Source organism: Fukomys damarensis, unplaced genomic scaffold (genome assembly GCF_012274545.1).
Source record: "Fukomys damarensis isolate Sample0158 unplaced genomic scaffold, DMR_v1.0_HiC HiC_scaffold_31, whole genome shotgun sequence".
In the NCBI taxonomy this organism is placed as follows: Eukaryota; Metazoa; Chordata; class Mammalia; order Rodentia; family Bathyergidae; genus Fukomys; species Fukomys damarensis.
Window position 1 is genome coordinate 21,039,874 of NW_022900943.1, and position 72,089 is coordinate 21,111,962.

Genomic DNA, 72,089 nt, shown 5'->3' on the forward strand with positions numbered 1-72,089 from the left:
GCACTGGTGATCAATGATTGGGATTTTGCTTGGGCAGAAGAAGAGCCATATCGATGTGGTCTTTGGCAACTTCCCGTGAAAGGAGTGCAGTGCTATAGGTGAGAAATCTTTGAAACAGATTCATTAGGCCTGGCAATAACAAACAGATAAGTAAAAAGAGGAGAACAGGCGCTTGGAAGAATCCAAGATAGAACAATGGAATTCCATGAATCCCTTGAACTCTGTGAGGGGTCTGAGACATTTATTTTACTCCCTGATCCTATGTGTTTACCTCCTGCAGACCTGCCGTTACATTATCATGATTATTTGGAATAAAAGTACAACACATTGTATGAACACTCAGTAGTTCTCTTTTTTTTCTTTTCTTTTTTTTTTTTTTTGGTACCGGGGATTGAACTCCGGTCCTTGCACTTGCAACGCAGGCCACCAAACTGCTGAGCGAAATCCCTGGCCCTACACACAGTAATTTTCTGAATTATGTTGATTAACAACTTAGTGTGTTCTTACCTTCAGAAAAAAATCTTAAAAATCTGTTATGAATGTAGTACATCAAAGGAAAGGTTTTTTTCACATCAGCCCTGGGATTATGACATATGTTTTTAGTATTTAGTAATTATTCCTTGAATACAGATATGATACTAGTTTCCAGGAATACAAGGCTGGCAAGACTCATTTCCGTAATAATGGCAGAGACAGACTTGTGGACACCCCAGTGGGATGAGTCCTGTGAACGGAAGTCATTAGTTGTTGCCAGAGCCTGAAGGAATCGCGCTGACCCCGGATAGAAGGGTTTGGGGAGGCTTCTTAGAATACAGTCATATTGAAGCTGAGGCCTGAAGTAGTAATTAACCAAATGAACAGACACAGGGATGATGGGTGAAAAAGAAAGGAAGCCATGAAGGGCACGGGGAGGGGGGAGAGAGAGAGAGAGAGAGAGAGAGAGAGAGAGAGAGAGAGAGCGAGCGCACAGCATATTTGAATCACGTGAGCAAGCTGAGGAGCTCCGTTCAGGGAAAGCTCAGCTTTCAGGGCGAAGATGCAGATGTGAGGCTGAAAGTAAGCAAGGCCTAGGACATAAACCCATGCTCTGCAGCACGCTGAGGAGCTCAGAATTTATCATCCAGAGAGCACCGGGAGCTCACTGTTTCTCAGAACCATTTGTCTGCCTCTGTGGAGAAAGGTTGAGGAGAGCCAAACTGCCGGGTATTTAGTGATCTAATAATTCTAAATTCAGTGCTTGGAACATTGTAGATACTCAATAAAAATATGATAAATTATTACTGAAATAATTTTCTGTGTTACCGGTTAGTCTAGTGTGAGTATAGGAAAACAGTAGAATCTATCTAGCAAATTCCTGTATGTTTTTAGCATTCTCTTCAGGCTAAATAGCTTTCTCATTAGGAAATTCAGTCGTATCATTACTATCCTATCACCAAGTATTTACAAGGGGTGGGGAAGGGAGCTTAAAGTTTAACTATGAACTTTAGCATCAAACTATGTTAACCTCAATCTTTCATTACTATATTAGCACTAAGGGCTCACAAAGGATGGTGAAGGGAACATAATGTTTAACTATGAACTTTAACATCAATCTAAGTTAACGCCAATCTTTTCTATTCCTCACTCAGTTTATTGGTACTTTTTAAGCAGACAGCACAGTTACATTTAGCATTTAGATCTTGTACCTTTACATGTCAGATCTTGGTTCTCATTTTCCCCCCATTCCCCTGCCCTCCCTTCACCCGCCTCCACCCTTCCCTATTTACAAAGACTTGTTTCCATTTTTTCATTTTATCATATTAAACCCCAGTCTTTATATAAAGGCAGAACACTTCCAAGTTTGCTGTTCATAATGTATTTTCTGTTCATTAATGCTCCTCAGACACTGTGAAGAGACTATACCTGTCTATTTCCTTTTATATTTCTCTGTATCACATGGAGACAAGATTAAATACTCCTTGGATTTCTTTGTCTATGTAAGATGATTTTTCGTTAATTAAGGACTTTTCATTAATTAATTTCAGCTAATTTTGTGCCTACTGTTTTGATCAGAGACCATGTTTGGGAGCGGACACCAGTTCAGAAGCCAATTCCCATAGCACTTGGCCAGTTGTAATAAGAGTCAGTTCCCATTTCTGGAGACCAAACCGTTATTAGCAACCCACACCTCCTGAACTGAGTATCTTCAATTAGTGTTCACCTAGGAAGATCTTAACCACTCACTTAAAGGTGCTCTTGGTAAGGCAATATATAATCATTTCCAGCTACATCATAACATATCTGGATACTAGGAGATTTTTACTTTGAATTTAGAGTCAAACAGGACTCTAAATATAAGCATAAAACTTCATATTGGAATAATAGCTGAAAAAAAAAAAAAAAAAAATCTGGATACTAGGGGATTTTTAGTTTGAATTTAGAGTCAAACAGGATTCTAAATATAACCATAAAACTTCATTTTGGATAATAACAAACTGAGATGACTTTGTAATTTTTAACTTTTATTGGTTAAGAATGTTTGTAAAAAAGAAAAATTGCAAAATGATAGGCATAAATCAGGAAAGATAAAACACACCTACATATATGCATGTAAATAGTAATTAGGCAAATAAACTATAATGTAAGAGACTAAGAACATTTTCAGATATTGATTGTTGTTCACAAGAAAAACCTCAAAATATGCAGAAAATAAAAATAATTATGTATTCAAAATGACTGTGCTCTTTCTCTTCTTCTTCCTCCTCCTCCTCCTCCTCCTCCTCCTTCTTCTTATTCCAGTATGGGGGATCAAACTCAGGACCTTGTGCTTGTGAGGCAGGCATGCTGCCAGTGAACTAAATCCCCAGCTTTCTTTTTCTGATTGAATAAATACTTTCCATTTCACTCAGGATAGCAGGCCACATTATGTGAGAATTCTACCAAAACTCAATTGAACATGAAAGCTAAAAACATCACAAGTAGTGTAACACGCATAGTTGGTTCAAAAAGAAAGGAAGAAAAATCAAATGAACAGGAAGGAAAATAAAAGTTGAGAGGTAAATAACTGCTCTTGCCCTCATCAATATTTATCCTTGATAGACAAAAGGGTTAATAGCTGAGAAGGAAGCATCATTTAGATTATGTGAAGAGGAGGTAGGAACTGAGGCCCCGTGTTTTTGAATGACATCTTCATTAAGGTGTGTAATAAAAACATGTATTCTATGAATGACTAGATCACACCATGGTCATTGGTCTTTACCTAGACTATGTGTTGAGAAAACTATTCCTTTTCTGATATTTCACAAGCAAAGGAAGGCTAATACACATTGTTAGAGTTAAAATTCTCTTCAGTTTCAACATTTACTTTCTAGTCAAGCACAGATTCTCTCACCACAGACAAGGTCAAGTTTTTCCAAAATATTAAAACTCCAAACGGCATAAGATCTGATAAAATTATAGGCACCAAAACTTTAGAGCACTTCTGGGTTACCTAACATGAAGATTCATCCAACCCTGTTTAGGGCAACACAGAAGAGTCAAGGGGTTGGGTGTGGGATGCGGCAACAGAAAGTTAGCTTCACTGTATGGATTGAGGATTTGGAAATCAGAAAGTGTGATAAATAAGCTATAAGGAACATTCAGAATACCTTAAGAAAATACCAGGGACTGAAAAGTGTAAACAACAGAAATTAATTTCTCATAGATCTGGAGACTTTAAGGTCAGATTCCATGAAGACCCTCGTTAGGATCAAAGTTGGCTGACTCTTTGTTTCTCCACATGATAAAAATGTGCAAGAGACCTCTCCAGGGTTCACTTTAGAAGGAAACAAATCCCATTCATGAAGCTTCTGTGTTCCTCATCTAATTATCTCCTGAATGCCCCATTTCCTGAAAGTCTGGCTCTGGAGGTCAGAATATCTATATATTCATTTTGAGGTGATGCAGACATCGAGTTCACTGAAGACACTATTTTTATTTCAGCATGAAATTGAACTTCATTAACAACTTTGATTTTTTAAAAATTTCAGTGCCTGGGTTTAGCTCAGAGGTTCCGACACCTGCCTTGTAAGCACAAGTTCCCGAATTCAATCACTGGTACCAAAAAACAAAACAAAACAAACAACAAACAAACAAAAAACTCAGATTCTCACGCTAAAATGTTAATCTCCTTTGATTTTGTCAGAGACCAAGGTTTGAAGGGAGTTCTGTAAGAGCCCTTCTGTGAAAAGAGAACAGTTTCAGTGATAGCAGAAATACATTTTTTGTTTTTAATGACAACTTCCACAAGGTCTAGGAAAAAGGAATATATTAGAGATAACTATTGTATTTCTTATATCTAATATAATTTTCCCTAAGAAGGAGATGGTGATTAAATAACCCTTGTTAAGGGTTCCATGTCAAAGGCCAGCCCATCCCCCTGCTGATTAAGCGTCTCATACAATAAAAATCCACAAAACGGGGTCCCGTCTTGAGGTTTGCTTCCGTGGACTCCTTTTTCCCACCAAAACATTTCTTCCTCTGTAAGTAGAGGAAGGGTCGAAAAAGTCTTTCATTCATGTCAGCATTCCCAGGAATACAACAGTATTCTAGAAAATTAGAATCAGGCAGTATTATATCCAGAAACAGATCTCAAGCCTTGTGGTATCTAGGCAGAATATGAAATCGAGTGCCCAAGTGAAATTAAGTTTGGAGAATTACTGATGCCTAAAGGATGCTTAGTAAATATTTGTTGAAGTTAAATGAGTAGGTATGGTAACCTGTCTCCAAAGTTCTTGCTTTTACCTACATTCAGTAATGCCTGCTGTTTTTATTTGTTTATTTTATTTTATTGTATTTTGAGACAGGGTCTTGCTATGCAGTTCAGGCTGGCCTTGAATTCACCATGTATCCCAGGCTGACCTGGACTCGGGGGGACCCTGCTGCTCAGCCTCCCTCTTGCTGGAATTATAGGTGTATAGCACCATGCCCCACTCGGTAATGCCTATTCTAAAGAGACTATTCCTATGAAATTATCCAACAATATACAATCAAAAATGTGTTCAACCAAAGAAGAGATGATACGCCAAGTATGTTATGAAGCTGATAACTCATTGCCTGGACATCAACTAAGCCAGTGTTTGAATCTACAAACAACTGTGAAGCTGAGGGCAGAAAAAAGCAGCAAACACAGCTGCTTGGGCCTGGCTGCAGCACCCCCCGCATGTTGTGAAACAGCTGTGTGTAGTTGTGTGCATTTAACTGGAAATACGTGTATGAAAGAGAAAACAGACTCACCAGAAAGAAAATCCTTGAGCGAGAAAAGGAGAAATGTTGAAAGGACACAAAGCTTTATCTGGTCTTGAAGTAGTCTAGGACTTTGGAATGGAATGTAATTTGCTTAGAATCTAGAGGGCTGGCCCATGCCCCAAAACTCTGCCTTGCCTTCCACATTTTGTAAACAAAGCTTTATTGAAAACTGCCTACGCATTAATTTAGTGACTGTCTACAGTTTCAACAAAGTAGAAGAAGTCATAGCAGAAATCATCTGGCCCACAAACCTGCAGGTATTTATGAGCTGATCCATAACAGTAACATGTGCCCGTTCCTGCCTTAGATGAATACAAAGTCATGCGTATGTGCCTCACAGGGTGAAGCAAAGCAGCGGATTCCTGAACCTATCTGGGAATCTTCTTACAGGGTGAGGTGAAGTGAGGTGGGGATCAGGGTCAGACCTAGGGCTTTGGAGACAGATAGGCCTCAAATGACACGGGAATTTTGGCCCTGTACTATTGAGATCTATAATTATCAGTAAGCCATTCATTCTATGCTTACAAAATGGGGATGCAAAATGAAGACAGAAAGAAAGCTGAGAGTCCCATGTCTATTTTGGGAAAACTAATCAATAATAGCTTTCCCATCTGATTTCCATATTCAGGGAAGCTAGCAATTTCATTAGAAAGGAATTGTTTTTGTTAATTCATAACATTCAGAGCATCCAAAGAATTCTATCTTGTTCCTATTAGCACTGTTTCTCTTTTTTTGAGACAGAGTCTCACTGTGTAGTTGAGACTGACCGGGAACTCACTATGCAGCCCAGGCTGGTCTCAAACTCACAGCGATTCTCCTGCCTCATCCTCCCGAGTGCTGAGATTACAGGCATGTACCTCCACACTGGGCCCTATTAGAACTTTTGAGAGAGCTTCAATGCAAACAAACAGTGTACTTAACACAAGAGTTAGTCACTTTAAAATTGTCCTTTTTGAAATTTTCCAGCATGAACACTGAGAATTTGAATTACTCATAAGTCTTATTTAAAATTTTTTTTATGTTTGTCTATAGCAATGTCTAATACACACAAATAGCTTTCAAAATCAGAGTTTCCTTTAGTTTTAAATGTTTTCACAGATGACATTGTCACATTCTGACTGTGGTTACTCTACTATATGCCAGTACTCTGAGATCCTTAAAAGTCCTGCTGACTTTTTTGTTTCAACATTAATTTAGGGCTTCTGAAATCACAATAGTTATACCCACCCAGCACTGAAAATATACCTGAATGATAAGGTTTAAAAAAGCTGCCTTCGGGCACCTCCTAAACTGCCAGCCATTATTCCCCTCCAGCCCCTGGTCCTCTGGGAGATGACTGCTTTGCTGCTGGCCTTGTCCTGAAACTCCTGGTGTGGGTTCTTTCCTCCCATCTTCTACTGAGAACAAATGCCCTTTTGGTCTCTTCAATTCTCATATGCTCTGATTCCAAATCTGTCAGAAAATGGAAAGTTAGGGCCGGGGATTTAGCTCAGCGGTTCGGTGGCCTGCCTTGCAAGCTCAAGGACCCGAGTTCAATCCCTGGTACCCCCGCTCCCCCACCAAAAAAGAAAAAAGAAAATGGAAAGTGACACAGTAGCATAAAATGTAGGAAAAGCCAAATATAATAATGATGATGATGATAATAATAGTAATAATAATAATAATGATATTAACTGGGTTTAGTGGACAAAGCATATCCTGTGCTGCATATCCTTATCACAATTTTTGGTTTGTAAATTAATCCACATGCAAATACTACCCTGTCTCCTAATGCTATTCCAATGTTAGAATGCTGGTTCCTTGAGGATTTAGGTTCAAAGTCAAAAGTTTTCTGTCCTAGATGTTACCAATAAGCAGCCTACTTTCATTTTTTGCTCCCAGTCTGTTCATCCAATCATTTCCCAATATGCAAATAAACTTTAGCCAGTGCAGATAAAAAGGAACGAATAAAGTCAAGTGCTGTATCGGAATCAAATTGCTGAGCCTGTCCCCTGTGTTCCGTGAACGGAAGCAGAAATGTCCTCAGCAAAACCAGCCATTCCTACCCCACTGACTGATTTGAAGATTCAGTATACTAAGGTTAGTACAACTTGTATGTGCTGCTTTGTCTTGGGTTTCTAAAAGTTACGCCTATTTGAAGCATAAAAGTTCAATTTAAATAAGCTTGTGTGAAGAGTCCTTGGCAAATACAGAAATAAAACTTTGCTTAAAATTAAAGTCTGGTTTGGTGGCCTAATCACGATAAATTCTATATTTCATAAGACAATATTTCAATAATTTATTTCTTAAAATATTTCCAAGTTAGAGGAATTCCCTTCTTTGTGAAAGATCCTTGTACCAGCATTCAGTGGACGTTAGTAAGTAGTGCTCTGTATTGAAGAATGCTATTACCAGAGAGAGTCATGAGGTCCCTTTGGAGGAGAAGATTACAGCCACATTGTGATGAATAAAAACAGTAAGATCATTTTTTTGAGGTTGGTTTAGAGAATTTCAGATCCAGAAGGGCTACTGTTGTCACTATTCCAAAACAGGCTGGCAGCTCTTGCTCATTATGGCCAGTTTCCAGCTCAAATTTCCTACCAGTTATGGTGTAGGAGGCCCTCGGTCCAGGTTTAGATTTCCAGGGAGATTTTATTTTTTTTTAGAAACATGTAAGTTAAAGTATTGTCCTACAGAAAGATTTAATGTAGACATGAGTAGATGTGCTTGTTTTAGTTTTTGAGAAGCCTGCTGAGAGTTTCTTTCCCAAACTAAAATATAAGTGTTAGATTTTTGAGGGACTTGATTAACAGATAAAGGAGTTTTGCTCTCTTACCAAAACCTGGACTCTCTCACTACATGACAATTTATCAATGGACTAATTAAACGGCCTTTTACAAAAGGATCTATTTTCTAAGGCTTCTAAAGTACTAAATGAATTTAGTGGAATAATGCCCTCACTTAAAATGTTGCCTGGCACAAGGGAAGTGGATGATGAACATTAGCGATCCTAGTCCAAAATATTTTCCTGAAGCTTTTCCAGTTTTCTTTAGAAATTTCTTTAACCTACCTTTTCCTGGACCCGGTTCCCACGAGTACTCTCCCCATCCCCTGTTCTCCCGGGCCCCTCTCTCTCACGCACAGTCGTGTCTCACCTGACAAAACTTGCACTGGAGAGAAGTCCCCAGGCTTATTGAGGATTTCAGGGTTCAAGAATTTTCTCTGTCAGGGTTTGGTAACTTTGCCTTCATCTTCTTTTCACGGTGCTGTTTTTACTTTAGGGAAAAAAAGACAAAAAGGAAATTCAAGACACTCAAATCCTAAAAATCCATGTGATTATTAAATTTAACTCATTGAATAACACTCTGCTTGGGCCAGAAAATAAAGAATCCATCAACTAATGACATTTCACACACACATATACACAGAGAAATTACTTATAGCTAGGATTTGTGGGTTTACTATGCCAGAGACTGTTTAAGTTCTTTATAATGATTTCGCTGACTCCCTCACAGCAGCCCTATGGGGTGTTACTGTTTCCTTTTCAATTAGGAAGAAACTGAGGAACAGAGGAACACAGGCCATAGCAAAAGTAAACTTCATGCTGGCAGTCAGAGCCTTCATAGTGAGCAACGATTTGACTAATATCAACGCCAACTATTTTGGCTTGTGGAATTCCCTGATTTTGTTCATTTTTATTCTGACTTTCATTTTCCCATTTGGATAATCCCGTTATTGGATAAGGCATGACTGAGCATTCCCAGCTGCTGCTTGGTGACTCGCAGACCAATAGAAGGGCGTTTGTCATCTGTTTGGAAAAAACAGGAGAATAATAGGGAAGGTTGAAAGGAGCCAGGGTTTCTGCTTTCGATGGGAGGTGGTGAGAGAATGTGACTCAAAAGATGGAAAATTTCTATGTGTGCTATATTTCTTCAACTCCTGGGGATTAAATTTTGGTTTGACTAAGCCATTGCCTTCCTAGATTTCTGTTTTGCTCAACAACTCTATTTAAAATGTGTTTTTCCATAGAGAAAAGTTGCTCACCAAATTGTGTCAGCCACAATTTGTACTGTTGACTTTTTTTCCACCCACCATTCTTTTTCTTTCAATCAATTAATTTATTGGTATATTTAAGGTATACAGTGTAATGACATTCATCATTGGAAATTTGCACCTTCACATAATTCAGCTTTTTTTTTTGTCATTGAATTTATTGGTACTTTTTTGGTGCACAGTCCAAATGCATTCATCATTGGGATCTTGTACCTTTACATGACAGGTCTTGGTTCTCATTTTTCTCCCATACCCCTACCCTTTCTTCACCTTCTCCTCCCTTCCCTATTTACAAAACTTTACCCACCATTCTTTTTAAATTCTTACAATAGATAAATTCAGGCCAGGTGAATTTTCAAATACCTTCCTTTCACTTATTTCTCCCATTTCCCACTTTTCTGCTTTCCTTTATTTAGTTAAGTTGGTGAGTGAATGCTGTGTACTAGGCATTATGCCACGTGAATGCTAATTAGATTCTTGACTCCCGGAAGTTTAATTCCTAGGAGATATGTACCACAGTAAACTAGCCAGTGAGGGAATGCTTTATTCTCAAGTTATGGTAAGTGCTAAATGACAAAAAGGAAGCTGAGGAAATATGACAGGGAGGAGCTCCCGTTTGCTAGTTTTGGTAGGAAGAACTCTGTTAAGTAAAGGGCATCTGAGGTAAGCCTGAGGGATGCAGAGAGTCAGGGGACCAGGGAGAGTGAAGAAAAGCAAAGACACAGGGTAACAGACCGTACAAGGCCATGCACACAGTTCTGGGGATATAGCTCAGTGGCACTGCACCTGCCTGGCAAGCACAAGGTTTTGAGTTCCATCCCAGGAAAAAGAAAGAAGAAAAAAGACCGTGTTGCTGACAGTGGATTGCTGAGTTTGAGGAATTGTCAAAAGGCTTATAAGGCTGATGTAAAGTGAAACAGAGCAGGCATGTGTGAGAGGAGGGTGGAGTTGCATGCAGGGGTCCTGTTAGCTCATGGAGTCTATTTGAGGGAACCGCTTTGGGGAGCGTACAACAGGACAGGCCTGAAGTTCTCAACAAAACTGAGCACGCTGTGGCATTGCTTTCATCTGAGAGATCTTTTTAAACTTCTGACTGTAGCAACATTTTGTCTGGGGCCTGCAAGCAGTTGAACAAGTGACAGAATGTCTATGGGACAGTGGTTTAACGAGATAAAACTAACTTCAATTTCCAGTTCTTTTACCTGTTGAATGCCATTACCTGGGCAAGGCTTCTAATCTCCTTCAGCATCAGGTCCCCTTCTATGAAGTGGGAATAATAATGACTGATTTGGAAAGTGGTTGGGAGAATTAAGTCAAATAAATCATGAAAAGTACCTGGAACTTATTAACTGGTGGGTCCCTTCTTGAATTCTCCTTCCTAACATGACTCCTAGAATTCTAAATTATTCAGGTCCTAGGGTTAGTAGACTCAGTGCTTGTATCACTTGCTGCAGTTCACAACTGATTCCATCTACTTATCGCATGTGAGGCTCATAAGTAACTATGAGAAGGAGCTGAAAATACACGACTGGAGGTCTGTCTCATTTCGAAGCTCAAGAGGCTCCAGTATGTTGTTAAGATAGTTCCATTGTATTATCTGGCTAATCTCTTACTTTGCCTAATGTATAAACTAGATGTTATCACAGTATGGAGAGAAACAGTAGAAGGAGGGTTCAGTAGTGCCAGTGAGTTCTGGCATCCATGGGGGACTGCAACATTTCCTGGCAGATAAGTGTGGGCTACTATAATCACATCAACCTGGGTTTCACGACACTACTATATTTTAAGTTTTTCTGTGTGTTTATGAAGGTATTAAAAGTTCACTCAAACTCAGCTGCACTGTGTGGAAGGTATGTAAAATGGTGCTAATACATATATACATATATTTTTTTTTCTGGTACTGGGGTTTGAACTCAGGGCCTTGAGATTGCCAGGCAGGCACACTCCTGCCGAGCCACATCCCCAGAAAATATTTGACTTTCTTATATCTGAACTTGATTCATTATAATATTAGAGTTAAAAATCTGCACAAAGGTCACAGCTGTCATGCCTGAACGGATAACTCTGCCACCCTAAGTTCCATTGTCAGACTATTTCCCCTGAACTTCCAACATTTTTTAGAATTTGAAGAAATATGAATAAACAACTGACTGATGCTCTACATCTGGTATTTTCTCTAGAAGGAAACAGAATTACATACAAACAATAGTAGCATTGAATCAAAATGCTGCTAAGTGGGTACTGGATTTTCAAGTCTTTACAGCTTAATTCCTCAGTGCATGTCATCTCCATCATGCACAGAAGTGACTGACAAGTTCTGTTGATATCTGAGCACCCAGTGACAGAATGACTCAAAGGAAATGTGGTCTTTTTTTCCCCCTTTGGTTAAACCAAAAAGGCTGAAGGACATTTTAAATACAGAGAAGAGAGTATATACTCATATTATCGAACTCAGACTATAATAAAAAACAGAAATGAAAGGAAAATTGTGTCTCTGCTATTTTTGTTTTAGCCATTCTCTCATTTGTTTTTATTCCTCTGACTACTGTTAAATATTTTTCTTTCCTCTATTATTTCCTTTTATGTTTTTCTTCTTTAAAGAGTTTTGTTTTTCATAAATTTTATTTTATTTTATTTTATTTCATTTCACTCCCCCCTTCAGCCACCTCCCCTTGCTGTGTACAAAAGCTGTTTCCATTTTTCCTTCTATTTTCACTTTCATTCTTGTGGCTTCCTTTCTCCCTCCCTCCATTTTTATTTGTATTTATCAAAGACAATATGATGCATCTCTTTAAGTCTAACAGCTAAAATTAAAAGAGGGAAAACCAATTTTAAATTATCTTGACATTTCCATTGCTTGTTTCTCCAAATAAAATAAAACACTTGAATTCTAAGAGTATGCATAGACATCCATAATTTCTAATCAATACTGTGAAGTTATAGTTGATGTATACTATATAAATACATTGCTCCAACTATCCTGAGTCTAAGATTCATAATTAGGATGTACTTAACATATGGTTCAATAGGACCCAAGAATATTTTGCTTTCATAACATCCTTCCTCTTTCACTAAATTTACTGAAGGGAAACAGGAAACAGAAAATCAGATTGTTGCCGTTGTACATCATTTCAACAGACCTAAAACAGATTTTGTAACTATTATAATAAGCATTCATTATCCCTAGACTACTCTATATAACCTCTTAATATAATTACAGGATGATGTGTATTCAAATCCTTACCGTCATACAGGTAGCTAGGAGGCAAATGCCAAATGTAAAGCTAAGAAAATTAAAACATAAAAACAGTTATTAAGGTAGCTCCTAAATTCTCCACAGCTCAGGGACTGAAAATAATGCTGAAATACCTGGCTTTTACATCTACTTCTGTAACCAATGCTATCTATATTGTGCTGTCTTATTTCAGAAGGTTTACTTGTGTAGTATGTAATACTACTGCCTACTGCTCTAGACTCTTCTGATCTCATTCTTGGCTTAGGAGCATAGACACTGGGCTAATTTTATAGACTGTGGTTTCTCTACTTCAAAGAATGTTTGGTACTTTAAAATCAGTATTTCTAAAGCATCCATTGATCCAGAATATAGTACAAGCTTCTTACTTGGGGAATCAAAATTCACCACAAACCAGCTTTATTTTCATGGTCAAGCCTTATAAATGACTTGATTCAGCAGAAGCTCTCAGTGTGGAGCAGTTTCTTTACTCTGTTGTAAAACTCCCAAGATTGGTCCTTCTTTTTATGTGTTGTTTTTCTTTTTTTCCACCAATTTCATCTCATTCTATCCTTCAAAACGTGTTCATTCAGTGCACCATGAACTCCCGTGAGTCTCACTATACAGTGTACTGATTAAAGCACTTCTTCGGCTATCTGCACATGATCCTCTTAGATCAGTGGTGTTGAACACACAGCATGAATCACATTTATTTTTCTTTGAAGACAAAGGATGTTAGTGTATGAGTTTTTTTTTTTCTAAACTAAAACCTTAGTATTTAGATAATTTCAGTGTTGGCTCTTAAGATAAATTAGTGGGTTTGGGGTTACACTTTGGGCACTCATCCCTACAAGGCTTGCCATCACTACCTTGGATTATACAGTCTTAAAGGCAGAGCTGGGACTAATTCATCTAAAAATTTCCCCCTGTATCTTCCAAAGTATGTTTCCAATATTTGTTCATTATTTGACAAAAACTTTCCTGATAAAACAGAGCGTGACCGTTCACGATTATGGTAATGTAAGCATAAGTTCAAACACCTTCAGATTCTCAGTGTTCTCCTATATGAGAGGTTAGAAGTGTACAGTGCAGAGCCAGGAATGGAGAATTGGGAATATCTACAGGTGACTTCCTTAGTTGCATGAAGGATGCTAGGTAAACTGAGTTTTACTTTACTTTAATGTTCATTTACAAAAACTTTGACTTTAATCTGAAGAAGGAACTTTATGTACAGTTTAGATCCATGATTCTGTTAGTAAAACAAGATGGTATATACATGTTGTAATGATTTATTCACCAAGAGATTAGATGAAGGGAGTAAAACAAAACTATAATGTATTGAGCTCATATTATTCATAATTTTAGACTAAAATTTATCACAGACCTAAAGATAAAAGGACTCAAGCAGGAGCTTGAAAGCCTCACCACAGGGTAACAAAACATGATCCACTCTGTGTTTTCTTTTTCTTCTTTATTTATTTAATAAAATTAAACTGTAAAATGTTAGGATTTTGAGTACATTTCTTACTTACAAGACTTACATATTCTAATTTAGAGAGATAAAGCCTAAAGTAATATAGAATTATTGCTTTTCACGTAAGTGGAAGGCAGTTTTGGAAAGCTGATTAAAAAATCTAGGGCAGATATGATGAAGTCTTTCATTTTTATTACAAATTTCATGAGCTGATATGTGGATATTTCATTTTAGCACAAAGCAGAATAAATAAATAAATAAATATTATTAAATGGTAGCATATTGTTTTAGGGAAAAAAGTATATACAATTGAGAAACTTGTAAAATCATCACGAGGAGATGATGTATTAAGCCAGAGTTTCAAATACAAGAGTAAATACAAAACTCCCATGTGAGGAAGCTAAGGAGTGCAGTTGTGGAGTAAAGAAGGGAATACAGTTAATACGTAAAAATGAAAAACTGGAAACAAAGTCTTTGTAGATGGGGAAGGGTGGATGGGTTGAGTAGGGTAGGGGAATGGGGAAAAAAATAAGAACCAAGATAGATTATGTAAAAGTACAAGGATGAAGTCTATATTGTATACCTAAAATGTACCAATAAAATTAATTAAAATATATGTATAAAAACAAAACAAAAAAGAAGAGCATGGTGTTTGAGATAGTAGAATGTGGCCAAAACAATGGGTCACCTAAGGGAGCAGCAGGACCACAGGCTGGAAAAGGATATTGGAGTCAAAGGAAAACAACCCTATGTGCCATGCTAAGGAGCTTGAGTAGGGGAATCGCTGAGGTGTTCTGAGGAGGCAGGTGGACAAAAGTGAACTTTGTTAGGTGAGGAGGATCTCGTAATGGGGAGAAAATTAAAATTTAATAAGGCAAACTTGGGTCAGGGAGAGGTTTAAAAAGTAGTAAGGAAAAAAGTGATATGATAAATTACTAAGGATTATGTGTGTTATTAATGAGAGAGAGAGGGAGAGAGAGAGAGAGAGAGAGAGAGAGAGAGAGAGAGAGAGAGAGAGAAAGAGAGAGAAAGGCTTGAATAGAGGGCTAAATCAGCCAAAACCTAAAGAGGACGGTGAACTGAGTTCGAGGCACACTGCCTGAAGTGATTCTCACCGATTCCTTGGGAAGAGAACACTAAGTGATAGGGGCTATGTGTACACAAAAGAAAATACATTTCGTCCACCAGCCACTAGACATGTGGTCGGCACTCTGGTTTCCACAGAGAGGGTGGCTCCCCCCATTTCCACCTTGAGGGGTTCCCTGGGATCTGGATCCATGTGCCAGAAGTGAGAAACATTGCGACTAACTCAGGAAAATGGTGCAGTGGTGAGTGGCAGAGAGAGAACCTCTCTGAGGCTTGGTGTTGAAATTTGAAACCCACTGGGAGAGGGAAGACAGAGCAGGCTGTAGCAATCAGCAATGTGTGAGCTGCTGTGCCCAACAGCTCCTACCCAGCCGGGAGCTGCTGTGGGGGAAGGGCAGCTCAAGCTCGCGGTAGAACCTTGCAGAGTTCTAACCTGCAGGAGTCAGGGAGCCCAAATAGGGCCCGGCAGCCAGAAACCGGCCTGAATCTCACTGCAATGCTGCGGGCTTGCAGAAATGGAAGAACGTGGCTCTGCACGCTGCTGCTCACATTGTATACCAGCACTAGCAGAGTCAGAACTCCCGGAGGACCTTTTATATCTCTCTTTCTTTTTCATTTTCTCTTACTTCTCTTTTCTTCCTCTTCATTTCTCTCCTCCTTCTCCTGTTTTTGTCCTAGTCTCTAATTTTATTGTTGCTATTGTTAAGAGCACGAATTCTAGTTTTTTGTTTTGTTTTTGTACCAGGGATCGAACTCAGGTCCTTGTGCTTGCAAGTCAGGCAATGGCAACACAGAGCTAAATCCTTGACTCTAGTTTTCTTCTTGTTGTTAACCTTTTCTTGTGTCTGTTCCTTCCTTCTCTCTTTTACTCCTGTCTTCAACAACTTCACAAAATTTGTGTTATCCTCCTGTGTCCTCTGGCCCTAATTCTAAGCTCTCCTATTTCTCTATTGTCGCTCCCAAGTCCTTCTAAGTCTTTTTACAGAGGATAAAACTGCTATCTTGAAGGGCTTACTAACTGTAAACATATTTCTGGATGGTCCTTGATTTTTTATATATAATCCCAAGTCTAGTTTATGGAGTTAAATTGTTAGAATAATAGCTACCACATTTTGTCATTTTCTAAGCTGTGTTAAATGCTACTGTTGTTGCTGATTGTATTACTTTGGCCAAGGTGATGTGATTGCTTTAATCAGTTGTCTTTACTGGTATATCAAGACTGTGACTGCTTAAAGGTAATGCCAGACTCAAAACTGAAAAGCAAACTATACCAGGAGTGCAATCCAAGAAGTAAGAATTCCCTACTGTCTCGAAACACTAGCAATGAAGATACTTGCAATAAGCAAATTATGAATAGCAAATTCAACCAAAAAGTTCAACAATAACAAAAAATAGAAATGAGAAGACACTTAAACAAGATGCAAACTCAGACTTCCAGATCACAAAAGGGAACTCCGGGCAGAGAGATGGAGCAATCTGAAACTCAACCTCCTGGACTCCCTGAACTGGCAATGAAAGGGAATCTGCAAAAAATAAAATCAGAAACAATTTTGCAGATGACAACAGAGATAGTGACCATAGTAGAAAACATGATTGGAGTTCAAAACAGATTCAAATAGATATTGCAGAGATTAATAACTCCGCTGAAAGTTTACAAGGCAGAGTGAGCCAATGTGAGAACAGATAATCAGATATAGAAGACAGGATTGCAATTAGTGACAAGGAGAGGAAAGAATTTTTTAAAAAAGCAAGGGACAATGAGGAATCAATCCAGCAACTTCTAGGTGACACAAAGAATAACATAAGACTGGTTGGAGTGCACGTTATGAAGAAACAGGAGATAATGCAATCAACATAAAAAATTGTTTACACAAATAATGGCAGAAAACTTCCCAAGCAGGGGAAAAGAATTTGACTTACAGATAAGTGAGAAGTGAGGCTCCAACTAGGGCTCCAACTAGCTGTGAATAAAAAAAAACAAAAACAAAAACAAAAACTACATCTTGGCATACAATAGTAAAGATTCAAGAAACCCAACAGAATAAGAAAATATTAAAAGAAGTTAGAGAAAAGAAATAAAATACAGAGAAACATCCGTCAGAATCACAGCAGACTTTTCAATACAAACCCTCAAGTCAGGAAGATCCTGGAGTGAAGTATTTCAAGCCCTAAAGGAAACAACCTTTAACCCAGGTCCTGAGTTTGATAACTGGTACCAAAAACAAAACAAAACAAAACAAAACACCCCACAAAACATAAAAATAAATAAATAAATATATGTGAACCAAATATTAGTGCACTCAACTATAGAAAATAAATATTAATGGACATAAAAATCAAATAAGTGCTAATATAATAGTAATGGGGGAACCTCAATACTGCACTGTCACAAATAGACAAATGAAATAGGAAAACAAAATACTAGAACTCAAACAAATTCCTGAACAAATGGACTTAAATGTTTACAGGATATTTCACCCAACAGAATCAGAATACACACTTTGTAAACAAGTGGAAATTAAACAACACCATACTGATCAACCAATGGCTCACAGATGAAATTAAAGAGGAAATTAAACAGTCTCTATAATTAAATGACAATGCCAGTACAACATACCGGAATCTATGGGACACAATGAAAGCAGTCTTATGAAGGAAATTCACAGCAATGAGTACCCATAGTAGGAAAACAAAACAAGATCGAATAAACAACCTAATGGTGAACCTCAAGCTTATAGAAAAAGAAGACCAGGACAAACCCATCATACAAGGGAGGAAATTATAAAGAGCAGAGCAGAAATCAATGCAATGAAGACTAAGAATGATACAAAAAAACCTAATAATGCAAAGATTTTGTTCTTCAAAAGAAAAAACAGAATAGACAAACTCTTAGCCCACCTTATTAAAAAAAAAAGAAAAGAGCCAAATCCATGCAATTAGGAATGAAAAGGGTGAAATTTCAACAGACTCAGCAAAAATCCAGAGGATCATCAATACCTACTTTGAGAACCTATATGCCAATAAGATGAAAAACACAGAAGAAACAAACAGATTTGTAGATGCACATTAATTATCTAAGTTGAATGAAGAAAACCTAAAAATTCTAGACAACCCAATTTCAATCAATTAAATTGAAAATGTAATTAAAAACTTGCCAACAGAAAAAAAGCCCTGGTCCTGATGGGTTCACTGCTGAATTCTACAAGACATTTAGAGGAAAATTATTGCCACTACTATTTAGAATTTTCGGTGAAATAGAAAGGGAGGGAATACTCCAGAATTCATTCAAGGAAGCAAGCATCACCTTGATCCCCAAATCAGAAAAAGACCCAACCAAGAAATTGAAATAAAGACTAATCTCCCTAAAGAACATAAATGCAAAAAATCCTCAATAAGATGCTGGCAAACACAATGCAGGAGATCATTAAGAAAATCATACACCCTGACCAAATAGAATTCATCCCAGGGATACAGGGATGGTTCAACATATGCAAATCTATAAATGTGATATTCTACATTGATAGAGCCAAGGACAAAAAACCATATGGTCATCTCAATAGATGCAGACAAAGCATTCAACAAAATCCAACACCCATTCATCATAAAAAACCTACAGAAAATTGAAACAGATGGTCTTTATCTCAACCTGATAAAAGCCATTTATGAAAAGCCAAAAGCCAAAATGGTAAAACAATGTAACCCTTCTTGCTAAAATCAGGAACAAGACAAGGATCCACTATCACCACTCCTGTTCAATATAGTTTTGGAAATATTAGCCACACAATTAGACAAGAGAAAGAAATCAACAGAGCAAAGATAGGAAAGGAAGAAGCTAAATTGTCATTTTTTTGCAGATGGCATGATACTCTGTACAGAAAACTCTAAGAACTCCTTCAAAAATCTCCCAGACTTAATAACAACTTCAGTATAGTAGCTGGATACAAGGTCAACACAAAAATCAGTAGCCTTCTTGTACATGAACAACAGAATCACTGAGAGAGGACATGGAGAAGCAACTCATTCCACGGTAGCATCCAAAAAAATGAAATACCTACGAATGAGTCTAAGAAAAGAAATCAAAGACCTCTACTCTGCAAACTATAGCACTCTGAAAAATGAGATTTAGGGGGATATCAGACAATGGGAAGACATCCTTTGCTCCTGGTGGGAAGAAGCAACATAATGAAAGTGACCATACTTTCAAAACTGCTATAAGGATTCATGTCTTCAAGAGTTCTACCTAACCTCTCTTCCAAAAGGTTTAGTGTTTCTGTTTTAATATTGAGATCTCTGATCTACTTCAATTTTAGTTTAGTGCATGGTGAGAGATACAAGTATAGTTTTAATCCTCGGCAAGTTGAAACACAATTTTTGCAGCACTTATTAAAGAGTCTACCTTTCCTCTACCGAGGGCGTTTGGCTCCTTTGTCAAAGATGACACGGCTGAGCATGTCAGGAGTTGTTTCTCCATAATCTAATCTGGTCCGTTGATCCTGGGTCTGTTTCCTTGCCAGTACTATGCTATTATTATCATATCAGCTTTGTAGAATAGTTTCAAGTTGGGGATTGGGATACCCCTATCTTGTCTTTGTTGCCTAGAATTGCTTTTGCTATTCTAGGTCGCTTCAGGTTGCAAATGAATTTTTGGATTGTTTTCTCAAGCTCTGCGAAGTACACTGTTGGAATTTCAACTGGGATTGCACTGAACACAAACCATAACACATATGCTGGGTATCTTCCCAAAAATATTAAAAGAATCATACCACAGTGATCTACGTTCACCCATTTTATAGCAGGACAATCTGTAATAGTTAAATCTTGGAAACAGTCCTAATGCCCATTAACTGATGACTGGATAAAGAAGATGTGTTTTTTTTTAATAAAGTGGATTACTACTCAGCCATAAAACATGAGAAACTAGAAATATTTATAGCTAAATGGATATGCATTGCAACCATACTCTTAAGTGAAATAAATAGGTTACACATGTGTAAATGCCAAATAGTGTCTCTGGTGTGAGAAACTGAAAGTGTAAATGAGGACCAAAATGTGTACTAGCTAATGTGAAATAGGAAGAAAAGGTCTAAAGAGGAAGGGGGAGTGATGGTACAGGAAAAGAAAGCAGAGAAAAGCAAAATAGGAGAAAAGGAAAAAATGGAAACAAAGTCTTTGTCAATAGGGAGGGGCAGAGAGGTTGAAGGGCAAGCAGGGGAATGGGGAAAAAACAAAACCAAGATATATCACGTACAGGCAGAAATTTCCAATGGTGAGTGTCATTGTACTGTACTCACAAAATGCACCAATGAACTTAATGTATAATTAACAAAATACATTTTAAGAGTAATTATGGGATTCTACAAAGTGTTTCTGAAAGCTTGTGCACTGTTTCACTCTAATATGTGCTGCCCCAGTCAGGTCTTGAAATTTATCTTCCTTCAAGTTGAAATAAGATGAAAACATATTCTTCTCGAAGGATAATATATCAAGTTTTGTGCACTTCATCTGTACTCAGTTACACTGTCAGTGAATCAAGGGTTTGCATAATACTATTCCTTATACTCTAATAAGTCTGTCTTTCTACTTCTAATCTCTTCATCAGAACTGTTTTGGACTAAATCCAGTATTTATTTACAAGTACATACTTTCCTATCAATTCTATCTGGCACTACCATTCTTTGGAATTCTTCAACAACTATAGGATGGTGTTTTGCTGTATAAATAACTGAATTGGTGTGAACAGCCAAAGGTTTGTCCTCCAGCCGATTTTGTAGCAAATCGCAAATATAGTGTACTCATGTGCAGAATATATAATTTTGATAGACATCACTGGGAAATTTTTAATTTTCAGTGACTTGCTATTAGCATAGCAACTAAGGTAAACCTTGGAGAACAGAGTTTTGATACATTCAGGACTGAACTATGTATACCTATCTTTAAATGTCAAGTAAGGATGGATATCTGAATTAAGATATATTTAAAAACCCCATGTATAAGGCAACATTGTTTTAGAAGAATACTTATCAAATATCTGTGATTCAAAATTAAATTAACTGGTTTATGTTGTCAAAAAGCTGTATTAAATATTACCCAATAGTTACTTAGGATTGCTTCATAAAAAAATAATTAGAAAATGAATAAATTAGTAATAAAAGGATAAAAAGAAAGAAAATATTCTAGCATTTGTCAGAAATGGAATATAGCCTTATTCATCATAAAAGAGTGCTCTTTAATTTGGTTTTGTCAGTTACTTTTATTTAGTAAAAGGTAAATGAGCATCAAATTTGTTAATTAGTAAGATATAAATTCAGATATACAAAAGTTAAAGCTGAGATATTATAAATGACACACTGATGGATTTTAAACCTCCTGTTTGGATATAGTTCACATAGAATAATATTTAATTTTTCTGCATGCATGTCTTTGGTATTATTAAGAAATCTTGTACCTGGTCTCCTCTGAAGACTAATAAATTAGGAGATGCTGTTATGAAAACAGCATTTTAAAAAATTTTTGACAGTCTGTATTTTAAAGCATTGAAAAAACTGTGTACCTTCACAAAACTTAAAAAATAGCACTTTATTTTAGTGTGCAAATATGCATCTTTATATGTGTGTATGTGTTTGTATGTAAAATGTCAGCTACAACAAAAACATGTTTTAGTTGGGAAAAATTTTTAGGCATTACGTGATGCTTCAGCTTAAATCTGTAAAAATTTCCAACAGGTATTTTTAAAATGCTTTTAAATATACTTAATCTGTATCCCTGCAGATCTTCATAAACAATGAATGGCATGATTCAGTGAGTGGCAAGAAATTTCCTGTTATTAATCCTGCAACGGAAGAGATAATTTGTGAGGTAGAAGAAGGAGATAAGGTGAGTTATTGAATTCTAGCTCTGTTTTATGTCGGGTTCCTCTGCTTCTCACCCTTCTCAGCTTCCGAATCCCACTGAAAATTCAGTAAATGCCTTGAACGCGTGGCTCCTGGTCCAGGCTTAGCTCATGAAGGTCATCAGGTAATGATGATGGCTGAGATATTGTAGCTATTTATTTTCATATAGTTTCCTTGTTTTTCAGTGAAATAATGTGTAGTAGATTAGTATACAAACAGATTCTGAAACACAGGATTAATCACACGTTTGAAAGAGGAAAGAAAACTGTTATTTGTATAAAACCATTGTTTTAGGTTGTTAGATGAAATTTTAAAAGTTAATATATAACTTTTAGACAATCTATTTTATGTAGTACATTGCCAAGTTATTTTATTAAAAATCATTAAATTAGTATTTATGAATACTTTAAAATGACAAGTTGAATAACTAGTGAAAAGCATAGATGTGTTCTAGTCAAATTATTTCGAGACAATTCTTATTTCTAAGTGTTGTATTAATGTAATACTTAAGAAACCTTAAGAAGATACTATTTTAGCTGTATTTATAAATGATGACAAAATAGCAGAACAAAAAGTTGAATACTTTACTGAAGACTGTATTGCTGGGCTGTGGCTGTAACTCAGCGGCACTGCACCTGCCTGGCAAGTGCAAGGTCCTGAGTTCAATCCTTGGTACCAGGAAAAAAAGAAAAACGGATCGTATTGATAATCAGATATTTAAAAGTGCCAGGCACATAAAGCCTCTGTCACTATTGGGTTCTATACTTCTTCCAAGCCTCAAATCTTGCCAGATGGAATTGATTTTTACTCTGTGGCTATAGAACACTGTATCTGATTATAACCCCGTGTTAAAAGTATATAAGTACTGGATCTTATAATTTACCAAGTCAGAGTAAACCTAATATTCTGGAATTGTCTCTTTACATAATGAGCCCAAATCTACAGGGATTTAATGTGAGTAGAACGGAACTAACAATGGGCTCTCAGTGGTGTCAAAAAGAAAGGAGGAAGGCTGAGAGCCAAGGAAGTTTACAGAACAAGGCACGGATGTGGGTGGGAATTGTTTGCACTCCAGTGGTTCTTTTAGGCTGCAGTGACTAATCCTGAATACTGCTTCTACATGACTTACAAATAATTGGTGGGTATAAAACTAAATGTCCATTAAGGAAAGTGGTTATGACCAGTATAAAAGAAAACTTCATCTGATACCTGTTTTCTTCATCTGGGAATAAATTTAATAAGCAACTGTATGATCTGGGAGTGGCCCAGGGGTTCAGTCTGTCCTTACCAGTGCTTAGGAGGAATTTGAGAGCTTATCATCTTTCAAACTGTCAACATACTCAGGTTGTGGGTCTTTACTTAAAAAAAAAATTTAATGTCATAGGCAATCCTGTTACTGCTGGTAGTAAATCTGAGTTAATGCCCCAAATTGTTTTCTGTTTAATTAAAAAAAAAATATATATATATCTCAGAAAATGCCAGTTCTGGAATAAAAATACTGGATCTTAAATTAAAAAAAAAAAAGAAATAAGAAACAAGCAAGCAATCAACAACAAAAACAGCAAAGTATTATACCCAATAGCTGTGAATAATATAAAAGATTTGTTATATAAGGGAATCAGTTAAAATACCATTTATAGCTGGGGATTTAGCTCAGCAGTTTGGTGGCCTGCCTTGCAAGCACAAGGACCCGAGTTCAATCCCTGGTACAAAAAAAAAAAAAAATTATGATATAATGTTTGTAACAGTTGTATAAGGGTAACATAGTAGGTTCAAAAGATAGCTAACCAAATTAGAAACATTTATTAACTGCCTATTTTAGGCCTAGAAAAAAAATAAATGTAGATTATAATACAGAGAGCAGTAAAGGAGACATTGCAAAGGAGACATCATTAGAATAATTCGGCAGAGCTATAAGAACTAGATTTGAGTCAGATCTGAGATCATATTTGGGTTCCACTCTGCTGAGTTTCATGTTCATGGGGTCTACTCACCTGTGAAACAAGGTGCATGAAATTTACTGTGGTAACTTGGGGCTGTAAAGAACACATCCCAGTGCCATATCCCAGAATTTAGCAGGCTCTTAACAAATAGCTATCATCAAGCATTTCACGTTAGAAGAGAGTAGACCCTCTGAGTCCACAATTCCTCCTGGGCAGATTCCACTCGCCCTGGTGATGTTGCTGACATGAACTATGAAATTCAGTCTACCCAAGAGGTTTCTAGACTGAATCTGAACAAATATATTTTCTTATCACCATTCTTGAAACAATACAGCATAATTGCTGATTATTATTAGCAGGCTGATAAAAAATGCTATAGGCAGATTGTGTATAAAATTTTATATGAATGGATGGATGACTGGATGGATCAATAGGGATCACTGAATGCCTCAAAAATTACCTAACTACAGCTGGGGATTTAGCTCAGTGGTTCCACCACCTGCCTCGCAGGCACAAGCTCCTGAGTTTGATCCCTGGAACCCCCCGCAAAAAGAAGTTACCTAATAAGGAGGAATTTGAATATATATCTGCATTATCTTGTCCCAGACCTACAAATTAACTACCATTAGATGTAAATTCACAAGACACAAGCACAAGATTTTTTTTTTTTTTTCTACCGGATGTTGAACTCAGGTCCTTGCGCTTGCCAGTCAGGTGGCAGAACCACTGAGCTAGATCCCTGGCGAGAATTTTTATTTTATTATTTTTTAGCAGTATTCTCTTTATTTTTAGCAGCATTCTCTAAGGAACTGTTTTTCACGTGCAGAGTACTTTGTCTCGCAGCCAGTTCCTCCGTATCCCTTTGCGGGGCCAGGACCCCTCTGAGAGCCCATGTCTGGCTAAGACCAGCGGCAGAACACCAAGCAGAAGGACTGAAATGAAAGCTGCGTCACACAGGTCTGTTTAAACGCAGAGCTGCGTGTAGCTGATAAGCTGTGGTGTTCACAGATCATGCTGGCGACTCAGGTCCTTATGGTTTGCTTCTCTGTCTCTTTCCCTAAACAGTGTTTAGTGAATTTAATAGGAAAATGGTAGAATTTAATGTCCAAATATAAACAATATGATTAATTCAATGCTCAAAATATACAGTCATTTGTCAGGTATGGCAAGTAATAGAGCCATATATATTTATTATATATTCATCATTCTCCTAAGTTTTATAGTTTTTTATAGTGAGATACACTCGTGTGATGAATTACTGTGAAGAATATTTGCTTGTAGTTTACATTACTTATTTAGACCAGATTATACCTCCAAAAAATCTCTTGTTCCAAATAACCTTAGTTTGGTTATAAATACAGATGATCCACAATTTACAAAGGTCAACTTCCAATTTTTAACTTTAGTAAGATGCAAGTGCAATACACATTCAGTAGAAACCATACTTGGAATTTAAAATTTTGATTCCCCCACCAGGCCAGCACTACTAAGCAGAACAATATTCTCCTTCAGTGCTGAGCGCCAACAGCAAACCACAGCTCCCAGCCAGCTACACGGTCTATTTGTACACTGCCAATACGACACGGCATTAACAAACTAAGTGAGACATCCAATGTTTTACTATAAAATAATCTTTAAGCATTCTGAGCACATCTGAGGCAGGTGAGGCTAAACCATGACTTTCATTAGATCAAGAATATGAAATACATGTTTGACTTACAGTATTTGCAATTTATCATGTGTTTGTGGGGATGCAACCTTATCAAAAATCAAGGACCATCTGTACTGAAAACTTTTTTCATTTTTCTGCACTTTAATTTTCAGATTTGTAAGTTAAAGTCTTAGTGCAAAGCACCTTAAGGCGGGGACAAATTACTTTGCGGTGCAGGATTCTTCAAGAAGGAAGCTTTATTGTTAAATTAGATTCATCTTACTTGTGTGGAACATAAAAAGAGAGAGTCATTTCCTCCTGCTCATCCTAATTTTCAAAGAGAATTACATCTTCTGAAAAAAGTTGGAGCCTACTAGCCCGTGGTGTGGAGTTCCAGTAGTCAGTAGACTGACAGAAGTCAGTCCTATGCCTAAAATATGAAAAGTGGGAAGTTGGAATTTAATTTATTTGCAGTTGATTCGCAGGGAAACAAACACATGAAGCAGTCATATAAAAGTGGTTATATTTATTATAGGTATATTTTGTGGGACTTGAGAAAAGGTCTGCCCAAGAATCCATTAGGGAATGGAATAACCAAGGATGATTAGGAAAGAACTGGAGCATAAATGGTTTAGAAAAACACAACAGAGAACATCATGAAAGAAGGCAACTTGAGTGCAGGCCAAGAGGCAAATTACAAGAGTAGAAAGTATGGTGAAGAGCAAGGGATCCATTCAAACTCAGTTCATCTACTTTTAATTCCTGACCTTGAGCAAATTTTCTCTCTTCTTCTGTGTTTCTTCTGGTAAATGGAGAACATATTGGTCCCATGAGATTGTTAAGAATCAACTGAGTTAACACACGTAAAGTTGTTAGAATATTACCCAAAATCTCAGATATTAGTAAACTACTGAAATGTTGTTAACATTTGTAATCTAGGAAATCAAGCCCGTGTCAGGTGTGAGGAGCTCACCGATCTAAAGAATATCAGCAAGTGTCAGTCCTACCTACTGGGGTTGAATATGTAGAATGTGCTAAACTTAGAGCTAATGGAGACACAGCATCTGTTCATGAGTAGCCACAGTCTGTTTTAAGGGGTTATTCCCATTGGATTTGCTCTGCCCACGTGTTGAGCATATTGATTTGCATTCCCTCCGACTTACAGGCAGATGTTGACAAAGCAGTGAAGGCCGCAAGACAGGCCTTTCAGATCGGCTCTCCATGGCGTACTATGGATGCTTCAGAGAGGGGACGCCTCCTGTACAAGCTGGCTGACTTAATTGAAAGAGATCGACTGCTGCTGGCAGTGAGTATAAGGAACCCGGATGCATAGATCCAAGGCATTAGCTGTTTGAATTGGCAACTTGGTTGGTTTTAGTGAGAGCTACATGCACTCTATGAACAAAGGAAAAGACTATTTCCTGCTAACAGTATAGGTTTTGACAAGTCCTCAGTTGAGCCAAATTGAAGAAATTTCACACTTTAGAATGTTAACAAGCTTTAAACATAGTAGCACACAAGCCCTCCACAAGGTAACATGCTCTGAATCTTCTAGAATATTGTACTAAGTTTCTCAAGTTACTTGACCTTGAACTCTTACTGGAATTCTCACCTGACTTTGTTGAAGGTACCCAAAATATCACTAAAGTAAATCTTATTTCTTCTCAGTTCCATAATTGAAAATTCTGCAGAAGAAAATTCATAAATGAAAGACCCAGATGTTTTGCTTACGAAAATAGATTGGTTATATTCATATGGAATCCAAAATTAAAAGTGATTTTTTTTGTGACAGGGTGTTGTTGCTATCGAATTCACTATGTAGTACACGTGAGCCTCAAACTTTCAGTAATTCTCCTTCCTTGGCCCCCAGAGTGCCAACAATGATTATTGAAACATTAAAAATCACCAACACTAAATTGTCCCCATCATGAACTCTTTGTTACCACCCTGATTTGATCAAGCAGACTCCATACTGCTCTCACCAGCAGGATATATCAAATTGTGACCAACTTCTCAAATGTTGATTAGCAGAGAACACTCAGGATGGGACAGAAAGAGCACTCGGTTTTAGCAGCTGGAAGCTCTGACCCATTTTACTTAGGTCATGCGTATGACCGTATGTACATGTTATTTTAGCTCTTCTTGAGTCTCTCTGGTTTGGAAAGAAAATTAGTCAAGATAATTTAAAATTTCTTCTGTGTTCAAAATTCTCTAGTGCATACTCAACATCTTGGAAATATATATATATCTCTCTCTATATATATAGAGAGAGATATATATATATTTACTTGCTAATATTTATTATTTTCTTAGCATAGAGATAGAGACATACATGAGCTCATCAGTTCAGATCCTTTGCCAGTAATTCTCTTCCTTCTCTGATAAATCACTCCAGCAGTCTTCCTCTTCCTGGGCGGACCCTTTGGATTCCTTCTTTTTTATTGACTTTTAATAATTTTATTGGTTCATTAATACATAAAATATGACATTCATCGTTGGACATTTGTATCTTTACGTAATCGATCTTGGTTCTTATTTTCCTCCATCCCCTGCCTTCCCTTCAACCCCTTCTTCCCTCTCTATCTAGTTCCATTTGATCCAACTATTCCAGTGCTGGGTGTCTTCCCTAGAGAATTAAAAGAATAGCACACAAGATCCTAGTGGGATAATCAATAGTGTGAAATAGGAAGAAAAGGGGTAAAGGTGTAGGGAAAGTGGGAAGGGTAGGGGAAAGGGAACAAGGGAAAAGAAAAAATATGAGAAAATGAAAAAATGGAAATAAAGCATTTGTAAATGGGGAGGGGAGGTGGGGTGAAGGGAGGGCAGGGACAGGGGAAAAAGACCTGTCATGTGACAGTACAGGACCCCAGTAATGAATGTAAGTGTATTGTAGACCCAGATTGTACCAATAAACTCAATAAAAAGAAAAAAAAAAGAATCATACCACAGTGATATATGTGCACCCATGTTCATAGCAGTGCTAAAACTTAATAGCTAAATTGTAATAGCTAAAACTTGGGAGTAGCTCAATTGTCCATCAGCTGGAGACTGCATAAAGAAAAATTTTTAATATAAGATGGAATACTACTTAGCCATAAAAATGATAAATTAGACATTTATAGCTCAATGGATGCACACTGAGGCGAACCTTTTAAGTGATATAAATAGGACACACATGTGAAAGTACCGAATAGTTTCTGTAGTGTGAAAAACTGAAAATGTAATTATGGACTAAAAGGTATAATAGATAATGTGAAATAGGAAGAAAAGGGACAAAAAGGAAGAGGAAGCATGAGGGGTAGTGGAGAGGAAAGAAGGGAATGGAATCAATATGAGAAAATGAAAGTTAATGGAAACAAAATCTTTGGCTGTAGATATTTTAATCTAAAATTTTTGTGGAACATTAAATTTTGAGATCAATTTGTTTTTCAGACAATGGAGGTGATAAATGCTGGGAAAGTATTTTCTAGTACATATCTGATGGAAATGGAACTCTCTATAAATGGATTACGCTACTTTGCAGGCTGGGCTGACAAGATCCAGGGCCGCACCATACCTATAGGTAAGGAGCATTGGGAGACCTCTGGAGTGAGTCAGGTAAGTGGCAGTTACTGTAGAGCTGAACAGTTTCAAATTCTCCCTCTTGAAGAAGCCAGCCAAACAAAGCAAAATTATTTTTCCTTGATCTTAAACCAACAGTTTTTTTTTTTTTTTTTTCTTGTACCCGGGATTGAACTCAGGTCCTTGAGCTTGCAAAGCAGGCCACCAAACCGCTGAGCTAAATCCCCGGCCCCAAGCCAACACAGTTTTAAACTCAGAAATTCTATGAAGATTCAACAAATGGTCTTTAAAGTTGTTTCAGCAAAATCAGGCCGAAAATAATGACATGAATATTTTAGAAACTGTTAAAGTAGGAACATTCTATGACTACAATTACTGATTGGAGCCAGCTTTCTCAGGGCCCATACTTAGCAAAGCTTACCTCTGATATCAATTATTTTACATTTCATTTCTATAATCACATTACAACTTTTCCATAATGTAATTATTTACTCCTCTTTGCATGCTCCAGTATGAGCCAGCTACGGTTATCTGTGCCTGTTCAAACTCAGTACAGTTAGGCCAGAATAATTAAACAAACTAATTCATACTGACTTGTTTCAAATAGCTTCAAAACAATCTGAGGCTATGCTTGTAGCCTGAGGTAAGAATTTGTGTATATAAATGTGCATTCATGTGTTATTTCTGTGATAAATGTGCATAGAAATAGAAATATGAAAAATTTGATATGAAAAAGTATGAATAGGTGAAATACTAAAGATGAAATTTAACTCATAGAAATGTAGCAATAAAACACACTTCCAAGATTGGCCTTGATGTGCATATCTTTTTTCCTGTTTTTTGGTAATAGGAATCAAACTCGGGACCTTGCATTTATGAGGCAGGCAGTGGAAACACTGAGCTAAATTCCTGGCCCCTGGTGTGCATTTCTAACCTAATTGGAGCACTCAGTAGGTTACAAGTGGTAGGAAGTTAAGACACGAGAACGAGACCACAGAGATTCCAAGAAATGTGGATATTTTAGTGACTATCTTTGCCTTCAGATTACATGGTAAAAGCCATTTAAAGTATAGGTGGATCTTCAGAAAGCCAAGCCTTGCTGAGACAGTCAGGGGGCTCCTGTAGAAACTGAAATACAAAGAGCATCCTGATAGATGATCACATCAAACTCTGAAACACATTAATCAGTCAACTCTGAACAGAAAATCATTGCTATTTACATTGGCCATTTTTTACATAGAATAACAAACTTGCTTTTTGTTTAGTAAGAAAAGGAAAACAATATTTTAGAGCAGGCTGATAGTGTTATTCCTTCTAGAAAGACAGTTTCAAATTTATTAAAGTTTCAATTTTATTATTTCAAAAATTATATTACTATTCCAAAAGTATTGAATTAGTGGTAACACTTTGAGCTGCTGAAAATACATTTGAACATGGTTCTTCTTTTAGCTAGATATGATCCTACCTCCTTTAGCTTACTTTTCCTATAAAACTATGAGAATAAAAATAATAATGGAAAACATCTCTCTTTGATGATGAAGAGCAGGATTAATTGTCTTTCAGTTCCTTCCTAATTTTACATTTTTGCTTTTATTTAACTCGGTTTTATGGCTACTCTGATTCCAAGTTCCTATTTGAGTCCTCAGATTTCTGTTTTGTAAGTTGTTTTAGGTATGCATTCTTCTTCTTTTCTTGGTACCGGGGATCCAACTTGGGACCTTGCACTTGTGAAGCACATGGCAGAACCACTGAGCTAAATCCCTGGCTCTCTTTTTCATTTTTAAATTACTATTTCATCTTGTTTTCTTTCACCCATTACACACCTCTATCCTGCAAATGTCAAGTACCTCAGTTCTCTATAGGGCTGGGTGTGTGCTTTCTTTTCCAGATGGAGACTTCTTCACTTATACAAGACGTGAACCTATTGGTGTATGTGGCCAAATCATTGCTGTGAGTTGCTCTCCTGTATGATTAAGAAAGAAAACCTAACTCTTTAATTTGGGGACAAAGACTTCTCAATCACAAATGGATGCTTACTTACTGGTTAAATGTGATGTGAATTTCAACAAGCAGGACTTATTGAAATTAGTCTTCCTGTGATTGTATTTCTGGGATATCATTTAGGAAATACTGAAATCTAGTTATACCCTGACGTATCTCTTGAGTGTGTTTCAATAGTCCTGCACCAAAAAGACTCTCAACCTTTTCCTCTAAGAGTTGTTTTCAAAAGCATGCATTATGCACTCTCGTTAAGAGCAGCGCTTTGTAAGATGTGACAGAGAGGACTGGGCTCCTCTGCTGCCCTTCCAAGGGGACAGCCCGTCCAGGGAATGTGCTTGGCGGGCTACTCCACCACTCTTTCTCCTCTGACACTTCTCATCACAGACACAGAAGCAATGAAAGTGCTCAACTCCCGAAAGACATTTTAATTTTTTTATTAGTACATGTTTTCAGACCACAGTGCTTACTTTCTTGTGGTAAGTGGATGCACATACATAACACACCATAATTCTTGCTATCCCCTGCTCCTCCTCTCCCTCCCAACTGACCTTCATCTCTTGGTCTCTATACTGTTTGCAAGATTTAATTATTTCCTAAAATCTACCTTTTATTTTGGTCTTTATTTCTATTTTGGGTTTCTCATATAAGAGAAGCCATGAGATGTTTAAACGTTTATGTCTGATTTATTACACTTAACGCTGTGGTCTCAAAGTGCCTCTATTTTCCCACAAATGACTCAAATATATTCTTCTTTATGACAGAGTAGTATTCTATTATATATAAATACCACCTTTTCTTTATTCATTCATCTGTTAATGTACAGATAGACCACTTCTATGATTTATATATTTTGAATTGAGCTGTTATGAACATGGGAGTGCATTATCACTTTAATATGATGTCTTTAACTCTTTCAGGGGATGCTTTGAAGGGGAGTAGTTGAGCCAAATAGAATTTCTATTTTTAGTTGTTTGAAGAATCTCCATCCTGATTTCAGTAATGGTTATTCTAATTTACTTTCCCACCAACCATGTACAGGGACCCAATTTTCCCTGCAGCCTCACCAGTATTTATTACTATTTAATTTCTCTACCACAGCCATTCTTCTGGAGTAATTTGGAATCTTAGTGTTCTTTTAACCATTTTGCCTTTCTCTAATGGCCAGAGTTGTTAAATATTTTTTCATGTATTTATCGGTCATTTGTACTTCTGAGAAATGTCTATACATTTCAGTGGCCCAATTTTCAGTGGGTGTTTTATTTGGGGGGGGCTCTAATTTTTTTAGTTATTTATATATTCCGAGATTAGTCTTCTGAGAAGTAAATTGCAAAATATTTTTCCCATTCTGTAAGTTGTCTTTTCACTCTGTTGGTTGTTTCCTTTGCTGTGAAGAAATTTTTAATTTGCTATAATCCTATTTTTTGATTCCTGATCCTATTTCTTCTGCAGTTGGTATTTCTGTTCAGAAAGTCCTTGTCAGTGATTATGCCTTCAAGAGTTTTACCCATTTTATTTTTCAACAGTTTAAGTGTTTGTCTTAATATTTAGTGATCTATTTTGATTTTAGTTTAGTACAGGATGAGAGATATGGTTCTAGCTTCAATCTTCTGCATGTGTAGATTCAGTTTTCCCAAGATCATTTATTAAAGCAGCTGTCTTTCCTCCAGCATGTGTTTTTGACCCCTTTGTCAAAAATCGATTGATACTTTAATGTGCCTTGGGTTGTCTCTGAATGATCTATTTTGTTTCACTGATACACATTTTTGTTTGCATGTTAATATCATGCTTTTTTTTTTAATCACTGTGGCTTTGTAATATAACTTGAAGCATCACAGGACTGTGATGGCTTCTGCTTTACTCTTGCTGCCCAGGTTTGGTTCCATATGAATTTTTGGATTATTTTCTCTAGCTCTGTGAGGCATGCTGTTAATATTTTCAGTGAGAGTTGTTCTTTTAAATTTAAGTGAAATAGAAAAATTTGAACATTGTATAGAATAAATAAATTGTGCCTTTAAAGAAGAGCCTCTGACACTTCAAATCTCTATGAGAAGATGGCATTTTAAAGTAAGATTTTTGAAGGTTTAATTTTAAGCCAAGAAGATACTGTCTAAACATAGTTGAAATACTTCACAAGGCAGACTAAAAAGACACTGAAGTGTTTAACAACTACAGGGAAGGGGAATGTTTATAATGTTGAAGTTATATTAGTAAGGATGCCTTTGAGCAAAACAAAGACTCCATGGTGGAATGTTGTTTTCCAGTGGAACTTCCCGTTGATCCTCCTGGTGTGGAAGATAGGGTCAGCTCTCAGCTGTGGAAACACAGTGATTCTCAAACCAGCAGAGCAAACTCCCCTCACTGCTCTTCACGTGGCATCGTTAATTATAGAGGTGAGCTTTCTGGTCAAAGCATACACAAGAATGCAAGAGCCCCACCCGTAATTGTAAGCCCTCATTTAGCACTACTCTCTGTAGCTGATACTCTTGACTGCAACTGGCCAGCTACGACTGCCACATGATTCTTGCCCATCTTAATTTGACTACATTGTTTTATATCAGGAGTCAGACCAAAGCCATATGTAACTCAAATGGGTATGTCCTGTAGTATAGTTGGGCTAGTAGCTCTCCTTTGCTCTAACTGTCCCTGAAGCATAGGCCCTGGTCTGTGAAGTAGCGACTCTGCTGAGTTATGTGCACCTGAGGTCAGCATGACTCCAATTAAAATCCTTTCCCCTGAATTACAGCTTCTCACTGACCTGATCGGTTGCTTGCTTTTTGTACCCAGTCCCAGTACCTGTGTGCTCTATCCGGCAAGATAAGCTATGTTCACTTTCTAACAGCCCATGCCAGGTATTAGGTAGTATTTTATTAGATGCCTTCAAAGAGTACCGAACTCCCTCTTCCTTCCCACAATTGTATTCCATAAATAATGGGAGTCTTTGTCTTTCCTGCAATCAGCAGCACTGATCATACCCCAAGACTCAGCTTCGCTCCAAATATGGTTTCCTGCCTATGTTTTAATTCGCCTTGTGCTGTCGTGGCTCGTAGGAGTCTAGGACCAAGGGTAGAGGTTCTGGCAATATCTTCTTCCTTGTTCCCTGTAACTGTCAGCTGCATTCTCCTCAAAGCCTCCATCCAGTGGTCAGGATGCCCTGAGAAGGGCTGCTCGCTGGATTTTTATTAGACAGTGCACACAGGTCTCCCTTAAATGCAGACCAGAAGCCAGATCAGAGGCTTAGAGTCAGTCACCTGGTGACCATTATCTTCTTGCTCTTGTCCAACCCACGAACACAAATTCATGGTGAAAAAATGCATCCTTTCAATGCTAGAATACTATGCTAGTTTGTAACTATGCTGGGTTACTATGGCCCAGTGGTTTCTATAAGTTTGTTTAAATTTAAACACATTTTATTTTTAATTTCTGAAGGCTAGGTTCATTGTGCCAATATATTTGTATGTAATACTATATGTAATACATATATGTGTGCCATATTTCTAAGCATATTCCCATGAATGGATATTTTTATATGTACTTTTCTATTTAATTTTCTCCATTTTCTTTTGCAAAGGTAGCAAAGAGTACATGAAGCATTTTCATCAACCATCCTATATATATATATATATATATATATATATATATATCACTCATTACTCTCGTCCTTCATATTTTACCAAAAGTTAAACAACTGTTAGTCACTAGAAATTTAAAATTCAGGAAATTTACTCCCATACCTTAAAAAGTACTCTTCATTTCAAATTAAAAAGAGACAAAGAAATGTGAAAATGAAACAATCTGATGCAAATGCATGAAAGTTTAACATGCTCAACCCAGTTGCAACCTTACCTCCTACATGAATCCTTTAATGGGGGTTATATCAGTTTGTGAAGCTTCACCCTGAACAGGATGACCTTGCTGACCTAACATTTTACTGATTAAAGAATGTCACTGAGGGCTTGCACCCCAGCTCCTAAGACTTAAGCCATCAACCCCAGAGAACTAAAAATGTGAAGTCCTCTAGCTTTTTATTTCTGCTGATGGAGATAACAAACACATTACTTTCCTTCTGTGTAAATACTTTACCAAACACGTTTAAGTATACTATCTTCTTGAGTTACTATAACGAAATTTGAGACATCCCTCATTGGAGCAATGATCCATAAACTAAATACTTACCCTGGGAAGAAAGCATAGCACAATATTACCCTCATTGGGTTATTTTATGTTGGATAAGAAATGAAATAATAATAAGAAGGAATAAAGAATTAAGTTGCTGAGGTGAATTTTTCTTGTTAGAGCAACTCACAAGATTACCTGAAAGAAGAATCACTATTTTATACTCTCCTTTCTTGCAAAATTCTAAGTTCTGTTGTAACTATTTTGCTTTTTATCCTGTTAGGCAGGTTTTCCTCCTGGAGTGGTGAATATCGTCCCTGGCTATGGGCCCACTGCAGGGGCAGCCATCTCCTCACACATGGACATTGACAAAGTGGCCTTCACAGGATCGACAGAGGTAATGCTACTTATTCAGCCTGGCCGCTAAAGATGGCCACGTCTCTAACTAGACAAAGGCTGTTTATGTAACTATTTTGAAGCCAACACTTCCTTAAAACAGAAGATCATTTTAATAATTTGTTCTTTATTCTAGCTTCAAATTTGTTTATATAACATAAGCAGTTGTAGTTTAGATAAAATGAAATATGGTCACAATCCTCAAAGGACTGAACTCTTCTGAATGTGTTCATTAACTTCTCTTATGAGAAATAGGGCCATAGGGTATGTGTCACATGATTTATGCCGTTTATGATAGGAAATGTTAAGTATTCTTGTTAAATCTGAAATTGCAGAGCTTAATGGAAAAAGAAAAAAAATCTTAATCATCTTAAATGAAAATTCACTCTTAAAAAAGTTCCCATGAAATATGTTGTGAAAAGAAAATAGACTATAACAGACATTTCTGACAAGGTTTCTCTAATACATGTCTACACTTAGCTTAGCTTTATTAATCTACTTGTGGGAAATTGAGGCCCATGAAACTTTTTCAGCAGATTCACTAATATTCTGTTCTGTAAGGTATGGCACCAGTTACTTCAGCAACTGCATGAGATATAAATATACAATAAATCTTTTTGTTTAGTAGCTACAGGAATTTTTTATTAAAATCTCACACAGATTAGGAAAAGAAATTCAAGTAATAAAAGAAGCAAAACAAAATTATCATACAAAAGAGAAAGGCAAAGATCTTTTTAGTGGATAAAGGTGTCAATAAAAATAAATAGGATTTCTACTTTTAAAAACAAAACAAATATAGCGAATAATCTTGATGGGACATGATCCACAAAGAAGAAAAACAAATGGAAACAATTCTCTGTGAGGAGAGACAAGTAGCATTCAAGAAGAAACCAGAACAGTAGGAGCCCAGCTAATTGAAGTAACATCACAGAACGAGAAGGGAGAGATACAGAATAGTTAAATGAAACCACCATGATAACCACTGCTGAGGACAGGTATCCAGTGATAGGACTTTGTCATGGCTACCAGAGTGGACAATCTCCTTAGCAACTTGATGCAAATGCTACAGTTTGACTCCAACTCTGAAAGAGTCTTCACATGGTTCATTGAGAGACCAAAAAAAAAAAAAAAAAAACAACCAAACCCAAAACAAAAGCTTATGTCCACCCAGAGTCATCAAAAAAGGATTCTAGGAGGAGTTAAACATCTCAGCTGAATCCCAGTAAGCGCAGGACTTGGGTGTAATCCAGGGGATGGGTATAGAAAAAGGTGAGGCTTCAGATGTGGAGAATATGGCAGTCGGCTGGACAGAGTTCTATGAATGTGAGAAGAGGGATGGATGAAACCCCAAATAAGTAACTTCAGCCTGGGTCGTGATGCATCTGATCAATCACAAGATGATCTGATGAACATGAAAAGTAACCTCCTATTTACACATCAAGACCCTTGGCATATTCTGTACCTCTGCTGGGTTGCTCCTGAATATTTTTCTGATTTATCTGTGTGTCTGCATACTTGCTTGGTGAACCTTTTAAAATTTCCAGGTGCTAATTGTGGAAAAATGCCATGGTGTTTCTTCCAAATGAAGTCTAATGATGCCACAAACATCATACAAATTTAAAATGTTAAACCTGTCTTCGTGAACACATAGTGAGTCTCCTCCTTCGCAACGCTCCATTTCAGGTTGGCAAAATAATTAAAGAAGCTGCCGGGAAGAGCAATCTGAAGAGGGTCACCCTGGAGCTGGGGGGGAAGAGCCCTTGCATCGTGTTTGCTGATGCTGACCGTGAGTACAGCTGCCTTTGCTGTCTCTGCACCTTCATCCCGCCTGGTGTCTGAGAACGCCGTGCAGGGAACTTCGATCCCACAAACAGGTTTGCCTCGTAACGTGGGGAACTCATCTGAGTCCAGAATTACTCCTGAAGATTTTTCAAATTAGAACACATAGATCAGTTAATCACAGACATGCTTCCAGGTTTGGAATAGATTTCTGCTTCCTCCACTGAGCATTGAATAATACAAATGTTTTGAATTTAGGAGTTAGGCAGGATGTATTTTTTAAATAATTTTACATGTTCAGTTATTTGCGCTGTGCTGAGTGTAATGAGATACCTCAGATATCTTGGACCCAAAGCAACTAAGGAGACAGCACTTTTGCCTTTGTTGCCTCCCTTTACTCTGGGTCATACTCATTAATTGAGACGGTCAGAGAAATTTAAACTTAAAAAGTTTCTTCTCTCCCTCCATCAAGGATAGTTCAATTTACATACTGAAGTCCTGCAATTATGATGTGACTCTACTATATAATGTTCAAGGTTCATTCTGATTATATTACCAAATAGAATCTACTGTTTACTCATAAATAGAGTTAATTAGCAGGAGTAGGTGTTGAGGAATTCTTCCAATTCTTTCTTAAACTCTTGCATTATTGTATGAACAAATGGTTCGTGAACTGGCTTTTATGATCTTAATTGTAATTTTTAGAATGCACTGTGTTGTAAAACATTCTAAAACATGACCATATTCCCAATACTCCAGGCCTGTCAGTCAACTGCTTCCTATAAAACAAACTTGTAAGCTTAGTTCACATTCAATTGCTCCAACGTTGAATTGAATTTTTAGAATTTAGAAAATTAAAATGCAAAAACTTTTGATCTTTTTTCTCATTGAGTTTATTGATACGTTTTAGGCATACAGTACAGTTATATTCATCTTAAAGATACACTAATGAAATAACCTAGGCAGAATCTGCCACCTAAATATATGTGATTATAGGCATATATGAAATAATGTGGTTTCAGATAGGTTTTGAAAATATTTTTCCTAAAATAAGAGTATGAGGTAGGGTAAGTGATTCTATGAGTGGCTTTTGTTGAGGCTTTTTACTGTTGTTGTTTTTGAGAAGGATCAATACTTTTTTGATCAGGACATTTATGAATGGTTCAAAATTACTTTAAAGCAATGTAGATTTTAGATTTTCTTTCTTATCTATTTACAACCTAATGTCTTAAAGAAATATTCACAGGGATCAATTTATAAGTGGAAATATTTATACAAATTATTGTAATGCTATTTAATCGGGATAAAATCCATATTCTTAGTTGCATCCATATTAAAGTTATGATAATAACCACCATTTCCATATTCAACTATTTATTGGTATTATTTTTGTAATAAATGAAGGATCACAAAGATAAATTTATCATCTGGATTTTAAGAGATTGAAATTACAGAGCCCATGTTTGACTACCAGACATCATTTTTTTATACCACCATATTGCCTTGAGAGCTATATATAAATTCTGCACTCATTACATAGTATTTATTTTTTAATGTGATCTTTTGCAGTGGACACTGCTGTAGAATCTGCCCATGTAGGCCTATTCTTCCACCAGGGCCAATGCTGTGTAGCTGCATCCAGGCTTTTTGTGGAAGAAACGATTTATGATGAGTTTGTTCAAAGGAGTGTTGAGCGGGCGAAGAAATACGTTCTTGGAAACCCTCTGACCCCAGGTGTAAATCATGGCCCTCAGGTGAGTACACAACAGGAAGAACAGCATTCCAGGGGACAGGAATTAAGTATCATTTTTTGACTCAGTAAAATTTCTTCTCATTTTTCGCAACTTCCTATGTCACAGTACTATACCAAGTTGGTGATTTAAAAATCTAATTATCAATGGTGAAAGAAATCATTCTTGTTTTTTGTTGCTGATTTTTCATGTCTAGAAACAGTTTAAGAGATATGCTGGGTATTAAAAATGGAGAATATTGACAAACTATTAATTTCTTGCTTTCTTCGACCACATCTTATCACTGTGGACAATTCTTTGCCCACTTGGAAGTTCCTATACAGTCTATCATTTCTCCCTCAAAATCAGTCCTTCATCTCAGGTGCCATTGCACAGACACAGACAGCAAGAACACCCTTTAATTCTCTTCACATTTCTCAGTTGCACTTATCTTCTAATGGTCACGCAGGCGTCCTTGAAGATTCTTATTTCCAGACATCCCAATCATACCCCTGCATTCTTTTGTTTTCTTGTTCACTTAGAAGCATAGTCAATAAGAGTATCAGACTGTCTTGTAAAGTTCTTTGTTTGTCACCTGTTATTTAAGATCTTGAATCTTGATTCTGAGTTTTCTCTGTCCCTTTGGTGCCCTTTTCTAGAGTAGTAATCCTCAACTAGGGGAAATTTTGTCCTCCTCCCTAGGGAACTTTTGGCCATGTCTAGAGCTATTTTAACTTGTCATAGTTGGTAGGAAGGCATGGTTCTACTTGCATTTACTGAGTAGAGACCAGCATTGCTGCTAAAGACACCTTACAATATATGAGAGAGCCCCCCACCAAAAAAGAATTAACTGGCCCAGGATGCCAAAAGGGCTACTATTGATTGATTTTGCTCTAAAGACTGCACAGTAAGATTGGAGGCTTCCGGTGGCCTGCCTTGCAAGCGCAAGGACCCGAGTTCAATCCCCGGTACAAAAAAAAAAAAAAAAAAAAAAAAAGATTGGAGACTTCATTCTTTCATTCTAAATATTACATACTGTTCCAAGCTATTGATTTAAAGCCAAACTATTCTTGGCCAGTTGACTAAGCAAAACTAATCAATTATTCAAAATTTTGTGAACACTGCTATCAACTAAACCCTGAGGAGCACTGAGATAAATACAAAGCAGTGCCTAAAAGAACAAGGAAGACAGGATCTTTGATCTCATAGTTTACCTTCTAGGCAACTTAGAAAACCATCTTGGATTTTCTGGTTCTTCCTAAGTATTCAAGGAGCAAACTCTTAGCACTTACTTAATGTCAACTATTGACAGCTTGATACCCTAAAATAACTGGCAAAGCTATAATTTGCTTTAATTGAAATATATTTTATATTACTTTGTGACTTTAATGAGCACATATGAGTAGTTTCAAATTTTATGTTTATTTTTGTTTTTTACAGCACAACATTTATTGGTATATTTTAAGAATATATAATGATAACACTCATCATAGGGAATTTGCACCTATTTTTTTTTCTGGTAGTAGGAATCAAACTCAGGACTTTGTGCTTGCCAGGCAGGCAGGGAACTAGTGAACTACCACCCTGGAATCCTCAAATGGATACCAAAAAATATTTAATTTTTATTGTTGTGTTTTTTTCTCTAAATATCTATCTGTCTGCCTATTTACCTATAAAAATAAAGAATGTTTCTATTAATTGACGGATAGAAAGAGAAAAGAGAAAAATACCTAACATAATTAATATTAAATATTAATATATTTATATAATATTGGTTGGGCAATACTTTCCTCCACTAATAAGTTTGCACAATTCCAATATCATCCAAAAAATTAGAGGAATACCTCATTATTTTTAAGAAGAGATTAATGATAAGGTTCTAAAATAGGTAACCCAGTGATGAATATAAAACTTTAATCTCAGTCCATGTATACGGTATTATCACAAGTTGCACTGAATAAGTACAACAAATGAGTATATTGGAACTTTAAGACACAAAGAACTGAGAAGCCCCTGGAACTAGCACCCTTAACTTTTTTCATCTGTTTTAAGAAAATTCTTGTAGAAAAGAAGCTCTCACTCATTAATCTTTAGCTTAGTGCCTCATTCTCTGGTGGTTGAGGGAACTGAGATTTTTTTCAAACAGAGTTATAGAATCTTCTTCATGTATTATCACAACAAAATAATTATACAGAAATTAATTGCCAAAATAGTTCCATAAGGTAAATAATTTTTAAAAGAATGTTGTTTTTTTTTCTAATTTTGAAGATTTACAATCTTAAAGTATTTCACTGTTGGAGAAAAAAATATATCTATAGAAGTTTACTCACATCCTGTTTCCTCATCTACAAATGGAAGAAGGGATCACTGTGCACTGAAATGAGATCGTTTGTAATGCATTTACCAGAGTGCTTGCTTCAAGTATATATTAGGTAAATGAAAATGATGTGCCTCTATTTATACTTTTGTGACAATTATGTATATATGTATGTGTGCCTATCTGTGTGTATGATGTATATGTATGTTATTGACTTTATATATCTACTCCCATTGCCTTTGTGTGTAGTTTCCAAATAATTTGGGGGATATGCCTATCTCTCTTTTCAATTTATTTTTTTCAATCCATCAAACTTAAGGAATCTAAGAATTTACACATTCAAGCCAACTAAACTATAAACTCTGAGATGATTTCAACTATGTCATGACCTGTTACATTTCGTAGACCAGCCTGTGAGCCTATGATCCATCTCATAGTAAAGAGCCCCTGATGCATGCTGCATTACTGAACAGTGTCTGCAGTTCATAATGAAAGCCAAGTGTATCCTTGGTTAATTCAAAACTTTTTGAAGAAAGTTTGTATTTACCGTAATATAAAACAGGTCAAATTGTTGTTCTGGATCTCTTGCTTTTAATCCTTAGCCCCACCACACGTGTGATAGGCCATCTTTACCAGAGATGTGAGACCAAGAGTCACTCAGTCATTCAACTGTAAATATGCAAACTGAGATAGCAGCCATCTCCTCCCACGCATGGGGGAGAGGTATGTGCACTTGTATTCGCGATCAGAACTCTGGATTCTTTTCGTCCTTTTAGATGTGTTATTATTTTTAATATTCAATTCTGTAATACTTTTCATACACTTACGTGTGACCCATTTAACAAAGCAGGGAAATGACACCTGGGCTGACCAGAAATCAAATCCAACCTACAGACCAGAGCTGGGGAGGAGCCCAGGCTATGGTCAGAATGTGGTCTGTAAGGGCATGGACCAGGCCGGAGAGAACCAATCAGGACTCAGAAGATCCAAACACATGCAGTGTAGGAGTCTTCTTAAAATGAAATAGCATCAGCTTCCCAGCTGCCATGTCTAATTAAATCAAAGTCAAACTCTCTTTTCTGCTTTCTCTCCCTTTATTTCAGTTAGGACTACAGTATCCCAGTAAGTGTGTAATATCCTAAACTAACTTTTCATCCAGAGTGAATACATGACATTTATGTGAAGGGTTCATATATTGTCATAGTGTCAATATGTTTTACTTACAGAACTGTAGATACTGAGCATAAATATCATCGAAATTTCTCTCCAGAAAATGTATTAGAAATAAATGCACCCCCAAAGTGATTCTGGACTTCTGTCAGCTGTTTGGGGTCAATATTAAATTCAATAGCAGTGTCCTAGAATATTTAGACCTCATCAGTAGACCCAGCAATGATGTCCCTTTGTAAGTTGCTAGTTGGTATTTACTCCTTTTCATATGATATTTTTGAAACAGATTGACAAGGAGCAGCACAATAAAATACTTGACCTCATTGAGAGTGGGAAGAAACAAGGGGCCAAACTGGAACTGGGCGGAGGCCCCTGGGGGAAGAAAGGCTACTTCATCCAGCCCACAGTTTTCTCCAATGTGACAGATGAGATGCGCATCGCCAAAGAGGAGGTAAAGGCTTCATCCCCGTCTGTTGCCCGTTTCCCTGTCTTCTCTGAATGCATGTGTACTACCTGCCCACTTAACATTATCAGCTCTTGAACACCTTTCTCGGCAAATTTTATCCTTTGTTTCTGCTACTGATGAAGGCTTAAGTTATATAGCAAAATGCAACCATATGTTGTATACAAGAAACACACCTAGTGCAAAAAGAAGCCCATAGACTGAAAGTGAAAGGATGGAAAACAATTCTCCTATCAGCAGGAGCCCACAAAAAAGCAGGGGTAGCAAACTTATTCGCACTTCAATTCAGTCCTCTACTGAATTATAATTTTTGCATTCGATGTGCAATTATAAATTCTTAGAAGCTTACTTCTAACATCTAGAAAATAAAGTTTTATTTATTTACTGTACCCTACTTTGATCCAATGAGAATTTAACTCATGAATGTTATCTGCTTTCATCTACCGTTTCTGCAGCCTTGATTTTGGTTTATACACACAGATCCAAGATAAGAAACAAAATCTTACCCAATGCAAAATAGTGTGTACACACACACACACACACACACACACACAAACACCCAACAAACCTATACTATTATCTTTAAAATATTTAATCCTAACCTATTATTTTATTTCACTCATTCTTGGGGTATAGATATTTGGACCAGTGCAACAAATCATGAAGTTTAAATCTTTAGATGAAGTGATCAAGAGAGCAAACAATACGACCTATGGTTTAGCAGCAGGAGTCTTTACCAAAGACCTTGACAAAGCAGTGATGGTCTCCTCTGCTCTGCAGGCGGGGACAGTGTGGTAAGTCATATGACTGGAAGTAATCTGTGCCTTTTAGTGTTAGCCATATCAACAGGGTAACTCAAACTTTTCATTTAAAGTTGCATGGCCTGCTAGAGAAGTAGAAAAAAACAACAACAACAACAACAAAAAACCCTCCCACACAAACAAAACCCCTAAAAGTTGTATTGGAAAAATCTTACGGGAATAATTTCTTTAACTCTTTCTAGCCTTTTGAGATTTCTAGCCAAAGTACTGTGTGGGTGTTTGACTTACACAATACAAGTAGTACTACATATTTTCCAGCACTATGCAGTGTACAAAGAAAAAAAAATTAAAAGTTCATTTTTAAGTAGTTTTAAATTAGTTGAGACAGTGCTTATTTTGTCCCCATGCAAACCTTTAATTTTTACTTCAGATTCTTACTCTAGGATCAATAGAGATGTCTAAAGATCACAATTTAGAAGAACGTATTGGATTTTTAGGAACGTCTCCTTTATCTTTAAACTTTTTTATTTCTTCCACTTTTACACTTTAATGTAGAAGATGTAAATTCCAAGGCTATGCCTCTCAAACTGTTGCCTCCTCTGCCCAGTCCTCGGTCCCTGGTCTCCGTTTTCAGTACATTTTGTTCTGTAAAACCTCCCTTTGTTTCCTCAGTCCTGGTGATAGCATCAAATTTTTTCTTTCTCACATATATTCCAGTTCAAAAAGAAATAGAGACACCAAAAAATATCCCTATTAATAGCTCTAATTTTTTTTTTTCTGGCCCAAGAGGCATCATCATGGTGGTAACATTTACTCTGAGTCCACTGTATTGTTTATTTAAGACAGTGTTTCAATTTCTAGTCCAAGCTGGTCTCAAACTGCAAACTGGGATCCTCCTTCCTCCGCCTCCTGAGTGCTGGTATCATAAGCATGGACCACTCAACCTGGCATGCACTGTATATTTTACATTCATCATCTTATTTTACCTCACAACAATTTGTTACCTTCGAATTATCAATAAAAAGATTGAGTTTAGTGGGGTTGAGTAATTTTATCAAGATCACACACTAAATAGCACAACTGAGAGTCAAACATACTTTAAAGTATAAACAAATCCAAACCCTGGCTCTGTATTAATACAGGTTGAGTATGCATCACCTCAAAATCCAAAATGCTCTGTAATGCAGCAACCTAAGACTCAAAAGCTTTCGGGTTTTGGAGAATTTTGAAGTTTTAATTTTTGAAGTAGGCATACTCTACCTGTTGGTTCTATGAAAATATTCCAAAATCTAAAAAACTCCAAAATCTGAAACACTTCTGTTCTCAAATATTTCAGATAAAAAGTAACTAATATGCACTATTTCACTTTAAATATGAATAAACAGATTTAGCACAAGGGCGGATGAAGCAAATATGTCAGTTATAACCTGTTCCTCTGTTTGAGTCTGGGCATATATATTTTATTTAGAATATTTTTTAAAATGTTGTATGATGCTAATGTTCAGCTAACACTAAGGGCCATTGCTCAAAAGCCTGGAATGTTTTATTTTGGAGACTCAAACAAAATCAAGTAAATCCTTCATACGGTTAGTATGACCAGTAATTAATTAATGTAGAATTTTCCTATTATAAAATTATTAACAAAACTTCACATTACCATTGCTCAATTGCATATTAGCTCCACTTGCTAAGATTTACCTGTTTGCCAAATACTTCAACAAGCAAATCTTACATAGGCCTAGGATCAGCCCTATTGAATGTTGTCATCTCTACTTTACAGTTGAGGAAACGTGCTAGAGAGGCTGAGTAGAATTTTTCTAAGTGACCATTTCTGCATTTTCTGTTAACTTGTACTAAAATAGTTTTATTTTCAGCTTAGAGTCAAAATAGAAAACTTATTTTCTGCACACTTTAATAATGGCAAGCTTTGGGTTTTTGATTTTGGAGTTACAGATTACATGAGTGCTTGATAAAAACAAACAAATAAACAAACAAAAAAAAATCTGAAACAAAAAAGCTGGTCCTGACAGCATCCTACTGAGTGGCCTGGTATCCTGTCAGGAATTTCTGTACTATTACAACAAAGGATACATATGCTTAATATTTTATATCCTAGAGCATGATAATATTCTGGCATCATAATAGCTGCTTAAAATTTAGAAAACAACTACTGAACTCCAAAGTTGCTGGAATTTTACCAATAATTTCAAAGTAGAGATCTGATTTTTCAATTTAAAGAGTAATTAAAGCAGAGGAACAAACACTCTCTTAAGAGCAGAAATTTCATTAATGAACTATCCCTTCAGTATGAGGCACAGAAAAGAACCCTGTGGCCCAGTGCAAGTAGGAGAACCCTGGGAATTAGGATAGTGTTTTAACCGAGAAAACATCTGAATGATATTTCAAAATCAAAGCAAATCTCTCAAACATAATTCTAACAAATATTTTTCTTTAAGTCTTCACACAGTTTTCTAATGATATTTCTTGATATAGGTACCTTTAATGAATTGAGTTCTTAAATTGATAATTAAATCTAATTTTTGGAACAGCCTGTTTGTAAGCAATTTATTTAACCAATGAATTAAAAGAAGTGAACTGGTTATTTTGTACACAATGCAATTGTAAAAGAAAATTGATTTTAGTGTGATAAGAATATAAACTTCAAGAGAATTAAAAAGCATATTAAATATAGGCAATAAAGAACACCCATACAACAAATTCCAGTATCTTGCAAAGCATATTCCTCTTTTCCTCTTCCACATTGGATATTCCATACTTTATAGCAAACCACCACTTCTCAGGGTCATGATGAACTACCCAACTGACCGTGCACACACATATTTTATTTGTTTGTAGGTACTGTGTGTTTAAACACATATGTTTATATACTCTCTGCATTCTAATTTGCAATGCTTTTTAAAAATTTGATTTTTTGGATTTCTAAATCGCCCACTTAGAATTGACTTCATAGGATATATATTCTTCATCTCTTTTTTTTTTTGCCCCCCAGGGTAAATTGCTATGGCGGAGGAGGCATGCAATGCCCCTTTGGTGGATACAAAATGTCTGGAAATGGACGAGAACTGTAAGAAAAACTTTCTCTTATGATAAGTATTTACTTTCATAAAAATTATTTTCATTCCCTGATAATTAATCCATGCTCACTATAACAGATAAAACTTGCCTTTATTCTTTCTTGCAGATACATTAAAAAGCTCATTAAATATTGGTTCAATCTGTAAGTGCAGAAAGCCAATAGATGGAAGAGAATATAATTTTTTAGGTTTCTACTACCCATAAGGGGCCATTTTAAGCACTTGACATGGTGACTGAATTTTTGTATATTTTAGAATTGCTTGTAATATGTGTGTATATATATATAATATAATATAAGATTATATAATATTATATAATTATGTATTATATAATATTATAATATATATTTCATATATATGAAATCTATTCAAGAGACAGTTATAGAAAAAAGATAGGAACTAAATTGGTGATTGTAAGAAGTGTGCATATATGAGTACTTTCTTTGAATACATCTTTGAAATAAATTAGATGCCTTATCCAAAAGTAATTTCATTATTAAGATGCATGGCTCTCATTTATTGAAATACTATTGATATAGACTGTAAAATTAAAATTTACCTTAATGAGTTAGTTTTGGAACTAACATATAAACTCACAATTAAATTTAAGGAAAACATGTTTTATAGGTGTGACTAGATTAAGAATATTTCTACATAACTGCATTTGGGAGGTTTTAGATCTATTTGAAAGCAAGGCATGTAGAATTATTTAATATGCACATGTATATGTATATACAAGAACTATGGCACTTTGGTTAATTTTGTTCAAGCATATTTAATAATTTTATTTATTAGAATATTTTATATTCCATAATTCATAAAACAAGTTGCATATATACAAATTATGGAATCAAATAAAATAAGCTTTACATTTTGTTAACAGCAAGTAAAATGAGTCCCAGTTTCTAAAAGCCATGCCTGTGTTAATATAGCTGTAAACATTGTAATTTACCTTAACGAGAAAAATCACAATGAAATAAATACTTTTGGGGAAGTGGAGAAGTGGAAGAAGGATAGAATAAACTACCCACATTCTCAGTACACATTCATTACCTACTTCCTGTCATAAGGCTCTAGGAGTCCTAGACACGTGACACAGTTTTCCATCTTCTGTATAACTGCGGTGGCAGGAGGAGATTGTGAAAAGACATATTTCAAAACATCCAAACACGGTTATGAATTAATTAATAGACTGGAAGTTTATACTTCATGAAATTAGGGACGTAGGACTTTCAAGTGAAATACGATCCGGATGAAGATGTCCTGAATCCAAGGAAATAGGCTTGGATCTCACCAATGGCCTGGTGAAAAGCAAGGCCATCCTCAGAACGCTGTGGGCTCACAGACAGTGCTGAAGGACGGGAAGTGCGCAGACAGAGAGCAAACTTGCTGGGAGCCTGACTGGCCTGCGTCTGAGTCCTGATGCATCACTGGCCCGACACGTGGCCTGGTTCTAGTCGTTCAGTGTCTGAGCCTCTGTCTCCTCGTGTTTAAAAAAGAGATGCTGGTATCCCGCTTAGGACGATGACAATGAAATGACCTACTCAGTATTCAATCACTACCTTATACCTGACACAAAGTGAGGACTCTAAAAATGGTTGTTTTCCTCCTCTAGTGTCTTCTCTTTACAATATTCATTACTGAAGAATTCCTTGGCAAAACTAATCGCTTTGTATAAATAGCAGTGAGAATGATCAGATTACTTTCCAGGGTTGGTGATTCATTGCTGGCCTGGCTCTCGATACCACATTTCCCTGGGAATGTTGATAAGATAATCCAGAGGTATAAAATAACTAAAGTAGACAAAATGCCAGTTTTGTTGAATATAACATTTCTCTACTTCAAAATTACAGCTAAGAATGCTACTGTGAATGTTGGTTGAATAAATTGATGAACTTATAAATAAGTTATTTGCTAAAAGAGATTTAAAACAATCACTGAAGCAATAGCCTCAAATGACCACCAAAAACTTAACTGTAATTTGTTCTCAAAGGTGGAAAATCATAATTTACGGTGGGAAATAGTCCACAAAAAGCCACAAATAGTTGTGTGAGCCCCTAAATGTGTTCAGTGGTAGCACTGAGTAACTTTTGAAACTCTGATCAGTGTGGGCACTGGAGTGGCTTAAATGGTAGAAATCCCTCCTTTGGGTAACTGCACTGAGTTTCACATATGTTAACTTCGATCACCTGAGACTTGGCTGGTGAAACATTTTTCCCAGTTTTCTCTTTCAAAAGAGGAAGTAAATATGAATAACTGTACTTACACAAGAGTTTAAATTTCTACTGCATTTACTTTATTTGTACAAAACTAATTTCTAGGCACAGAGGGAAAACTAGACAGAGCTTGTCACTGGGACCTCTCTACTTACAATGTTTGCCTTGTGTGGAAAGCATGAATGTTATGTGGGCCTGTAGTGGGAATGCAGTTCATTCCAGTACAGTGAAACATAATCAGCTTTAGAATAAGGTTCCGGATGATTTGTAAATTGAGGATTTAACAAGCACAGGCCATAACTCATAGATTTAATAAGTCAAAGACAGATGCAAACATGTTTTTGTTTATCATGGATATAGTACCTATGTGTATAGGGATCCTGAGGAAGGGGACCTATTTCATTACTCTCCTGAAAGTGTCAAGTGCTCTTGTAAGCTAAAATCTAATGGAAAGCCTACTGGTAAAAATCATGAGTTACTTTATCTAACTCTGGAAGGTAAAAGTACTTATCGAATACTCTCTACATCCAAACCCTTTAATTACATTGATGAATCAATATGCTTATTAAAGATTTTAGGACGTGTTTTCAAAAGCTTTATTGCCCAGTAAAACAATCAGAAAGAGAATTAGGTTTTGCAGGAGAAAAAGATATCTTCTCCATACTGGTCTATATCACAAGAAAGGAGGGGAAAAAATATCGAGATCATATTCCTCTGTAAACCTACATGTGTGTGGGTGTTATGGTTTTAAGCACAGTCTTACCTAAAACTTGATCTCATCAAGACAAAGGAAAATAGTTGAGCACAGACCTAGTTGTCGCTTCAATAAAGGTCAAATCATAGTTTCTAAAACTGGTAGGAGGTGTAAATCTGAAACCAGGGACCAGAGTGCAAGCACATTGACTCACGTTAATCAAGGATCATTTGAAGTGGATTTAAGAGTTATAGAAGCAAATGGCACAGGACAGAGGAGGCTGTATAAAGGCCATATATCAACATTTGTAAAAAGCCCCAAAGACTGAAATCAGGTCCTTCGCTACCTTCTTTCCTTTCTAAAAAGAAGAGATATAAACCATCAAAAAAATAAATAAATAAAAATAATGTTCAAGCTTTTGTTTTGCCAAGAATCAAAAACTACAGCTGCAAAGATTAGGGCACCTTAGAATGAACATGGCAGTGTGGTCATTTTCCAGCTCACCAGTTCTGTGCCGAGAGCACATGGTACCTGCAGGCTCTGACTCAGTTTATGATTGTACGGAACTACCCTTGAGTGATCATTATTGCCACTTCTCTTGTCCTACATCTGTCTTTACTTATCTGAATCGAAACTAAGGATGATGAAATTCTTTTCGGGCTGAATTTCTTTTGAGTAGCTGGAGCTTCTATAATTAAGTAAAATAAAGTAAAAAATGAACAATTTTTACCAAAATCAAATGAGGGCATGTAATTTTTTTAAATGAAAGATATTTTAAAGAATTTTTCCCACAGGAGATTTATGTATAACGAGTTTGTGTTTGGCTAGCTTCATTGTGAATGGAAAATATTTTCCATGGTCCCTAGATAGATAAGGGAGAACATATTTGTATTAAGTCAGGGGCTATTCCATAATTTCATGGCTATGTTTATGGGTAATATTTTCTTTCCCTGTAGGGGTGAAGAAGGTTTCCATGAATACACTGAGATCAAAACTGTCACAATGAAAATCTCTCAGAAGAACTCATAATCCACAGGAGTGAGGACTCTTCAATGAGCTGTCATCTCTTCCAGTCCCTATGGTATTAGAATTTAACATAAAATTTATATTATTGAACTTTTCAGTTATCATATGACTATTAATAATATACATTAAAAAGCAGACATGGAGCTTATTGTGAAAGAATCATTTACTTTTGGATATAAATGATGGATTTGAATGCTAGATCTCTAGCTTTGCAGTAGTGACATACATTTCTTTGTAGATATTGTCAGAAATCATCATTCTGTAGGAGAGGCCCAACAGTCATTCAGGCCTTTGCCCTCAGTGACTGCTTGAAGTACTTAACATTTGTATTAATGACCCTGAGTGGCTCTGCTCCCAGTAATCATGGTGTCTGTGGAGGGTCTTGAAGGGTTTCCTCAAATGTCATGACTGCTTGTCAAATGAGATATTTTACTGTAATATGCATATAAAGCCTAATTAAAACAACCTTACATGACTCTTGTTCATTTTGAATTATTTTTCGTTACACCTTTGGGCTCTAGTGAATTGCTTATTCTGTCCCTCAAGAAAAGTATTTAAGTAATTATAAAGATTAACTTAAACATAAAAATCAAGTGATGGGAGGGTTGGGGGGAGGAGAGAAGGAAACAGTGATAGATACAATAGCTTTTATCATCCTAGAAGAAATGAGTGATGTATACACTTTGGCTTACAGAAATCTTATCAGCTTTATAACTCTTGCCACCATAACCGAAGAATGCATTAGTTTCACAGCAAATCAAATGAGTGAACTTTGCTAAATATTATATAATAATATTATATAAGTGCAGCCATTTGTTGAATAACACTTTTCAATCTTTCTACTACTATAGAAACAACAGCCCACAAAATACAGACAAAATTATCAAAAGAGTTACAAGAGAAATCTTTGGTGATGCTGTATTAGGGATCTTTCGGTGTTCTTTTCTCATTGTTAGTATTTCAATTCTTACTATGTATAATATCTGAAACCACCTCAAGCTCTTTGATTCTACAACTTCAATGCCAAATATAACACAGAAACCTGAGAGTGACTGTGTCCCGTATCTACATCACAAAATAACAAGATTCCATAATTTATCAAAAGCAGATTGGGAATTAGTTAGAAACCTATAGCAACCTCTTTGAGATATAATCACAAAAACCCTCTAACAAGTTGCAGGATATGTAAATATATATTAAAAACCTTATACGTCAGTAAGAAAGTAATAGAGCATACCAGAAAATTATGTAGCCATGGTATGATTGTTGATTATATAGTGGTTGATTTCATGATAGCAGCCATGTTTCTGTGGTGAGGTGGAATCTCAGCATTGTTGTTGATTTGCATCTTTTGTGGGGGGGATTTTTTGAGACAGTGTCTCACTATGTAGTTTAGACTGGCCTGGAACTCACTATTTAGCCCAGGCTGGTCTCGAACTCACAGTGATCTCCCTGCCTCAGCCTCCCGAGTGCTTGGATTACAGGCATGCACCACCAGGCCCGGCTCATTTGCATCTCTTGAATGACCAGTGATGTGGAACATTTTTTATGTGTTTATTTGTATAAGAGAAGAGAAGATATTACTCTGAAATTTGTTTGCCTATATAAATTATATTTTCTTAAAGCAAACGACAACTATGTTTATAGACCAATAGGCATGTCACTAGGTAATATATGCGTTTGTGTTTGTGTTTGTAGGTAGGTATGCATTCTGTACAATTTTTAAATTAATTTTATTGGTACATTTTAGTTATAAAATATAATGACATTCATCATTGGAAATTTGTACCTATACATAATACATCTTGATTCTTATTTTTCCCTATTCCCCTGCCCTCCTTTCAACCCTACCACCCCTCCCTACTTATAAAGACTTTGTTTCCATTTTTTCATTTTTCTCATATTAATTCCATTCCCTTCTTTCTTTTCCCTTACCCCTCCCACATCCCCTTCCCTTTGTACTTTTTTTTATTTCCCATTGTCTATTATACATTTTGATCCTCATTACACTTTCAGTTTCTCATACCACAGAAATGATTTGGTATTTACACGCATGTATACTATTTATTTCACTTAAGAGTATGGTGTCAATGTGCATCTATTTAGATATGAATGCTTCTAATTTCTCATTCTTTATGGCTGAGCAGTACTCCATTTTATATTTAAAAAATTTTCTTTATCCAGTTTTCCTTTGATGGGCAATTGGGCTGTTCCATGTTTTAGCTATTACAAACTGTGCCACTATGAATATGGGTGCACATATATCACTGTGATATGATTATTTTAATTCTTTTGGGAAGAAATCCAGCAGGGGAATAGCTGGATCAAATGGGACCTCTAGTCCTATTTCCTTGAGGTATCCACAGTGGTTGTACCAGTCTGCACTCCCACCAACAGTGGATAAGGGTTCCTTTTCCCCCACAGCCCTGCCAGCATTTGTTATTGGTTGATTTAATGATAGCAGCCATTCTTCTGTGGTGAGGTGGAATCTCAGCGTTGTTTTCATTTGTATCTCTTGTATGACCAGTAATGTTGAACATTTTTTATGTGTTTATTTGTTATTTCTACTTCTTTGTCTAAAATATCTGTTCATTTCAGATGCTCATTTTTGTATTGGCTCTTTAAATTTGGGAGTTAGGATTTTTGAAAATTCTTTATATATTCTAGATAGTAGACCTTTGTCTGAGGAACAGCTGGTGAAAATTTTTTCCCACATTGTGAGTTGTCTCTTTACACTGTTGGTGGTTTCTCTTGCTGTGCAGAAGTTTTTTAATAAGAAGAGATCTCACTTGTGCTAGTTCACCTGCAACTGAGGATTTGTTTATGAAATTTTTTCCTATACCAGTATCTTCAACAGTTCTACGTAACCTCTCTTCCAGCCAGTTTAGTGTTCCTGTTTTAATATTTAGTTCTTTAATCCATTTTGATTTAAATTTAGAGAATGATGAGAGATATAGGTCCAGTTTTAATCTTTGGCAAGTTGAAACTCAAGTTTTACAGTACCATTTATTAAAGAGGCTATATTTCCTCCAGTAAGGGTATTTGGCTCCTTTGTCAAACATAAAGTGGCTGAGTTTCTCTGGAGTTCTTTCTGCATCTCTTAATCTTTTCCACTGGTCCTCAGGTCTGTTTCTTTGCCTGTACCATGCTGTTTTTATCACAATAGCTTTGGGGTATAGTTTCAAGTTGGGGATGGTGATATCCCCTACTTTGTATTCATAGCCTAGAATTGCTTTTGCTATTCTAGGTCTCTTCTTGTCTCAAATGGAATTTTGGATTGTTTTCTCAAGGTCTGTTAAGTATGCTGGTCGAATTTCAACTGGGATTGCATTGAATCTATATAGCAGTTTTGGAAGTATGGCCATTTTCATTCTTTTGGTTTTTCCCACCCAGGAGCAAAATGTCTTTCAATTTTCTGAGATCCTCTTGAATCTCTTTTTTCAGAGAGCTTTAGTTTATAGAGTAGAGGTATTTGACTTATTTTCCTAGGTTTTCTCCTAGGTATTTCATTTTTTTTTAGATGCTACTGTAAAAGGAGTTCTCCACTTTCTTCTTCAGTGTGTCTGCTGTTCATGTAAAGGAAAGCTATTGACTTTTGTGTGTTGACCTTGTATCCAGCTACTCTACTGAATTTGCTTATTAAGTCTATGAGACTTTTGGTGGTGTTTTTCCTTTTATTTCTTTCTCTCGTCTAATTGCTGTGGCTAATGTTTCAAACACTATTTTGAACAGGAGTGGTAATAGTGAACCTCCTTGTCTTGTTCCTCATTTAGTGTGAAAGATTTTAGTTTTTGAACATTTAGTATGATATTGGCTGTTTGTTTTTCATAGATGGCTTTTATCAGATTTAGGTAGAGACAATCTATTCCAATTTTTTTGTTTTGGTTTGTTTTTTGGTATTGGGAATCAAAGTCATGGCCTTGTGCTTGAGAGCCAGGCAGTGGAACCACCGAGCTAAATCACTAGCCCTATTCCAATTTTTTAAATGGCTTTTTATCATGAATGCATGTTGGATTTTGTTAAATTCTTTGTCTGCCTCTTTTGAGATGGTTGTATGGTTTTTGTCCTTGGCTCTATCAATATAGTGGATAACATTCATTGATTTGCATATGTTGAATCATCCCTGCATCCTGGGATGAATCCCACTTAGTCAGAGTGTATGATCTTTTCATAATCTTCTGCATTCTATTTGCCAGTATCTTATAAAGGATTTTTGCATCTATGTTCATTAGTGAAACTGATCTATAGTTTGCTTTTTTTGGTTGGGTTTCTCTCTGCTTTGGGGATCAAGGTGATGCCTGCTTCCAGGAATTAATTTGGGAGTGTTGCTTCCCTTTCCGTTTCATTGAAGTATTTAAACAATAGTGGCCAAAGTTTTTCTCTAAATGTCTTGTAGATTTCAGCAGTGAAGCATGAAGGAGTCATGATATAAATCAAGAGACAAGGGCAACAAAACTCAGAGACGTCTTCCTGGAGATGTTGTTTCTCAAATTCTTTGGGCTTAAATCATTTTATCTGGCAAGAAATTTTGTAATAATGTGCTGTGAAATAGCGTGATTTCTAATACCTCTCCATCCTGGGGGTTCCCCTTCAAATTTATTGGAAACCCAGCTCTCCCCATGTGTCCACATAACAATGTTCAAGAGAGAGAAATTTAAAATCTCTGCCATAAATAGGCTTCTTGTTCTCTCTCTCTCTCTCTCTCTCTCTCTCTCTCTCTCTCTCTCCTCCAAACTTTCTCTTTCATCTGAATAGGATACTTTCATTACAGAAGGGGCCTTCGAGCTTGAAGACTTCATATCCATCATTCATAGACATTAGAAGCTATACATGATAAAAAACCTGAGCTAGGATGTTCTTGACACTGTCCTTTCAAGCCACTGGAGAAATGCCTCCCAGGTTTGCCACCACTGAGTCATGATAGTCAACCTGAGCTCTTTCCCTAACGCGATCCACTCTTGCTGGAAAAAACCCATAAGCCCATGATAAAAATCAGTCCCCAGAGTAATAGATATTTGGCACTAGCTCCCATGGACTCATTATGCCCTTGTAACCCTAACTGGTAGCTACTTGCGAAGCCTGCTATACTAAAAATAAAATGCCCCATAATCTCTTGCTCATTTCTTCTACCAAAGTATTGTGACAAAAGTTTTCAACTCTCAACCAAGTTAGTTATTGGGGTGTGGTCATGAAGGAAATGCTTGGACCTCTGCCCCTTCTTCTCTGTTCCTTTTACTTCCTGGTGGCCATGAAGTGAAGTCTTCCTGCAACACACATTTCTGCCACGATGCACTGCGCCTCATCATGATGACTATGCCTTCCCCAGCGCTAAGTACTGACCATGGACTGACATCTCTGAAACTCTGTGCCAAAATAAGTTTTTCTTCCTTTTAAGTCACTTTTCTCAGTTGTTTGTCACAGTAGCAGAAAGCCGAATAGCATAACATTTTGTCTTTTTAAAAAATTTTTAATGTTATTTGCTTTGAATGCTCATTTTTCTCTGTGTAAACTTCAGAAGAAACAGGGTTTTCATAAGTTTTGCTCAACACTGTGTTTCAGCATTTCCAAAAGTACCTAGAGATGCTTAATATTTGTTAAAGAAAGTATGGACTTATAAAGGCAGCAGTGGTGGTGGTGGGACAGGAGTGAGGGAAAGAAAGAAGAGGGAAGAAAAAAGTAAGGGAGGAAGGAAGGAAAAGTGAATAAGGAGGAATGAAGGGATGGAAAAAAGGAAAAGAGAGAGAAGAAAAATCAATAAGGAAATTACCTCATGGACCTCTTCCAATAAGGTCTATAATCATTATTTTCCACCCTCTGGGCATAATAGCAAAATTCATGGTCCTGCTGAGAGAAAACAAAATTCTCATTCTTTTTCCTCAAAGTTTCCCCCAGATTTGGGCATAGAATTCAATCCAGCCTAAATTTCCTCCAAAGGCAAGGCTAAGATAACTATGAAAGTTTTCTTTTTTCTGTCTCTGATCTTTACAAGTGAAAAATAAATCATTTTCTCTCTCAATTTCAATCTTTCTCTCTCCCTCAAATAAGAAATATTCCTATGTTATGAATGTGGAATTGTATATAGTGTTTCCATTCTATTTCCTTTCTTCTGAACTGTTCTGTGTGAGAAATACTGCTTCTCAGCCTCTGGGCAGTTTCATCTGTGGATGTAAAAAGAGGGAGGACAAGGGCAAGAGGTGAGAGTGATCACCACGATGTGTCTGTCCCTGTATTAGTCAAGGCTTACTATAGTCAGATGTAGAAGTGTGCAAAACTTCTGTCTGAACACTGGAAACCTTAAGGATCCAGCCTAGGGCTTAAAGGTCACAGTGATGCTCTGTGCAAGTTCATATCAGGAGGTTGAGAGACAGTGAGAGACAGAAGGATCTGTTCTGGAAAGGCCCAAGGGACAGTGCAGGAAGCGGAAATGTCTGAGCCAGAAGGCTGAGGGATCTGCGCTGGTAAGCAGGCAACAATGTCCAAGATGAAGACTAGAGTTGAAGACAGGAAAGGAAAAGCTCTTTGGAAGAAAAGACACCCAAAGTCTTCTGAAGAAAAGCAGCCTCAATGAAGATCTTCCAAGGAAAATCACCGGAAACCCCTTCCTTTCAGCTTTTATACCATTGGAACAACAAGCCTCCTTAAGTGGATCTCTCACACCCAGAACCGTGCTGGCTCAATTCATATGGGCTGTGTGTTCCCACTCAGGTCGACAATTGATTATTTAACTATCAGAGTCCTCCTCACTTGGAAACGAAGGAGCGTCTTTCTGGAGTAAGTCGCTGTTCTGAAGCCTGGCTTGGTAACACTGCCTCTTTTAGCCAGTGGGGCTCTGAGAACAAGGGTGTTCAAGGTCTCTTTTGAAGAAAGCTGTAAATTCACCATGTTGGAAATTGAGAAAACTTTAAAATGCGTCCCTGAGGCTTCCTTCTTTTGTTTTCTTTTGTCTCTTCCTGCTGTGCTCAGGGAGCGTGAATGAAGCAGATGGAATTAGTAAAAAGGACAAGACAAAACTATTTCTTCCTCTCTTTTAGTTTTAGTTTTTGCCACTGAAAAGACTATACTAGTAATCAATATTTATTAAAATCTGCTAAACGTGTCGTGGATTCATTTAATCCTTTTATCATATTACGAGGCAGCTGTCACCTGCACTTGACAGGGAAGCCTGCAGCTGGGTGGTGAGCGAAGGGAAGCTGCCCACAAGGAAAGCTCGTCCCAGTGCTGGGAGCCCGTGTTCAAGCTGCACACCTCTCAGCACCTTGTGAATCCTTGCAGCGTTCCTGGAAGAGATGCACTGTCACCAATACTTTTATAATTGGTGGGAGGCAAAGGCTAAGAGGTAAAGTATTTCTCTGTGTACAGTTATACTCTGGATCTTGGCGTGTGATATATAGAAGTCTCAGTGACTTGATTTAAAAGTAAAACCATTTGCGGTTAAGATGTTGTTTATATGCCTGGCTCCAGTTTGCTTTTGTATCATTTAAGTAGAGGGAAATAGAGCCAGATCTGCTATTTGATATAATAAACTTCCCAGAAGAAGCAGGGAGATTGGCCAACTGAAAAAGCAAGGGAAATCATTTTCATCCACTTATAACTTGTGCTAGAAATATGTGTTGGAAAACACTGGGGCGATAAAAAAAATTGATAATTTCTACTTTCAGTTAGATAAAGCAAATATAAAGTGAAGAACCAATCTGAATGTCATTGAACTATGTGATTTTATGATTTCCACAGCAAAGTGCTCTTTACCGATAAGATTTCCCTCTTGGTCACAAATATGTTTACCTCATGTTAAAACAATACACTATTTAAAAAATAAGACTAATATTCCAGATCAGTGTATTTCTTGTTCAAACCCTTGATGATTGCTCAATCTCTGTCTCATTCTCCTTCTGGCTAACTCTGCCTCTTGAGCTCTGAATTTAAGTGTTACATTTTCAAAATTCCATTATCTAACTTTTTTTTTTGTTGGTACCGGGGATGGAACTCAGGCCCTCGTGCTTTCGAGGCAGGCGGTGAAACTACTGAGCCAAATGCCTGGCCCCTAGCTTCTTAATTATACGGGTACATGTTGTACTCCACTGTAGAGTTTACCTTACAACTTTAAGTTGTCTTTTTTCTTTTTTTAATCGTTAGAATCATTTATTATGAGATATAATATGTATGAAGTTACACTTTATATTTAACAATATAAAATCACTTTTGTATAAATATAATCAGATCAAATATAGAGAAAAAACAATTAGAAAAATCAGCATGTTCTTTCTTTAATTGATTAAGTTTTGGAACATTTTAGAAATAGATAATGATCACTTTCACTTTAGGGAATTTGTACCTGCATGTGATATATTGATATGATATGATAATGATAATTTGGTATGACATGATATGATAATTTATACCTGTATATTGTTAGGGAATCGATCATGTTAAAGCATGCTGTGACGCCGCCTCACAGGCTGCATTCTCCTGGTACTTCTTGGCTCCTAAAATGTCCTCGTGCCCTTATCTCTGGTTTCCCTCCCCCGCAAGGCCACAGTGGTCCAGGAAAGTTGAAACCTGTCTGCAGGGTGGCCACAGTGGTCCAGGAAAGTTGAAACCTGTGTCTGCAGGGCTGGGCCCATAAAAGCAACCTGGCCTGTGATAGGTTAAAAGTAGCTCCCTCCTCATAAATAAGCAATAGCCCACCCCAAAACTGATAAAAGGACCTTCCTTCCTTTGTTCTTCTCTCTCCTTCTGCTTCTTCTTCCTCCTCTCTCTCGCTCTCTGTCTTCCTGCCTCCTGCTCGCCTCCCTTTCTTTGCCTCCCGGCCTTTGTGCCTCGCCTGATTCCCTTCAATAAAGATCTCCTGCTGGACCTCTCGGTGCCTGAGTGACCGGATTAGGAGAGGAGGCACCTGAAGGGGCACACGCGACCCCTTTCATACATGGTGTATATTGATTCTTATTCTCACTCCCCTCCCCTCTCTGTCTTTTGATGTCAGAAATTTTTAATGTAATCAATATTGTTAATATCTATTCGTTCAGGTTCCCTCTTTAGGAAATATTACCTTGCTCATTGTTATGAAAGTACTCTCGGTCACTCATTAATTTTTTAAATTGCTGTTCTCTTTTCACTTTTTAAACTATTAATAATGATATGAAGTGGAAATTTTTTTGCTTTCTGCTTTGTGAAGCAATGACTGTCCTACACCAGTGCCTTTTACAAGCCTGATTGTTTTTAGGCTCTGTGTTTTTGCTCTGGAATATTTTAATCATATAGCAGACAATCCAGATGTTCAATTAAATCCCATAGTAGGGATAGGAAAAGTAGGATAGAACAATACACTTTGTCAGTTTGGAAACATCAGTGCCAGTGCATGACCCTAAAAACACACACACACACACACACACACACACACAACTTTTCCAATCTCCTTCCCTAAAGTGACCTAACAAGAATCACAATCTGTTTTCCTCCCACCACCACTTTTATGCGGTGGGCAGCCAAATTGGGATTGTAATACTATAATGGACTGAAACACAGCGGGATGTTTTGATGATCGCTCTCTTCCAGTCCCTTTGGAAGGAAGGCAGAAGTTTACATGGATGTGCATTATATTGTGGTTTTTTAAATTTCCTTTTTATCGTAAATCTTCTTCTTATAATGAATTTAGATTTAGATTTTGAAAAACTACTCCTCTCAATTTCTAAACCTGAAATAAAATTTCTTTCCACATTGCTTCAACTATTCTAAAAGATGACATTTCTGATGCTCGTACTAATAATAAATATTTATGAAAACATTTCTGTTATGCAAAACGTGTCAAGGTTTTTCAAATTACAGGTATCAATTAGATTGTGAAAAATATTAATAGTTGTAAGTTTAAGGCCAGCTTGAACTAAATAGTGAGTTCAAGTCCAGGATGAGCTAATTATGAGACACTAAAAGTTTAGAAAATCACATGATCGTCTCAGTAGGTGCAAAAAAGACTGGCAATAGGAAACAGGGAGATAGACCTTTTGCAAGTAGGAAAGTGACCAAGAGATGATGAAAAAGAGGTGGGGGAGAGAAAAAGTGGATGTAACAAGAATTAAGATGTGTCACTGTATGTGTATACTACCCTAAATCAGTGTAATCATTACCTACTGCAAATGTACTAATAAAAATAAAAAATAAAATGGACTGATATTCTATTTTGCTAATAAATAATTTTGCTAATAAATAAAATCATTGAAATATTTCATATAGCTCTAAGGATTTTACATCAAAAGTAAATGGAAGCCGGGCCTGGTGGCTCACGCTTGTAATCCCAGCATTCGGGAGGCTGAGGCAGGAGGATTGCTGCGAGTTCGAGACCAGCCTGGGCTACACAGTGAGTTCCAGGTCAGTTTCAACTACACAGTGAGACCCTGTCTCAACCCCCCCCAAAAAAAAAGTAAATGGAAAGATCCAGGTAAGAACTACTAAACATTTTCAAAATATTTAAAATTTTTACACTGAATATAGAATATAATTAGCTTGAAAAAGTATGTAACGGAGACATATTTTTATTAAGGTTATAGAGGGGTCAACATAAATTAATTCATACATTTCGGATTACATTTGGATACATTTCTAGAAATATTGTTTCTAGAACTGAATGAAAGAAGTGTTCCTAAATGTATGGAAGGATATATAATTTATTATTTACAGACATTTACTAGAAAGAATGCATGAATAGGCTGGGCCTTTATTTATGATAACTATTTATGATAAAACCAACCAGTTTAAATCAATTCTGAACCTATGAAATGTGACTTTCATGATATTTACTATGGTCTGAGTGTTGATTGTCCTCTGAAATTCATATGTTGAAGCTTGATGCTCTAGGAATAGTATTAAGAGACAAGGTCTTACCTAGGGAGGTGACTGTATCCTTATAAAGGGTAGGAGAGAACTGATTCATTCCTTCTGTGATGTGGATGTTCAGCATTCCTGCCCTTCTCCATGTGAAAATGCAGCAAGAAGACATCACCCTTGAAGCAAAGCAAGCCCTCCCCAGACACTGGCTCTGCCATCCATGCCTTGATGTTTGACTTTTCAGCCTCAGAATGTGAGAAACATATTTTTGTTGTTGTTAAATTGCCTAGTCTAAGCTATTTTGTTGTACCAGTGAGAAAAATCTGAGACAGCTTCTGTGAAAAAAAAAAATGCTGGGCTTTTCACACATTTGATATTATAAGATTTTCAACATTTGCCAAGTGATATCAATGCATTTGACAGAGGACCTGTGGCTGACGGTGATTAGGATAGGGCAGGCAGGACACTCTTGTCCTGAAAAAGACAAGGCTACGTCCAGAAAAGCTTCCACCTAATTCCATCTCGGCACGCTTGTCTCTGGAAATCAGTTCCCATACGTTGAAGGAGCCCAGACCACAGTGAGGTGAGCTAAGGGCCCATTTGAAATTCCTAGCTTAAGTCTCAGCTCGCACGCATTGTCTCCTTCCAGGCAGGGGTGAAGAAGAACTCAGCAGACTCGAAATCCGGGCTTCAAATCCTACTACTGAAGCCCCGGATGCTGGAATGGGGCTAAGCTGCCCTGATGGGAAAGCGTGAGGTCAGACAAGAGAAGCGATGAGCGTAGGTGATTCTTTCAAGAAATTTATTTGCTGGTTAGAAAATATATCTCTACTTTCATTTCCTAAAAAAAAAGTGGCTACTGAGGAACATAAATCTCAGGAGATCTTTCTTGCCCAATAGAAGAGAGTTAATCATGTTTACGTTGAAGCAGAAGCTGATAGGAGGAAATGGTGAGGGAGGGGGGAGAGAGAAGAGGATGTGGGGGGAAAGAATATTTATATTAGAATATTTATATTAGAATATTATAGTCCCAAAAGGACTATGTTCTCTGTAAATCCGCAATAAGCAAATTTGCTGACAACAAAAAAGTTTCAGAACTCTAGAAAAATGATAAATAATTGGGTAGAAAGGGACTGGTAATGTGTTTGGGACAGATAAAAGGACTAAAAGTAGTGTTGAAGGAAAGGAGCTTTATATTTTTGAAGTATCATTTTAAAACCCTTCATTCCTTACTGCATTCCCTTACTAGTTAAAATTTTTGATCTTTTCTAAATAATCAAAAGTATGCTAATATTTACATAACGGTGGCTTATTTCATTTGATAAAGCTAAGAAAATTAGTGCCAGCCAAGAAGCTGTGTGTAATCAATGACAGTGTTTTGTTTCTGTTCAGCCTTGATCAGGTGATCAGTCACAGCCTTTGCATACCTTCGGATAAGATCAAAACCCTTCTTCTGGAAATATGTACTGAACAGCTTCTTCTGGAAACCTCCATAACTTGTACTTCACTGACTCTTGCTTTCACCTGAATGAGTCATGATGCCTTCTGTCTTATTTAGCAGTGCAAGCTTATGCAATTCTTGTTATCACTGAAGCATCTCATGTTTATATGAAATCTCAACCTGCAAAGGAGATGCATATCTATCCTTCAAAGTCCTCAGGCTGCAATGTACACACAGCTCCTTCTCATAAACCCTTTTATGTGTTACAACTAGCAGCAATGACTACAGACAGGATTGGCTATTGCACAAAATCCAATTGTTTGGTTTCTTACTGGTTAATATGTAAACAATCTTGGAAAAATTATGCAGAAAAAAATTTTAATATTACATATGTGAAGGAGATTTTTCAGGGCTCTTGTGCTTTCAAAATATTCTCTGTGATTATGACAATGAACATAGGCCAACAAATGCCATGCATTTTTCAATAAGTAGGATATTTCATTTATCAAACTTCATAAACTAATGTTTCTTTGCAAATTTGACAAAATAAAATATCATAACCAGAGTGTTTTATATTTAAGTGCCTGCTGGTCAAAATCTTCTGCCAGAAACATACTATAATGTATAAAATGAATTAGGCCCAGTGTAGAGAGCCTTTCTGTGGAAATCCTTTATATGCACCCATTCTTCACTGAGAAGATGAACTCTAAGAAGGAAAGTGCCTTCTCCTCAGAAGGAACATTATGGCTTAAGCTTGGGTATGTTAATTTTGAGGCCTTTTTGAGGACCCTGTGAAAATATGGAGCAAAACCTAAATGAAACATGTTTGTAGTCACATTTTAAAAAGCAGAGCTGACAAGAATTTGTGAATAGAAGGATGAACTTACAAGAAGTCTTCTGGGATTGCTGTTGACCCTGTAATTTGGCCCATGCATTCTTATCTGTTTCTTTGCCATTGCCTCTTCAGACTAAAAGCTATACGGCTACCAGGATGACAATGCCTGATGCCTACCGAAGGCCTTTAGATGGACCCTCTGTAGAGAGACTAACTGCTGATCACAACTAGGACCCTCTTCAGCTGAAGTAGCCAAAACAGTCTTCGCCCTTTGCCTCCTCACAGCAGTTAGGGGTACTTCTTCAGAGGGGGCAGTATTGCAGATAGGTAAGTTAATTAGATATCTTGTAGGCAGTTAGACCAGGAGGGCCAGCCCAGGAGGAGCCAACCTGGAGGACAGTCAAGGAGCCAATATCCGTAGCCAACATCGAGACACATTCTCTGAAGGCCACAATTGCAAAAGGAGAGAAACTACTACACCCTCCTGCTTCCCCTGGGGATGAATAGCAGTGATTGGTATTCTAAATAGGTATCCATCACCTGGATAGGGGGCCAAGGTCTTAACCCAGCCTTTCCAGGAAAAATCCCTGACCCCCACCCTTACTAAAAATCCTTGTACACTTGCTACACTACTTTTTCCTCCATTTGACCCCCATTTAATCAATATTACCTTGGTGGCTATAGTTGTAATCTTATTAGTGCTCATGGTTTTATGTCATCTCATGCCCACTTTGGAAATTTCCCTTGGATCTTACAGTATGTCCCACTTTGTAACTGCCTCACCACATGGCTTTGCTGTATAGAACATCTTTAAAAAATGGGGTGGGCGGGCAACTTTCTATTTTTCTAAATCTATTTTCAAAGATAAGAGGCTTGATGCAAGGAGAACTATTTCATCTTATCAAAATGACAAATCTTGACCTTGGATAGAAGAAGAGAGAAAGAGGAAACATTCAATATTTTGAAATATGGGCAGACTAGATTTAATAACTCACTGAATATTTGGGTGAAGAAAAGAAAATGTAAAATTACTGAGTCTTCAAGGGTTTGTGCAAGGGAAGTTGATGGTAGTATTAAAAACAATGGACATTCAGTTGGAAAGTATGTTTTGGGTAGATGACAGATTGAGTTATGACACAAAGAGCTCAAACTGAGGGATATTTTCAGACGTGGTTAGAATTCAGAAGACAGAGCAGGTTAGAGATTTTGTCTAAAGCAAAAATCTCTGCAGAATTTAATGTACATGTAGTGAGGAAGAGGATAGAGAACTGAGCCTTCTGGCTATTTAAACCATTTGGAAAGGAGGCTTTCAAAAATTCTATTCAGATCTTCTTTTTCTGTGTTAGAATCAGATTGTTTATATCTCATCATGTACTAAGTTAAAATCAAAATTGATCAAATAATAAAATTTTAAAGCAGAAGAACTTTCTATGTTGGAAGATAAAATATGTACAATTCTTGAAGACTTAGGTTTAGGCTAGTACTTTCTGAACAGAACTCTCATAGCACAGGAAATAAGACTGAGAATCAACAAATGGGTTCATATCAAATTCAAAAGCTGTGGTACAGCGAAATTAGCAACTAACAAAGTGAAGTGAAAATATGAACAACGTGAAAAAAGTTTACCAACTATTGCTCAGAGGACTAACACCTTGTAAATATAAAGAACTCAAAAAAAAAAGTTGATCATACAAAATAAAAGACAATCAAAAATGGGCGACAGAAATAGATACTTCTCAGAAGAGGAATTATAAATGGCCAATAAGTATATGAAAAAAATATTCAACATCACTGGCCATTAGACAAATACAAATTAAAACTATATGGAGATACCATGCTACCCCAGAAGAATGGCTATTGTCAAAAAAATCTAAAAGTAACAACTGCTGGTGAGTATGTGGAAAAAAAGGAGCACTCTTACATTATTGGTTGGGCATGTAACCTAATGCAACTACTATAGAAACCAGTGTGGAGATTCTTCAAAAAACTAAAAATAGAAATTCCATTTAGCCCAGCTATTCCCCTTGTAGGTATTTTTTCAAGAGTTAAAATAATCATATTACAGGGATACATTCATACCTATATTTATAGCTTATAATTTATAAGCTTATATTTATAGCTTATAATTTATAATAATTAGATCTTGAAAACAGTGTATATTCCCATCAACCAATGAGTGGATGGGAAAATGTGATATCTATATACAATGGCGTGCTACTGTTTCATAAGGAAGATGAACTTGAGGCATTCATATGTAAATGGGTGTAATTTGAGAGTTTAAAGGTTGCATGATTTCTTTCATTTGAGAAATGTAAAATGTGTATATACAAATAAAGAGCAAAATAGAAGACCAATAAATAGAAAGTCAGGAGAATTTTAAATAATCCCTTTGAATTACTTATTCTGCTGTTTCAGAAATAATTTAATATATAAGCTAATTCATTTCATTTATACCACTAGATTTTCTCAGTAAATTGAAAAGAAGTTGTGCTTTTATCTGTTTTTTCTTGGTAAAAAAAGAATATTTTTTGGCTTTGAGTACATTGAAGATAATGACGTGCAGTATATTAATAAATATTTTGTCATGAAATTTTGTTTTATTTTTTCATAAAATAAAGATGGAAGTTAAAAGATTTAATTCAGTTCAGGACATGGAGGCAAACACAGCAGTGCAAGGTAAGATACAAAAAAAGGACTTCCCAGAACTACCTCAGAAAGTGGGAATAATGGTAAAATTTATGTGAGGGACTACTTTGAGGGAGATGAATGGCATTGTGTTTTTTATTATAATTTTTAATTTAAACTCAGAGCAAGACTTTTGATCATGTTACAAGTATAAATGGGCACACTGATAAAAAAAACAACTTTCACTTGTAAAAGCATGATTTAAATATCCAGTTGGGCTAATTTTTTTTTTTTGTGATTGGAATGATGTATGCTGGCTGTAAAAGTATTTTATCGTATGTAAAGTATGGAGAAGAAAATAGCAGTCATGCTAAATCTTTTATGAGAAGATGACATGTTTATCATAAAGTTCCCCTTTCATCATTCCAATTCTTAACAGTAAGAAAATAAATCTGTTTTGGTAGGAGGAAATAAATACAGGTAGCCAATGTCTGCTGTAATTTTATTCTCTCTTGCACCAAACTTTGTTTCATTTACTACAATCGGTAGTAACTCAGTTTAATTTTATAAACATACCAAAGAAAAACAATTAACCTGCTTTGCAAGAAGAGTCTAATATCTATTTGAGGCTTCATTACGATCTCATATTCACTGTCAAGCACACTGCTTAATATCGCGTGGAGCAGCGTGTATGTGTGTGGTAGTGACGTGAGCTTGGCTGTGTGTGCGATCAGGATGGACAGACAATGGAATAAGCACTACCAGTCTTCTGAGTAGTCGCAAATGTGTTTGTAGAGTTGTGGATTTATGATAGCCATTTCAATATGACTAAAATAAAAATATAAAGTGAAGTTTCTATTTTAAAGGAGAAACAGCAAGTTTTCCCAATGGCAGCCTTCCCCAGAAAACCTTTCAACCTATTTAAAAAACTTTATTTTCTCATCTGTGGACCCATGCCTACAATTCCCTCAAGACTTTCCTCCTTTTTAGGATGGCCTGTACCCAGGGACTGGCTGGCGCAGAGAGAAAAAAGGTTATGGTGCTTTGATTCAGTTCAGGACAGCCATGAAAATTCATTACAGCTCCATAGACCTGCAGGGGATGGGATGACACTTTGGTTAGAAATACATCTACACTGTGGATATGCCCCAATTTGATTTCCTTATGTCCTTCCAAGTGCATCTTCTGACAGTTCTCTTCAATAAAACACTTACGTAGAAATTGCAATTCAAAGAGCTACTTTATGTAACCCTGAGGGAATTGTAGGCATCGGTCCATAGATGAGAAAATAAAATAGAGACCTCCTTAGGTCTTCTAGCTAATCCTGACTAAACGGAGTTAAAAAACAAACTTTGCTAGAGAGATTCTCCTGGGAAGCAGGTCAAGGATAGGAATTTTAAAAAACAGAGAAAAACCAAGTGAAGAAAGGCATCAAATGGCCTTGGGACTTGCACCAGGAGTCCAGAAAAACAGCTGATAGGCAGGGCACAGAGAGGAAAGCCAGGTGCACAAATGATAGGCTGCCCCTACCTCCAATAAAATACAGGATTATCAAAGGAGCAAGGGGCTAACTAAATTTAAGGCACTATGTACTTCCTCCTATGCACTAACATATACATATACATACATGTGTATCCACTCTACAATCATTACATTATTTACTCCAGTGTCATTGTTATTATAGAGTACAATAGATATCCACATACTCCTTATTAACTCTGAGCTAACCATGAATAAGATACCCTCCTGCCAACTAGCTACCCACCCCAAAGATATGGCCATAAAAAGCATGTCATAAACAAGTAAAGAGACAGAAAGAAGCCACGCATAGACCACTGGAAGAAATGACAGAAGGCAGATGCCCGGAAGCCAGTCCAATTACGGCAAGTTCTGAGTAGGGGGAAAAGGGACTCCGATCCCTTATAAAAGCAACCAGGTCCTCCATCTTTCTGGACACTCCTGCCCTAGTTCTTCCTTATCAGGGTAGCTATCTTTTCCTTTTCCTTCCCTTCATTTGCCTCTTTACACATAGAGTGTCTTCCTTTCTATTCAACTTTATCCCTCTACTATTTTTTTTAAATCAGGGCTGAGTTATGATCCCTGTAGACTGCTTAGACAGCAGAGCAGTGATGCTCATCTGCCAGAGGAGACATCTTTGGTTTCCTGACCAGGAGTCAGATGTGATAGAATGATTGCCCTCAATTCAAGGGCAAAACATCTCAAGGGAGGTAATTGAGAGTCATCAGCAGTGGAAATCACCAACAGCTGACCGGATATGTATACTGACTCTGAAGAGCAAATCACACAGTAGGAGGCAACATAGTAACAATTCCAACAGCCGACTGGAGGAGAGTGGAAGCAAGATCAAGTTTAACGCATCAAGTATGTCTTTAGGATTAAATGAGCAGTTTGGAGTCTACAGCATGGATTGTAAGGATATACCAAGCAAGAGGAACTGTGAATATGAAAGTATGAGGCTGGGTATAAAGTAAAAGTTTGGGTAAATTCTAGGTATATATTGACAAAAAGAAAGAGAAGGAGAAAGAAAAAGTAGGAGGAGAAAAGGAGAAGAAGAGAGAATCAAAATAGTACAAAAGGTAAGGGACTAAATAACATAAGATGACACTAGAAAAGCAAATAAGAGTCAGTCACATTGGACAGTGAATTACATGAAAGGTCTCTGTGCTACTGGAGGTTAACAGAGCAATCTGATCCTACTCGTCTCTGTGAATTCTTTTGGGTCCAGCAAAATGGAGCACAGTTTATGAGAGAGACTGGAGTCAGGACCACTAGATGTAAAGAATGGAAGACATTTTAGTGATTTCCAGTATCCAACCTTCCTGTCTTTCTTATCAGTTGAGCTCTTCTTGGCCATGGCAGTCTAGAAATCCAAATACTATTTGATCTTTGCTATCATGGTGCTTCTTAGGAAAATTAAGTTTCTTGAATCGTGGAATACTCTGCGTGTGCCCTCTCTTTGTTTTGAACATAAATATGATGGCTAAAGTTGTAGCAGCCATGTAGTAACCAAAGAGAAAGTAAAACGAATGGCAGAGATATCATCACAGTTGTCATGGGACCAATGGAAATAGTCACTTCCCTTTCGGCATTTCTTGTATAAAGATATAAGCCTGATTTATTTGAGACATTTTAATTTTGTTATCGTTTATGGTGACTGGGAACAGTCTTAACTAATATACTAAGTTATAACAATAGTCCAGGGAAGATTTGATGGGGACTGTACCTAAGTGATGTCAATTAGTAACGGAGAGGCCAGGACCATGAGGAAACATGTCACTGGTTGAATAACTGGAAAACAGGAGAGTCTGGAGTCTCAGGGCTCATTTTGAAATACTAGTCTAAGAAAAAAATTTTGCAGGGTAAGCTTCTTCCACCTGTATCTCATTTTATTTCTTGACTATGCCCAGCTCTTTCAAACCCCTCTACCATTTTAAGTGTTTTTCTCTGTTTTAGAATCTACTAATTGGCTATACCATCTAACAATCTCCCATTTATACTTTAAATTTATTTCAAATATTACTTTCCTCATAAAAGACCCCTTCTCTTAATCCCTAAGAGCAGAATATTCCTCTTCTAGGGACAGACGCTACTGTTTTTTAAAATAATTATTATGTGACAAATATTAAGTGTTTTATAGGTATGAAATCATTTTAGTCTTTTTAATTACCATAAAATTTATTATTTTTGAACAGTGGCTTTGAAATAACAGTGCTTGCAATAGAATCCAAGACACCTTTCTACACTGCTTCTATAGGAAAAACAAAAAAAGACAAATGAGCAACAATCTGAATGAATAGATTTCAATTCTCCAGCCACGGAGAGATGATAGCAACTGCAGTGCATCTGCAGTGGGTTGAACAACAATCTTATTTGGAAAAATTACACTTACAGGTGTTATTAAATTAGGATCTTGAGATGAGATCATCCTGGATTATCTGGACCCTAAATCTAAGGACAAAGTTTTTTTAAGAGACACCCAGAGAAGAGGCTGAACAGACTACGTGAGGACTCAGAGACTGGAGTCATGCAACCATAGTCAAGGAAAACCTGGAGGCCCCTGAGGCTGGATAAAGTTTGATGGAATTCACCCACTTAGTCTGCTGAGGGAGGACAGCCCTGGTAACATTGATTTTGGATTTCTGGCCTTTGTACTGCAGGTTAATAAAGTTCCTATTGTAAGCCACCAAATTTGTAGCATTTTGTGACAACATCTCCAAGAGGCTAATATACCACCCTGACCACTTATTCCAAATGCAAAAGCCATGCTCTATGCCTCAATTTGGACGACTAGCCCCACATATCTTATACAATGTGTTTTGATATCTCATCATTGACCTCACATCAAAAGGGTGGCTATCATCAAAAGCAGAAGCTTCAGGCTTCTGTGGAAACATTCTGCCCCCCAAAATGTTATCGTTAGAGGCGGAGGACACAAGTAATAAACTATTGGGGTTCAAATAAATTTTCTATAATGAACACAGTTTTATCCCAAGTAAATTTTATATATCTGGGCCTCAAAATTAATATATAAACCAGAAAAAAATTCCTTCAGATATTTGCTATGTAAAATAATCTGTACAGTAGTTATTACCCATTCCTTGTAAGCATAAAATAAACACTATTAGCTGCCACAATTGTTACTGTAGAATGGATTTTCCTCTCAAACAGTGGAAATGCAGGGCAAGTCCCACTGTCATCTCCTAACAAACCTGTCAATACACACATTCTCGGGCAATCATCGATGGACTTTAAAAATGTATGTGCACAAATTGTTTGATATGGTTATATAATGTCCATGTGGTAATCTAAAGTGGGGTAATTTATATTAGAGAAATACGCTTTCAATACTTTCTGGAAAAATATTATGAGTAAAATTTTGTCAGTAGCCAAATATGACACAATCACATGACAATTAGCAAAACTGTCACTGAGTCAGAGTGTTCTGATAGTTTGTCTTTGTCAAAATTTCAATGCATGATTTTTGGAGTTTAGATTCTAGAAAGCCATGATACATTTTTTAAATAGGGAACTGTAGCTCAGGGACTGAGGGTTACCATCAAGCAAATATATTAGGTGTATCGTTTACCTTAGAGACTTGGTTTCATCCCTATATGAAAAAGTTCTGACTAACAAAAATCGTTTTAGGGTACTGTCATAGAAAGATGATTTGGAAACCTCAAACAGCTACCAAACCAAAACTCCAAAGCTGAAAATAAAAAGAAAAGTTGCAGACACCCCAAGAGAAAGATTGCCCAAAACAAAGGTTGGTTACTTACTAATGCATACATAAACTGGGATATTGGGCTGGGAATCGTGGTGTAGCCCTGTGGTAGAGTGCTTAACTACAATGTGTGAGAGGTTGGATTCTATCCTTAGCATCCTAAAAATAATGTCTATCCAGATAGGGGAAAATGTCCCTTGGCAAAGACAGGAATGTTTTCTCAAACCATAGCA

At 36.8% G+C, this 72,089-nt stretch overlaps 1 protein-coding gene across 1 annotated transcript; it reads left to right on the plus strand.

The window, feature by feature from the left end:
• The first annotated feature begins 7,227 nt into the window (after nt 1-7,227).
• Nucleotides 7,228-51,352, plus strand: LOC104863189 (retinal dehydrogenase 1-like). Its single transcript, XM_010625532.3, has 13 exons — nt 7,228-7,344; nt 21,858-21,962; nt 26,739-26,879; nt 29,006-29,135; nt 31,023-31,084; nt 33,397-33,525; nt 35,532-35,645; nt 37,328-37,430; nt 38,993-39,177; nt 42,927-43,091; nt 43,740-43,897; nt 46,875-46,949; nt 50,826-51,352. The coding sequence occupies exons 1-13, from the start codon at nt 7,282-7,284 to the stop codon at nt 50,896-50,898; spliced, it is 1,503 nt and encodes a 500-aa protein (XP_010623834.1). The 5' UTR covers nt 7,228-7,281; the 3' UTR covers nt 50,899-51,352.
• The last annotated feature ends 20,737 nt before the right edge of the window (nt 51,353-72,089 follow it).

Excerpts from the sequence above, each read along its gene's own strand:
- LOC104863189 (XM_010625532.3), top strand. The coding sequence starts at position 7,282 with ATGTCCTCAGCAAAACCAGCCATTCCTACCCCACTGACTGATTTGAAG. Across the intron at positions 7,345-21,857 it reads TGAAGATTCAGTATACTAAG|ATCTTCATAAACAATGAATG; the intron begins GTTAGTACAACT and ends GTATCCCTGCAG. Across the intron at positions 37,431-38,992 it reads CGTGTTTGCTGATGCTGACC|TGGACACTGCTGTAGAATCT; the intron begins GTGAGTACAGCT and ends GATCTTTTGCAG.